The following is a 61,502-nucleotide window of genomic DNA, read 5'->3' on the forward strand; positions in this document are numbered from 1 at the left end:
AGATGGTCCGCAGAGGAATCTTACCTGCATATCAACTGCCTGGAACTCTTGGCAGGATCTTTTGCCGTCCGCAGTCTTGCTCCCTCTGGAGCGTCGTGCTCCATTCTCCTCAAAATGGACAACGTGGCAGCGGTGAGATATATCAATCACCTGGGAGGCACGAAATCCAAGATGCTAGCTTGTCTCGCGAGGGATTTTTGGAAGTTCTGTCTCCTTCAAGGAATCTCGGTGACAGCTGTTCACATTCCCGGTCTTTCCAACTGCACGGCGGATTGGAACTCACGTTTTCTCAGGGATTCAGGGGATTGGCGTCTTCATCCATCCGTCTTCCTCAAGCTCCAACTGCTCTGGGGTCCTATGGAGATGGACCTTTTCGCTTCACGTCTCAACACCCACCTGCCGAAGTTCTTCAGTTGGAGACCAGATCCGGAAGCAGTGGCCACCAACGCATTTCTCCAACAGTGGCCTCGGTCTCTACTATATGCTTTTCCCCCTTTCAACATGATTGCCAGGACAATCCTTCATATGCTACGGTTCACGACATCCCTGGTCCTCATAACGCCTCTGTGGAAATCCCAACCGTGGTTTCCCAGGCTGCTGGAAACATCAGTGGACTTCCCCAGGACCATTCCTCCTTTTCGGGATCTGTTACTTGATCCGGACCTTCAACCCCACGACTTGATTGTCCAGGGCCAGCTTCAACTAATAGCTTGGCGCGTTTCAGGGGACCCTGGTCTGTCGAGGGAGTTTCACAACAGACTCTCCTTCTCTTGGCTGATGCTTGGGCCCCAGGTACTAGAAGAGCCTATTCCTCTGCGTGGAAATGTTGGTCTAGCTGGTGCTTGGACAGATCATTGGATCCCATTTCTGCCCCTTTGAACATGGTTTTGTCTTTTCTTACTGAATTGTTTCAGGATCATAAAGCATATCGTACGGTGAATCTGTATCGCTCGGCTATTTCCGCCGGTCATGATCTTCTGGATGGTGTCCCTATTGGTCAGCATCCTCTAGTCTGTAGGTTGCTTAAGGGTATTCGTTTTTCCAGGCCTCCTTTACCACGTTATTCATCCACTTGGGATGTTAATGTGGTCTTGCGTTTCTTAGAACAATGGTCCTCTAATCAGGATTTGTCGCTTAAAGAATTGTCTTCCAAACTTCTTCTTCTCCTCTGTATTTTGTCTTGTAAACGTGTTTCCGATGTCAGAGCTTTGGATTTCCATGCAAAAGTCTTCCGTCCTGGTGGCGTTTCCTTTGATATTTCTAGGAGAACTAAATCCAATACTAAATCTGTCTTTTATCCGGCCTTTCCTCATAGACCTCTCTTATGTCCTGTTCTTTGTCTTCGCGAGTATGAATCTCGCACCCGTATGCTTCGAGACCCCTTGTCTCTTCCTTTGTTCATTTCTTTCAAACATCCGCATCATCCGGTGTCTACTTCCACCCTTTCTCGATGGCTTAAATGGATTTTGCTTCGGGCAGGTATCGATATGTCCATATTTTCTCCTCATTCTGTTCGGGGTGCTTCGGCGTCTAAGGCTTCATCGGTTGGTTGTCGCATGGAAGATATCATTAAGGCCGCTGACTGGTCTTCGGATACCACATTTAAAGAATTTTATCTCCATCCTATTCAACATTTCTCCGAACGCCTGGTTGATCAGCTTTAAAATTGCATAATAGGAGCCTCCGTGTCTTTAATAAAATTCCAAGATTTTACTATTACATGACGTAAAGTCATGATTTTATTAATGACACGGAGGCGAGTATTATTCCCACCCATTCTTTCCCTCCCCGGGCGAGAGAAATGATTGTGGTCTGGTCTCAGGTAAGATCTTTTTATGTTTATTCGACTTCTGTATTTATACCATGTTTATTCGATTTCTGTATTTCTTCCCGTCTATGTTTAGCTGCCTAGTCGATTTCTCGTTTTGTATACCCGATTTGGTTACTGTTTGATCACTACTATCACCTCTTTTCTCATTTTCTCTAGCTTGATCTGCTATGGATGTTTCGTTGGAGTTCTACATGGGGCCTTGCTTCGGTTTCCTGTTTGGTTTCTTCTGGTTCGGTTTCATTGGATCCGCAAAGAAAGAGGAAGTTCGTTGGGATTGCATTCCCCCTGAGGATGATGAGGACTGCTGATTGGTTGGGCTATCGTTGGGCAGTGTTATGGTTGTTACTATTTCATTTGTTTTAACTCTTTCAGTCAAGTTTTTTCCCTCAATTCTTTGCTTCTGAGGGAGTAATAAAGAAAGAGAATGCATAATACTCGCCTCCTTGTCATTAATAAAATCATGACTTTACGTCATGTAATAGTAAAATCTTGGAATTAATGGTGAACTGTGGATCGTAAACAGAACATTTCAAGCCACGAACCACATTTTATCCAAGTAAGTAGAATTATTCAGTTATGGTTTTTTAGTATTGTAAGCTTGCAAATTGTCAATTCTCATCTTGTCAGACCCCTCAAATATATGTATTGTAGAAAGCGCTGCATAAATTCTTGGTGCTATATAAATAAAAGATAATCTATAGGATATGATTTTTATGTAGTGGAAATAGGTTGCCCACCTTGGCCGCCATTTTTTCAGGAAACATACGTCCACGATGAAGCCTGACTCGGGGGAGAACCCCAGCCACTCTGTCCATGGCCACCGACCTGATATCCCAGCACTTTATGACTTAAATGTATGCGGCCCCTTTTGGACGGCCGTGCCAGAGGAAGACTGCTGCCACCCTAAGTCTGATTACCTGCTGCTCCTACTGTATACACAAAATGGTGCCTTCCAAAACATGCCACTTGCTTTTTCTGTAGGGTATTCCCATATTAAAATAAGCAACAGATAAACTTCACTGGGGAAAATGTAGCTCCTAACAAAGTTAACATGGCTGCCCCGTCATAGCAGTCACGTAATGTTTACATTTTATGTTATTGCTGTAAATATACACATTCAGAGGCACTTCCGCTTTAAGCCATTTTTAAGCGGTCGTCCATAGTTTGTGCCTTTGCTTTAATGCCTGCCCACCTCATTGATGAGCCGACGTTCTGTAAGTGGGCGTGTCCATGCAATGCTCCATTATATATGAACAGTGCGTGCGCGAGTGCGGATTATAGCTGGTAACCGGTTTCTGGCGCTATGGCTTCCCGCACGGTCTACGAGTTTTCCGCCCGCGTGTTGGGTAGCAGCGAGCTGGTTACCCTCTCCCGGTATCAGGGTAACGTGCTGCTCATCGAGAACGTGGCGTCACTTTGAGGGACGACAGTTCGGGACTTCACCCAGATGAACCGGCTGCAGACCATCTATGGCCCACGGGGATTCAAAGTGCTCGGCTTCCCCTGCAACCAGTTCGGACACCAGGTTCGTGTGTAAGGGGCATTGGGAGTCGGTGTTAACATCCATAGTGGAGGGACGATCATGCACAGCGTTATATACCATTGTGTATTTAGATGTACAGCAAGGAGGTTTTACATTACTGAGTGCGTGGTAGATAAATGGAACAGCTTCCCAGCAGTGGTGGTAGAAGCAAATACAGTGAAGGAATGTAAGCATGCATGTAATAGGGATATGGCTCCTGAATCAAAGACAAGACCAAGGTGTGATGGGGGTCTGAATCTTTCCACCAGGAAGCCCTAGACTAGATGATCCTATGTGTGTTTTATGTTGATACCGCTGAGGACCTTCTAACACAAACCCCTCGCTTCTAACGCAGGAGAACAGCAACAACCAGGAGATCCTGAACGCCCTGAAGTATGTTCGCCCTGGGGGTGGATATGAACCGAACTTCACCCTGTTTGAGAAATGCGACGTCAATGGTGACAAGGAGCACCCTCTCTTCACCTTCCTGAAGGAGCAGCTGCCCTATCCCAGCGATGACGCCGTGTCCTTAATGAACGACCCCAAGAGCATCATCTGGTCCCCGGTGAGGAGGAGCGACATCTCCTGGAACTTTGAGAAGTTCCTGGTTGGCGCTGATGGGGTTCCGTTCAAGCGCTACGGGCGCTGCTTCGAAACCATGAACATCCAGGAGGACATAGAGAGGCTGCTTAGTGGAGCTAAAAAGTAGGCAGCGAGAGGCGCGGGAACCAGGCGGTCTGATCGGCAGGACCGGGGGGTTTCCTAGCAGATGGGGGCATTTGGGGAGAGTGGCCCCTCGTTAAATTTTCGGCTGTTCATAAGCCTGTTAATTTGTGTTGGATTTGTTAATGTATCGATGAGGATTCTGGTAAGCCGTGCAAGCGCTGCACTACCTAAACGATAGAGTCCGGCGTTGCCTCTGTATAACACTCTCTTTAGGGGCTGTGTATTAAACCCCAGTGCAAATAACTCGCCCGGCTAGGAATGTCTTCCGCGTTGTTCTCCGGTATTGTCGGCGGACACTTGGTTCCAAAGTCTCACTTCTGTCACTTTAACCCCTTGTGTTCCCTGTGCTGGCTGCTGAGACCCCTCTGGCATTTACTCATGATGCTCCCTCTTTAAATATATTGAGGGGGAGTTGATGCTCCGTGTAAAGAGTCAGTGGGGGGCTCAGTATGTGCGGCGGGGAGGCTCGTGGGGTGGGTTTCTATAGCACTTATTACCGAGAATAAAATACACTTCAGAAAACTGTGTATCTATTTTTTGTGTACTTCTGTTGCATGCGGCTGTTGGCTCTGCCGATTACTGATCATATAGGGGAAGGGGAAGTTTCGTAGTGGAATACCACAGAATACACAGAATAAAGTATTTTGTCTCATTAACTTTAACAGGATCCGTGTTAATTAGACATTAATTGGGTGCCGTGGGAAGTAATAAAAAAAATAGAAAGAAATCCATTAATCTAAAACGGTAAAGTATCAAAAATCGATTAAGAGAAACCATTCATGTTTTTGTAGCCATTCAGAGACGGCTTTTAAAATCCTGGGAAATGGTTTTATTCTGCGGTACCTTTTAACGATGGCTCTAAATCCAAACTCATTGAGCTGATGGTTTATGGGGACGCTAATAAGCTCTTGTTTCTCTGAATACAAATTACCTTTTAAAACTTTTTTTCGAGTGATATTGGTATCACAATGATGCTGGAAGTTCCCCTTTAAGATGTGGTTCTCTGGGGCAGTGCTTCACCCGTCATGGTTCATTTGGGATGTCGCTACTTCCCCTTTCTTGGGATTTATTTAACATTCCTTCCGCCGTCAGACTCCTGTTTGATCAGGAAAGCGGATGAATCACGGTGATTCTGCAAATGTCTGTTTCAGTTTGACATAAACCCCTTTGTTTAAAGATCTGTTTCACTTCTTCATTGGAATAACAAATACTTAGGGCCGGGGCATCGATGTACATCTTACAGAGAAAACTCCCGAAATAAAACTAAAGCACAAACATGTTGAACATCCTTAATTTATATTACAAGTGCCTGCTGTTTGTGTATTTAGATATTACATTTCTCATTCCTTTGTAAGTGCTGGAAATTTAATACCGAAAATCTCTGTCCATCAGGTGCTGGGAAAATGTTTTTTTAGGATTCCTTTCCAATCTGGTGCTGGCCAAAAACCATTTAGTAAATCTCACCCCATCTGCTTCACAGAGCAGCCCATATCGACACCATTTTTGTGTTACTAGTGAAATTCAATGTTTTCAAAAATGTTTTTACATTTTTTCCACCAGCTGCATATTAGCCGTTTGCATGTTTCCTCGCTCTGTTATCGTAGCCCAATCTACTCGACAAACATCCTGACTCCTTATCGTACTGCCAGGTGGTGAACAGTCTGTCTAATGTAAGACAGGACGATGGCGTTTAGCATTGCCTTAAAGAATCAGCCCAGTGTGATGATTGAGCAGGTAAGGTAGGGGTGTCCAACCTGTGGCCCTCCAGCTGCTGCAGGACTACATCCTCCTCAGCCAGCCACTTAGCTGAAAGAGCATTATGGGAGATGTAGTCCTGCAGCAGCTGGAGGGCCACAGGTTGGATGCCCTTGAGGTAAGGTAACCCAGCATATCACGTACCTGACAACAGTGGCCGCCACCAGGTCTGCAGGAAAAGGAAGTTTACCATGAGATAAATCTATTTTTTTTTAATCATTGCCGCCCCATGTTACTGTATACAGCTTTTGGACAATGGGTGGTCCCTAAACCCATTGAAAACAATACATTTTGAGCCCGTACATGTACAGGCTTTGTCATTAAGGGGTTAAGAAGCCCATGGCAGGAATGTTTGTTTTCTTGTCCTGTCCTTGAGAGATAACTGCAGGGTTTGGCCCTCCAGGACTGCAGCGGGGAGGAAGGGCGAGCGCCAGCAGAACGTGGGATGGTGGCTGCAAAACGGATTGTGTTTTGGGGGGTTTTGTCTGTCTATGTAAATGTTTTAAGGATATTTGGCTAACCCCACAGGACCTGAGATCGGGAGCAGCCTGTTGCAGTCATCACGATGTAAGTCGTTTCCCGAGGTTCTCTCCCTTCTCAATGGCTGCCTGGACCGGTCAATCACTTTAAGGGACCGCTTACGCTCTCTGACTGCCCGCTACAGAAAAATGCTTAGAAAAGTACTTTGTGAGCATTGGAAAACAAATTCTCCAAAAATAAAAGAAGCACTTATGGGAGGTAGAAGTGGCAGCCCCGCGTCTGCCTTATCCTTGGTGTACTTACTAGCAGCAACCCGGGAATTGGAATTTTTAGCCCCGTTATACTTTTTGGGTTGTGCGCTCCTCTATCTTTGTATAATTTTTGTGTAATATAATTTGTCACGACCCAATTATTTGTTCTGTTTCCTGGTGTGTCCTTTGTTGTCTGTTTATTAAACCGTGCCCTGTATCTATGCCAAGGAATGGTTAGATCAATCAGTGGACCTTTACGTTTCATTTACATATTAACACGTTATATGTAATATGTTATATGTATATGAGTCACTCGGGGGAAGAGCAGGAAGTAACGTCTTTAAATATTATAAAGTGGTAAAGCATTAAAGGCTTGTAGGCAGAGGGAAGTAACAAAAAATAAAGAACTTTTAATACCACTTCTACACTTTGAAAATCTTTTTGAAATAATGAAACAATAGTGTCAGTTAAGGACATTAGAGACACAGCTGGAATATGTATAATAACTCCTTAAAAATGAAAATTGCTGAAATACATTAAACCAAATAACAAATTTACCATATATTGCAATAAATAAACTATACCATGAATGGTATAGAAGCAAATAAACTCAAACTTCTAGCTCATGTTTGACTTCCAGAATTGTTTGTGGTTATAATCTTCTTCCAAGTCTAAAATCATCTCTATGATGTCGTCATCTTCCTTGGTTGTCACTGTCCCTGGCTTACCACCGGCCTCTAGAAATGGTTCTGTTTTAGCTATGAGACAAGACACTTTCAGAAAAAGAGACTATCCTGGCGGCAGCTCTCACAATCCTGTTCTACAGGGCCTTTAGTCGTGTATAGTCCTAACATCTACCATGTATCCAGGCAGATATGATGTCATACCACCTAGGCTTTGACCTAATAACATGTGGTGGCCTAATGTGTGGCAAGAAAAGATAACTGATGTTGTAAAGTGTCTGCTAGCTCCAGAAAACCAGTGCTGGAGATATCATTATATGTATTCATTGAATACATATATATTCCTTTATTTATTTTTCAAATATAGTTGCTGTACCCATTATAGACATTTTTGCCCCTATAGTGTATATATATACCATCTATGTCATGTCTACGGATACTTTCGACATAGCACAGGTAGTCTACACCTACCACTTATTTGGATAAATTGTGTCTCTTTTTTATTATTCTTTATGTTTGAGGTTTTTAGAACACCAAATCACATAAGAAGTGTTGAAGAGCAGAACACAGGCTGCAGCATTAGAAGAGTTAATAATGCGTTTCCAACTGGAGAAACCTGTAACCAGGGACCTTGCGGATGAGCCAATATAAACAATCGAGAAAGAATATTAAAAGCATTACACATAACAGAAATCAGATAAGGGTGATATTTATGCATTGTTTTTAGAAGGACTGGTAGCTTCTGCCCCCTCTCCCAGTAACAACTAGCAGGGGCGTAACTAGAAGCCTCAGGGCCCCGGTGCGAGAATCTGTTAAGGGCCCCCCACCCCAACCCAATCTACCCTCTTCTCACACCATCTATCCCCCTCTCACACTATCTACCCTCTCCCTACCCCCCATTCTCACTATCTACCCTCTCCCTACCCCCTTTGTAGGTCACTTACCGTGCAGTCCTGTGGTGGGGCGCAAGGCCTCTGTCTCGCTGCTCTGCCGCGGTTTCACTACTGAGCGCCGGCATATGACGTCACATGCCGGCGCTCAGCGTGAAGCGCAGGCACCCGAGACAGACGCCTCACGCTCCCACCACTGCAGCCGGGGCAGCGCTGACGCAGGCAGCAGCAGAGGAGACAGAAGGGCGCCGAGCGGTTGCTGAAAACGACTGCTCGGTACCCCTTGACTGCCAGAACTCCAGGGCCCGGTCGCAGTCGCGACCCCTGTGACCCCGGTAGTTCCGCCACTGACAACTAGTACACACATTCACACACTAACACACACACACGTACCTGTAGGAATTAATACAATTCCATTTCCTGGACCGGGCTTTTTTTGTTTCTGCAGGAGCCTTTGATGAGCCCAGTTATTTAATTAAAGGCAAGCAGTTCCTCTGAAAATATTTTATCAGCAATTTCCTAACAGTGTTTACCGAGTCCGAGCAACAGGAGTAATGATACAGCAACATTTTTTCTTGTCTATTGCCTGGTGCGCCTTTTATTACCCGTTTATAAAACCGTTCCCTGTTCTAAGAAATTTACAAAGCAATGTATGTGCCAAGGAAGTGTTATAAAACTACAGCCTTTCAGCAGATAAACTAGTATATTAACCAATGGGGAAAAAAACAAGTTACATTTTCACAATGTTAAGGTAAATATGGTAACACAGACAAGATGGAATCCAAAAAGTTGCTCACCAAAAATATTCAAAAGGTTCCCGCTGATGTCCGGCGTACATATATTTTTGTGCAGATATTCTCCTTCTTTGACTTCTCTGCAGACAACACAACGATGTCAGTGATGACCTATTTGCCATTGAAAAAGGCCAGTTTCGGCCAGCCTGAGCAATGTTCCGCAGTAACGCGTGGACAGTCAGCGTGACCCCTTTCCCAACACCCATTAGTAAGACCTAGACCTAAGACGTTCTTGTGAGCATTGCTCATTTTCTGGCCTGGATTTTACATTAGACAGCGTTGGTGAAGTTCTGGCAGGCTGGCCATTGATTCATTTTGTATTTGGCATTAAAAGAGAAGGACCTGGTGTAACGACTCAAACTGTAGAGTCATCTTAGGCTCAGGGTAGCCATATGCCTACCCATGCATGTTTAGGTTCCCTCGCTACATTAGCCTCTTGAAGTCTTCATTGCTAAACTATACATTATGTTATCTTAGCCCTTCTTCCAGGAGACACTTATTGGGCAGCTCTTCTGCCAACTCATTAAACTCGCCATAATTGTGTTTTCTGTCCTTAGTTCACTTCTACTCAATTTTGCAAAGGCTACTTGAACCAATCAACAATCAGCAACTTAAAGGGAAATATAGTGCATATAAAAGGCTACAGTGTGCCTTTCACAAAAGTGATATAAAATGTAATGTAAAGGAATAATGGTGGTAATGGAGTAATGGTGAGCAGTAATCATGCAGATGCTGAGAAAAGGAACTTCGCTATTAATGGCGTTGTTCAGGTTCCAATCCTACCAACAAGCTAAAGGGACTGCATTCAGGGTTGGTGTTCAGATAAAGAGAATGGAGCAGACATGTAAAAATGAATATTGACACAACTGTTCCTTTAATGAATTCGGATACGGTCCATACCTGCCTCTGGATTTTCTCGTGGCGGTTGCATTGCTGCCATGGTATAGAAGGTCTTCATGGTTGTATGTGGGCCACATCTCGCATTGAGGAATATTACAATGAGCTTCTGTAAGAATTCCTTTCCCGTGCATCAGTTTAAGGCTTTCAGTCGCTAGATGCTGAATAGGTGGACACGGAGAGGAGTCCCGCTTATTCTCTGAATGACTGGATATTGAAGAGTGTTTTTGCTGGAGGTGGTCCGGATGGTCCTTCCTTTTTTGTGTAATAGCTGGGTACATGGTATCTTCGTGGACCCTCCTGATAGCAGCCAATAGCTCCTCTCTGCACTTTCTCAGCTTCTCGGTCATAGTCTATAAACAAACGAATAAGCCATCAAATATTTAGAAACAAATGATCAGCGGTATTATAGGTGCCCGATTGAACTTTGTAAATCAAAGTTCATATTTGATAAGTCTACCTGTCACAATCTATGGACTCTTCAAATGCAGCTGATCCACATTGTCCTACTTACTACAATACTGTATCTATCCTTGTCTGCAACAACAGACATTCATTGATATTTACAGCTCCCTGGGCTGGTCAAGGAAGATCTCCCCAACGGGCCCATGATCCTAACCCCACGCAAAGGCCAGACCCCCCCAAACCCCAATTTGCCTTGCAGGAGGTGCTTTGGGCTGAATGGAGTCCTGCTCAGCAATGTTCATGTACAGGGAGTCCCCCCCCAGCCAGCTCCACTGCTGTATCGTACAAGATTTCCAGAGGGTCTCATAAGTCCTCACTCGCTCAATGGAAGCAAAACTAGAAATCATCGATAGTGGAGAGCGTGCTGAGAAGGCAGGATCCTTGCATGCAAAAAATGGGTATTCAAGTATGTCAATAATCATTCATCGTTGGCATTTATTGTTTGGCCCAAGCGACTATCCCTTTAAGTTCATGCATAATGTAACAGCTTGTATACAATGTATTATTTCTATCACCTGCTGCTCATGCGCTAAATAATATTGAATGTAAGAAACATAGTAGCAGATTTCCACACAGAACCCAATCACTGGACACGGAACAGGATACACTTTAATTATAACAATAAGATTGATACAAAGTTAAATCTCACCCCGAACAGCAAAATGGAACCTTCCAAATGACAGTTGGCTCGAGTATGTGCTTCTGTGAGAATAACTCAATAAATCGTCCCCTGTTACGAAGATTGGAACTGTCCAAATGGCAGGTGACTTAGGCACATGTAACCATGGCAACAGCCATAGCCATGTGTAACAGTATTTTACATTGATGTAACGCTATACATGTAGCAGAAAAGGCAGGCTTTATTTTCCCTGTAACCAGTGATAAAGCCTCAGCCACGTCCATACTGCTCCTCGTATAACCAGACGTAGCCTATATAGTCCAGAAATGAGACTGCCTTTTCTTGTGGCTGCATGTAGCGGTGGGCTTGAGAGACCTTGTTGTGTGGTTTATGGAAAAGTACAAGGAACGTAATGTCAGGGGTCAAGCATAGGGGTAACATCCAAAAAATAATACCTCTGTAGAAGCAATAACATGGCCATTTTGTTTCATTAAGAAAATATATCACATTGGGAGTAAATTCAGATTCCTTTCTAGGTACACCAAGTGTCTAGACTGCCATCTTTTATTGTCTGCACTCTTCCTGCAATGCCTCCGTCTCTCCACACTGACTTAGGAATTGAGCCTTAATGCTCGTGAGTGGCTGCCTTCGACAATAACTTAAATTCCAAGGATTGCAGACATCCTACTTAAGTACTTTCTTAAGTATTCTGCTATATCCAGTTGCCCTGATTCCCCTAAAAGAAAACTGTAACACACATGTTTACCGGGTCGGACTGGTCTACCGGGATACCAGAGAAATGCACCCGCCAAAAAAAATCTGTGCCAACTGAAGCCCGGCCAGATCTCCTCTGACGGCGAGGATGCAGACTGCCAGACTGGGAGGCTGAGGACAGGGAGGTGAGGAAATAATGCTGTTGTCACAGCGCTACGGAATCAGATGGCGCTATATACATAACATGTAATGTAATAGAACGGGTGTGGCGATGATGAGAATTTATATTAGGGGGCATGAAGATGCATGAGGACGATTGAGATTCAGTATGGGGTGATGATGGTAGAGGAAGGAAATGAACTATGATGATGTTCAGGGGAATCTCTACACTTACACAGATAATACATACAGACACACATTCTTACACCTTACACATACATGCACGCGCACACACTTTCACAAAATATATTTACACATACATACACAGCCACTCCAACAGATACAGATATATTCCACCACACACTCTAACACACAGCCCCTACACATTATATAAAGACGTGGCCAGTGAGTGTGCGTGTGTGCGTGTAATATATATATATATACACACACACACACACACACTGGCCACTTCATTATGTACACCTTGCTAGTACCGGGTTGGACCCCCTTTTGCCTTCAGCACTGCCTTCATTCTTCATGGAATACTTTCTACAAAGTGCTGGAAACATTCCTCAGAGATTTTGGTCCATATGGACATGATGGCATCACGCAGTTGCTACCGATTTGTCGGCTGCACATCCATGATTTAAATCTGCTGTTCCACCACATCCCAAAAGTGTTCTATTGGATTGAGATCTGGTGACTATGGAGGCCGTTGGAGTACAGTGAGCTCATTGTCATGTTCAAGAAACCAGTTTGAGTTGATGTGAACTTTGTGACATGGCACATTATCTTGCTAGAAGAAGCCACCAGAAGATGGGTACACTGTGGTCATCAACGGATGGACATGGTCAGCAACAAAGTCGTGTTTAAACAATGCTCAATTCGTACTAAGGGGCCCAAAGTGTGCCAAGAACACCACCAGTCTGAACCATTGATACAAAGCAGGATGGACCCACGCTTTTATGTTGTTTATGCCAAATTTTGACCCTGCCACCTGAATATTGTAAGTGGAATCGAGACTCATCAGACCAGGCAACGTTCTTCCAGTCTTCCATTGTTCAATTTTGATGATCCTGTGTGAATTGTAGCCTCAGTTTCCGGTTCTTAGCCGACAGGAGTGGCACCCGATGTGCTCTTTTACTGCTGCAGCCCATCTGCTCCAGGGTTCGACATGCTGTGTACACAGAGATTGTATTCTGCATACCTTGGTTAATTGTTATTAGTGGTTATTTGAGTTACTTTTGCCTGTCTGTCATCTCGAACCAGTCTGCCCATTCTCCTCTGACCTCTATCATCAACAAGGCATTTTCGTCCACACAACTGCCGCTCACCGGATATTTACCTCTATTTCGGTGCATTCTCTGTAACCCCTAAAGATGGTTGTGAGTGAAAATCCCAGTAGATCAGCAGTTTCTGAAATACTCAGGCCAGCCCGTCTATAGCGCACTGCTCAATATAACAATCTCATTGGCAGGCCCAGTAACAGGCAGAAAATAGGTTAACAAGTGTATTCATTTCCTAAAGTGGCTTAACTGAGGGACAATTTCTTATAGTATGACATTTCTTAAATATGGAGCATATTCTGTTATAGAACTTCAACAAAAAAACAAAGAGAAAGACAGTATTTTATTTTAATTTCTTTCTAAGGCTCCCTACTTGGATATGTATCATCTTCCAGGTAGTTTGTACCAAGGTCTTGATTGTTTAAGGATAATGCTATACAATTTGTTTTAAAAAGGGTGGCCTCCGTCACCATTATTTTATCCCCTACCACTCACATGCATGGCAAGGGAGACGTGCACGACAGCTCCTTTCTAGTAGGGGAACTTATCTAATTCTTAATCACACAACAAAACAGCACAGACGACAAGACTAAACTACCAACACCCATTTATTTCTCTTTATGAAAGACCCAAAATGTACAAACCATCCTAAGGATTTAAAACTATTTAAGCGCCCACCAGCAGCACACATTTCCCATGCAATGCTCTTTATTTTCACTTCTCCGTTAAACTATTTTTTTTTTTACATACTTATATTTTTAGCACCGAAGTCAACCTCTAGAAGTTAACATTGTCTTGCAAATATATACCTAATATACATCTATATCATCCACTAGTTGAAAGTATTATATGAATAAAGTATTGGCACTCCAAGTTGCTTTGTTACACACAATATACTTGGAAGCAATTGTATGATTATCATTCAACTTCAAAAAGATATCATCCCTATTCACCTTAAATCAGTAATCAATTACATTTGCATACAAAACCACCTTAATAAATTTCATGTGTCCAATTAAAAGATTCTGTGACAGTACAGCGACTTTTTCTGGTAACAGGCACAAAATAAGCAAATTCTTGAAAAAAAGTATTTTGAAGAAACTATCATTAATCCATTCCAAATTCATTATTATTTTAATTGTAATCGCTAAATCAAGTGAAGATGTGGCCAAATGTATTCGCTAGGGGAGAAAGAAGAGAAAACGAAAGAACAGGGGAGCTAAAAAAAAAAAAAAGTGGGAGGGGAAGAGAGAATTAGAATTAGGATAACGATGTTTATTAAAGAAGCAAAAGGCATTCCACAAAATGCAGAATTTGTGCACCGATACCCAGGAAAGGATATACTTCCCAGTACCGTAACTTAAACGGCTCATAAAACCACTGCATTTAATCAAATTACCAGCAAAACAAAACACATAAAACACCAAGCATTCTGTAAAAATAATTATACAATCAATTTGAGCAGCTTTAATAGGAGCAGCGTATTGCACATGGGGTTGAAAATCCCACAAATACTCTAGGATTTGTTTTACCAACTTCTGTAAACAAGCCACTTTCTCATGTATAGTGTCCAGTTTAAAACAAAAGCTGGTAGTCCAGAATAAAATAAGCGCACCTAATGCTTCCACATTCAATCACACTTCAGAGATTACCTTTTGGTTACAGGCATTTAACACGTTAGATCTTCTAGTAGTTTAATGGCAACTGGCTGCATGTGCCATCCCTGCAGTATATATTTGAACAAAATAGTCAAAAATGCCTTTATTACTGAATCGCAACCACTGTGGGCTGCATCCTGTAAACCAGAATTGTTCATTTTCTTTTTTTATATTAAATCTTCTGCAACTCTTCTGGCCAAACAGCCAACAGAAGAGATACTACTCCTTATAATGATCACACACCAGCGTGACTTCTTTAATGAACTAAAGCCATTTTCCTCATTCACGTACCGCAGTGGATAACTCACTCTGAAGGCCTATTCATCCAGTCTACATCATCACTAATGAAAAGGCACACAGTAGCTCTGCTTTTTTGTTTGGGGGGGTGGGGTGTAAAATGGATATCATTGAGCCCATTGCATTTAACTGCATGTATCCTATTGTATAGAAGTTTCCTCCTCCCTTGGATGCTTTCATTTAAGCAGGAGGTGTACTTACATATGCTTCCTACACATGCGCTGTAGTCCTCCCATTGAAATTTGTATGTTAGTTTAGCTGGAAGCCAAAGCACATGTCTGCTAGCCGTATGTGTAATGACACTTCCAGCTTAAGGGAGAAGGAGAAACCTCCCATACAAAGAGAATAGTTACCAATTTATGTGGAGTAAAACGAATTAAGGAATTAAGCGTAACGTAAAAAGAACCCCTGTGACACTATTTAATAAAACTGTATACAGCTATATACAAAACGTATCAAGTCCCCCATTCCATTTGGTGGGATAACATCTTTTAACAGATTACTTGGCAAACAGGAGTTGCAATAATTACTGCAATTTAGCAATTAACTAAAGTAGGGGATTTAAAGGAGTTGGAATTTCAACACACTATTACATTATAAATTCCCCAGCAAAAAGGAATGACCTACTCCTGTATAGTTCTCAATTGGTGCGATGAATGAAGCCTATGCATTCTACGGGCCGGCCAAAACACGGTAACAATGCCAAAAAGCAGAGCTGAGAAGTTATTTGAATAGATAACGGGACCAGCCTTCTTAAATATATATATATATATATTTTTTTTTTTAAGGTTCACCTTTAAAATGATGTAATTTCCACCTACCTTGACTGTCCATATTCAGTTCTCTCCTATTACAGAACGCTCATTGCCATGAAAGCTTTCCTGTCTATTCCGATGAATGATAATAAATGGTGCCAGAGCTCTTTGCATCAGATGAGGGGTCCTGTGTAATGTGTGTGCATGTATAGTTTTTTTTTTTAGTTGAACAAATTGTAGTATGTCGATTGTTGTAATGTTTTATGGCCAACTTGTTTTCAGATTCTTTGTATGCATTTTCTTTAAAGCTTGCGACAACTAGAAACTGTGTGTAGGTAAAGTACAAGAATGAGAGGAGACAATATAAGCCATTACAGTAAAATATTCATCACTTTCTTAACTCTCAACCCCACGTCTTAGCTTAAAGGCAAAGATCTTCTTCAGAATTTCTGTTACCTCGAGTTGTTTTTACAAGCAGTAGCCACAGAGTGGGAGCGAGCAAGTAAACGGTGCGCCCCTTGGAACACAGCTTGTACGGCTGCTTTGTCATTATTTATTGATTTTGTATGGTGCAATCGCACGCTGCAGCGCTGTACAGCAGGATTTAGCGGTTCCAGGAAAGGCACAAAGTAAAGGAATCCAAAGGATTAACTAAACAAAGTAGTTAGAATTACAGTTGCATGTTATGTTGCCTTGTTTACAGCTAAAACAATGTTTACGCAGGATTCCTTTACCGGCTACAGTCAGACATAGTAACTGCACTGCTATCAGGCATTATTAAAGAGCTCTAATGTGATGTTTCAGACATTTAGGTAACTCAAAAAAAGGCACCAGAAGGATACTGCCGTATTGTGGCGCTTGTGAAGTGACTACAGTTTCAGAGAACAAAATATAGTTTCTAGGGGTAACACTAATCTAAAAAAATAAATAAAGAAAACACATACTTTTGCTGAAACATGCACTTAGACCATACACAATGCATAAACCAATGCTATACAGCCATAGCGCCACTTTAAATAATAGCAGAAAGGTGTTCGAACATGACATTTAATAGCCCCTTCGCGGTCCGAGCAGCTCATAACACATGTAGCTTTCGCAATGTACTGGTACCCAGCAATACATCACTGGCAATCAGAGCTTCTGGAGTAACAGATTGTATGATGCATGGAGGATATGAGCACACAAATCAGCAAACCACATCTTCACGCTGATACACCGTGCAGCGCTGTACACACTGTCCTCTCAAAACAAAACAAAAAAGCAATAAATATAACCCACACAAAAGGGGAGGAAAAAAGAAACTGCTTCCAAAGCAATGCATTTTACCTTACTATTTAAGGGCCTTTGCAAACTCTTGTACTCCACAGGGTTATGTGATGAAAAGCATACCCCATCCCACCCCTCTTCTCTTGCAGAGAAAAGTTTCCCACGCACCATAGAAATAGCTGGGATAAAGTTCTTAGCCAGTGCTACAGTACTTTGTATTAAAAAATATACTCTTCAAAGGCTGCTGGTGTTCATTTTGCTCAAATTAAATGTTGGGAGGGGGATAAAGCCGGGGTGTTAAATTAAATATTCCTTTCTGAGCACTTACAGAGCACCAAACCATGTAACCTATAGCTTTTTATATTCAATAGTTCAGATTTGTCTTTTTCGCCTTCTCAAATTCAGGTCTTTAATACCCACAATCACCAAATGCTTGTTCTACAAAGAACATTGTATGAAATAAGTATTATAAATTCATTTCCCCCCCTTTCTCTTCAGGAAATATTAAATCCACAGTAATTTATTTGCCTTAGCAGTGTTATCGTTGTTCATAGCGGCTGCTCCTCAGATTTCAAGGGTAGTATGTACATCTTGGAGCAGAAAGACGGAGATTTCAATAAGGAGTCCCAGGTCTCGTGGATGGGACATTACAACTGCACATGGTAAAGGTGAAAATCCCTAATTGGTGTCCATAGAGTCAAGCTCGTGTTTCCCCTGTCCATCCCCATCTTCCTCCGTTGCAGCTGTACTAACTGAAGCTATAGGCAACGAGGTTTTAAAGTGATCATCATCCTGGCGCTGGTAGAATAAAACATAGGCAGCTTTTGTCTGCAAAACAAACATATAAAAAATGGTCAGAGTGGAAATTGTGCGTTGTGTATAGACACAACATGACATTGCGCAGATAGCATAAACATTTTATGGCACTAGAAATTTACTGGGCTAAAATATATGACCTACACAGTTTAAAATATTGCTTTTTCAAATTTTACAAGATTACATAAAGCTAGGAATAGGATTCGGTGGGTGGGGGACACCCAGGCAAGAGTGTTACTTCCCATCAACATTAGTCATACACACATCTCTAATTTATAGACAATAGTATAAAAAATAAAATATATAATATATATAACAATACACACACTCACAAGACTTCTAATCGTAGGAAATCGGGTAACTTATTGAGTCTGACACATCATCATCGTTTCGGTCCCAATGGCTGACCTTTATCAAGACCGAAATGATGATGATGTTCTGTCGAACGCAATAAGTTACCTGATCTCCTACGGTTAGAAGTCCGGGCAGTTTGTGCTTATTATGGATTATTGTTTATCGGCTGCGCTGCACCCGGGGGTTGAGAACATTTGCTCCTAAAAACTGCTGGATCACTGGATCCTAAATATGAATTGGTAAGATCCTAAATAAAAAAAAAACAAACCCATATGAATATTGGCGCTTACCACAATCTGATCTTCAGAAGCTGGAGAAACACTGCTGTCATCAAAATAGTACCACTGTCCATTTTCGTGATTCTTTGCATATGCTGTATCTGTAGCGGCGGTAAATAAAGCCAGCCGTTTGGTTCACAGGTAGATGGCAAAAAAACCGGTAAGGTTTATACAATGCTATCACACGCCATCCAAAACAGGACCAGAAGAGATGCCAAGAACCAAGACAACTTAATGTTTCGGGCAATTAAATAACAGTCTGAGATACAAAGATACTTACAATGTCCACCTCCCATTCCTCCATAGTGATTTGAAACAGCAACAAGGTCATACAAATAGGGACCCGCTGTTAGATCACAGACAAACTCGGACATATTCAGGTTCCTAAAACATACACCAAAATGCGATTGAGTTACACTGTTAATTATTCTACAAGTCACCATTCTAAAAGTAGTTTAAATGTACCATTTTACCCCTAGCTGCTCGGCAGAAGGGTAACTGAAACATGTTCAGATGATGCAGCTGGATGGGGTTAGGCGAATTTAATAATCTAGCCTGTTTAGGCTAAATTGTTATTAAATAAGTAACTTAAGCAAGCGAAATATTAAAGCAGCACCAATATGTGGGGCTGAGTAAGCCAAGTCTTATGGAGACAAAATAATTTTTATGTCACCAACGGGCACAAATGAAAGAACTGAGCGAGTAGAGAAGTCGGAGGCCTTCAATACGTTTTGTAAAGTGCAGCTGAATCAGCGGTTAGCTTCGTTCTGCATTGTGCAAGAGGCTACTCATAATACATCTCTACGGAAATTATCAATTATACAGTTAGCAAGACTTAATTTGCTATGTAGACAGGTAAATGAGTACAGGAAGGGTGGCTAGAACTAACATGCCTTTTATCTGCATTCTCCTTTGAATGAGTTAGAGAATTATCAGCACATAGGACAGAATTAATTAGTTTACCTGATTGGAAATTCAACCACAGCATCAAGTTTGTCCCTCCAGTAACGATTATAAGAAAAGCGCTTTAAATGCACCACCAGGATTTTTGGCAAAGACCATAGGTCAAATTTCTTGGTGGCCTGCTGATGCTTTCTGCAGTTTGGACAATACCTGAAAATAGCGACAGTATTAATGACATATTTTACAATAAAGTGTGTAAACATGTGCACTCTGCATAGAAATATCATCTAAGAACCTTGGGACTTACTGGATCATAAATACCGTATTTGCACGGTTATAAGACGACCCCCCCCAAAATTTGAATATGAATTTAGAAAAAAAAGAAAAAGACTGAATATAAGACAACTCTATAGGAAAAAGGTTTTATTAGTAAATATGAATTCACATGTAAAAAAAATTTTTCACATTTAATAAAAACTAAGATTGAGAAAAATACATTTTTTGTTTTTATTTCCTTTTATTTGCCAACCTGCCCCCCCGTTATGAACATCTGCCCCACGGCTTGTCACTATGTCCCCCAGATACGCCTTATACCCCCTATATGCCACTCTGCCCCTGATATGCCTTATAGCCCCCTACATGCCCCACCAATGCATCCCTAGTCTTGTCCGCCGGGGCTTCTATGATGGAGCACCGGAAGGTCATGTGATACCGGCACTCCGTCATAGAAGCCCCAGCAGCCGGCAGTAGCGGAGGTTGTGCGCATCTGGATCTTAGTCTTGGAGTTAGACCTCTATTTGAGGTCTGATTATAAGACAATCTTTTCAGAGCTTGTCTTATAATCGAGCAAATATTTAGATCAACAAATGGTTAAAAAACACAATCATTGTAGACCTGCCTCACATTGCAAATACAATCTGCTGGCAAATTATGAAGGGAGATTATATATATATATATATATATATATATATATATATATATATATATACACACACACACACACACACACACACACACATATACATACACACACACACATATATAATTTCTTTACTTACCAGGGATCATGCTCCCCAAGTGTCTCCTTCTTGGTAAACAGCTGAATACAATCTCTCAGGGCTACTGTAATCTTTTTCTTCTGTGGCTGTAGCATTGATTCATGTTTGTCAAAAGCCTGAAGTTATGGAAATCAAAGGTGAACTACCACACACCATTTTAATACATGAATAAAGTACATAACAAGGAGAATACATGTTGTTCACATACGCGGGGGCGCTGCTGCTGTCTGCCCAGGAGTCTGGGCAGACAGCACAGCCACTCAGAGCGCGCCCCCGAGCCGGAGATCGCTCCCACGGAGTGATCCTGAAGGCTGACACCGCGATTGCAGGAAAACCTGCAATAGTGTTTTCAGCTGCCACAGGCAGCTTCAGGAAAGGGGGTTGAGTGTTGATTGGGTCCCCACACTGTGGGGACCTGACACAACATCCCCCTGCTGCCTGATCGCTCCATGAGAGCGACAGGGCAGCATTAACCCCTTCAATGCCGCGATTGCGGCATTTTAGGGGTTAATTCCCGTTTTGAACGGGGTTCTGCTGCTGGTGGTCTGCCTGGAAGCTCAGGCAGGCCAGCAACAGCAAAAACGAGCCCCCCCCCACACTGCCTACAGCAGTCATCAGAGAGACTCCCCCCTGCAATGGCTGGTCTATAGACCAGCAATTGCTTGGCAGCTTCAGGGACAGGGGGAGAGGGTTCTTCAGTCTCCACATGAGTGTGGAGACCAGCCCCAACACCCCCCTGCTGCCTGATGGCTCCATGAGAGCGATAGTGCAGCGTTAACCCCTTCAATTCCACAATTGTGTATAACACATTCGTGGCATTGCAGGGGTTAACATTTGTCCCCACAAGCTTGTGGGGACTAAATATCAGTCAATGCTGTGCTCCAATGGAACATCAGCATTGAAAGTGTTAAAAATAATATATATATATATATATATATATATATATATATATATATATAAAAAAAAAAAAAAAAACAAAAAAAAACAAACAGCACTGACCTGAAAGTCCAGGGCGCTTCCAGGTCAAATGCTGTGAGTTTAGTAAGTGGGCTGATGATGATCAGATCACTCCTAACCAACTGTTAGTTTAAAAAAAAATCCTGGCTCCTAACTTTTTTAGCTGGCGCCTAGATTCACAACAAATTTGTCAAGCCCTGCCTTAGTGCTACAGTAAAATTCTCTTAAAATATTGATAATATGGATCACGTCAATAAAAAGGTATAAGCAAAAGACCAGACCCATTATTGGCTTTATGTGAAGAAATAAACCTATGGGGTTTTGAGGCTAAATGCCATGTCACAGCCATTGCGGGTCACATGCCACTCAAACTCCTTAACACCAGCCATATGGAAAGGCTGCTACTAAACCTGGATGAACAATAAGCTAAATGATATAATTCAGAACAGCAAAAAAATATGCAGTGTGTGGGTAGCCTTGTAACATTCTGCATAAGTGTAAACAGATACTGTCCTCCAGGTCCCAGGGAAGGCGATCTAACGGCACTACACACATCTTCAACCTATAATTGTACATAAACTTGTGCAGGATATATGTTATACATACCTCTGCCTCCTGGTCATCATAAAACAGCTTCTTTGCTTCAGTGTTCCAGTCAATAGCAATGGTAGAATAAGCTGTGGGAAAATGTAATTTCATCACACAGTATATATGATGATCAGCTTTACTGTTTAGCGCCCCTTGAAATGGAAGTTTTAAAATTCTGGGTTTCAACGTTATCAAGATATTGTTTAACAGTGAAGGCAAAAGCACTCAGCTAAGATACAACTGCCAATTCTGAAACAGTCATTGGGAAGTCACGACAAACTAGTATAAAGTCATAAAACTAGCATAAATAAGTGAGCGCAGCAAGCTAAAAAAATGTTTCTGTTTTAGTTAAAAATGAGTTAAGTTTGCAGACAAACTGTCCCAAAAACTATAAGAGGTTTTCTCTAAGAGCAAGTCTTATTTTAGTACATTTTTTGAGCACCCCTACATACACATGCAAGCACAGAATCCACCCAATAAAAACACATTCTAGGCTATATTACTAGATAGTTAGGTGTTAAAACTTACAGGCTTAATAATAAATAAGTATTGTGTTTGCCACCCCAAATACTTACAGTTGAGTTTTAAGATGGATCCCTCGGCAGGCATGGATCCCACATCAGAGGTGGCGTAAGAGTTGACAAGGCTGAACGTGAAGAGCCTCTTGCGGCAGTCCTGGGCTTTCTTTGGCATCTTGTTGCAGGGGCTGCAGCCTCCTTCCGAGCTTTCATCCTCTACACTATCATCGGATTGCCCATTGGACTCCTCTGGGGATTCCTCCCTCTCATCCCGTTCATCTTGGTGATCCATCTCTTCATCTGAAAGAACACAGAACAAGCGTGTGATGGGAAACTGAATACAACACGCTTACAATACATAGTCTTGTGCTAGGCTGTGAGATTAGTATAACCAACAAAGTGATTAGTAATAGTGGGGTCATTTTATCAAATTCACAGACTATTGCCTTAAAATGTAAATTTTAACTTCTTAGAATCAACATCTTTTAAAAGTGTTTATAGTGGTCTTAGTACAGGCAAGGCTCAGCAAATTTGGGGCCAGTAGTTACTACACAAACTAACATGCCGACACATGCTAACACACACACTAAGTAACATTCATAAATACACAAACACTTTCTTTCACACACACATTAAGATTCTAACACACAACGACTACTCATGGCTCCGACGGGGAGGGGCTCCCTGCCAAACCCTAGGCACCAGGAAGCGATTTGTTGCCATGGCAACCTAGCACTAAGATGCACTACAATTTTTTGACACTAGAGAGCCTGCCCTGGATTACACCCTAATGTTATATAAAAATAGCAAAAACTGTTTAATTACATATAGGATGCTGGCCAGGGAAACATAATATTTACGTGTAACCATATTTGTAAAAATAAAACAATTATGGCTGGAATTTCTGCAGAAAATCTGCACTGGGAAAGTTAAATATTCATTATGGATATTTGTCAGCCAGCTTCTGGTTTACCTGCTCATCGTTATAATGTTTAACAGCACTCATTCAGTACGCAGACAACCCAAGCAAAAATATCTCTGCAGCCAAACTAATTTGTTATAGGTTACGAATGCAAAAGAAACCAGAATGTTGCAGAATCTTGTAATACCTTTTTTATTGGACTAACAGTATTTAAAATAATAGACGAGCTTTCGGGAGTCCTCCCTTTATCAAGTCAAAAGCATTTCTCAGTATTATTTTAAATACTGTTAGTCCAATAAAAAAGGTATTACAAGATTCTGCAACATTCTGTTACACTGGACTAATACGGCTATCCCAAACTACAGTTATAGGTTAACAAAACACTAAATTGTGTTTGAGAAGCACTGATTGGAATTAAATATCATGCGGAACGCATACCGTCATATATCCCGTTTGAGCCATTGCACGCCCGGCCGTCTGTATTTAGGCAGGAGTACTCGTCTGGAAGTGGAGATTTTATATAACGTCTGCAGGAATAAAATGAAATGATGGGTTAAAAATGTACTTCTTAAACTTATATCATCTTTCTTTAGTGTTAATAAAAAAAGTGCTATATGCATATTTATTGGTGATTTCAATATGTTTATGAAATTAGAATTGGTAAATATTGAGATTAATTACAGCGCCGGGGAACAGTTTTCCTTTATCTGAGGCCAAGAATCTGATTGAGGTTTCACTTACTGGATTCTTTCCAGCACGACATTGTACAATATTTCGGCAGTGAGGTTGTTCCTTGGTACAGACACTAGCAGGGGTTGTCCGAATAACATGGTGCCGGCTGAGGTGGTCTGACGGAAACGCCGCTCTCTGAAGCAGATGGGCAGCGTGAGCCACTCCGAGTCGTCACTCCTTGTAGATTTCACTTCATAGCTGGAAAATATGTTTAGGCATAAATAGCATAAAACTAAAACATACAACATCTACATCAAATCAATAACTTAAGGAATAAACCCAAATCATTTCTGAGTGAGTACGTTTAGGGCATATGAAACATTTTTTATTCCAAAAGTATGTATAACCACCATTAGGATACTTTTTTTTTTACCTTTTTTGGAATTGACAACTTAACATAACAAGCAAACGATGATGATCAGAGTCTGAATTTACATATAAATTGTTGTCTACTTACACAAAGAGATCGTCCCTCTCCATAATATGGCTGAGCATTTCATCCATTTGGAAGATTTTATGAAAGCGATGGTTATATACGTCTGTCACCACCATCTGTAAAGAACAACCAATACTGTATACCCTTCCAGAGATTATGTGACCATAAACCGTTACTATGTGCATATTAGGTTTCTATTTTGCTTCTAATAGAAACGGAATACATTCTGGACACAGATTAAGATGTACTTAAGTTTCTGTGGAAAATCAAGAACAAATAGCAAGAATTGCATCACTAAAACGTATCTTCTGGATGCATGTTTTCACTTATTAGGCTCTTTTCATGTTATATGAAGTTATCATAAAGATCACATTAGTAAAATATTTATAGACACTCAGAAAGGACAGTGAAGTTGCTTACATTTTCAGCAGGCACATCCGATAATTTAGACAATGCTGCACATAGATCAGAAACGGCTCCCATCTTGGGTACCACTAAGCGGTACTGAAACAAAGCAAAACCCAGGCAAGCAGTTATTACACATTATTGCAAGAAACAGTGCAACATAGTTCATTTTCTTTTCTCCCCCATGTGATGTGGACAGACTATAACACTTCCAGAAATACAGTACCTTGTTCCCAAACACATGCTAATCTTTCTTACCACATATTATAGTGTGTGTGTATACACTATGTAGAAAATCGTAAAGCAGTATTGCATTAATGTGGTCTGGTTAATATACTCCATGAAACAATGTTCTGGTAATACAGAGCAATACTTCACATAACAGATGTACATTAAAGTGGATGCCATTAGAGAATAGTATTGTTTGCATCTGTGGCACCTACGGGTACCTCAAGCAATTGTTGAACTTCGACCTTCCTCAACAAAATTACTGCAGTTGTAATAAAAATGAACAACAAAAACAACACATTCTTGTACTATCCCCTTATAGCTGGTTTACCTGGGTGGGTTTGCACTGGGGGTCAGCACGGACCAGAAACAATTCCATAGTTCGGTCTTTTTTCATGGGCAGTGGAAGGGTTAGGTAGCAGAAGGGATCAAAGGTTACAGAGATTTTAGAGCATTCTGGGCACACAAGAGTGGACTTGAAAAGGCCATGGAAAATATCAACAATGATGGAGTTGTTTCTCCGCAGATGATTGCCCCAAGCCTCTACAGCCACAACCTGCAGAAATGAAGGAGATATAATGGATTATAAAATGGAAGTATTACAGAAGAGCTTTAAAATGTTGCTGAACTTAGTAGAAAGATCCTATCGCTGAAGATTTTAAACACAAATCTAATAGTTTAACTTATTGGAGTTTCCATACCGCGTCTGGCCTGCCATTGGCATCCTTCAGCTCCAGGTATGGCTTCTTTTTGACTCTGTTAAGATCTTCATGTAGGCCGTCCAACAGAAATGCTAGAAGTTCTTGAGAATCTTGCTGCTGATATCCAGAAAATTGCGGAGCAAACCTACCAACCTGTGTCTACAAGCCAAAAAAAAAAAAAAAAAAAGTATAAGATTAAGGTACTTGTATACAGAAAAAAAACTGAATTACAGTCAAAAAAATCAACACAACTGTGCAAAAAAAACCCCCCCAAAAAACAAAAAAAACACCCATACAATAGCTACCTTCCAACTAGGACATTCACAGCCTTTCCATGTTATGTTTAAGGGGTACCTGTGGCGTATTATGATGCATCAACCATCCCAGTTGGCACAGTCATTTTAGGGACATGTTGTAAAGGAGCCAACATTTTCAATATGGGTTGCAACATTCCTGGTAGACTGTTCATTGATTAGACTTGTGGAGCCAGGGTCAGTTATATTTAGGAGTCAAATCTAGATGGACCCAGTAGAGGGCAGACTAAATCTTTCATGACTACCGTGGAGTGGGGAAAAATTTACAGCCAGACGTCTAAGATAATTTGTTTAAATTAAAATTGGTACCAATTGTAAAAGTGAAAATGGTTATGATTGGTGCACAGAGTTCCAATCCACATAAAGAGAAAAAAAAAACATTGATGAGCTCTCTAAACACTATAAACATTGGCAGATCATTCATTTTCATCCTCTCAGCGGGTTTAACACATTTCAAATGCAGACATTTAATTTATTTCCACTTTCTGTGGCAATCCCTGTCCCTTGTACTTATTACTAGCATGCAAACCACTTATTTTACATTTGTAGCACATATACATATGTTTAATTACATATGGATTTAAACCTTTTAAAATATCTTGATTGGGGGGGGGGGGTTGCAACTCAACTTGCACGGAATGCTATGAAAAGTTCATTCGATGCCAAACGGAAGCGCTAACTTACTTTAAACATCCGCGGAGCCACATACGTATAGTCTCCTGACCAGATTTGGCGGATCAATTCTGCATAGGCCATTGCAATCTCTCCTCTCATTCCCAAAGGATTTTCCCTGTTAATCTCCTTTTTATACTCATCTGATAGGAAGAATTCTGTCAGTGGTGGGACATTACTCAAACACTGCAAGAGAATAACATAAAAAAAAACAAATCAATGTAACACATATACAGTGCATATATTTAGGATAGTTAATGTGAAAGCCATGATAAACATGGAGGAACGTAGGTCAATAACGCAGCAGCCATGTGTTCCATGATCTCAATCTACCAATACAGAGATTTGCTTGGGAACGAGCATACCTGCAGAGCAGAGTTCATGAAGCAGGTATTTCCAAGATTGCTGAGTCCACAGAGGCCAGGCTGAGACAAGGGCTCTCTGTAACTGTAGGAAGAATTGTAGGATGAAGAATATCCTCTAAAGAGGAGAAACACATACACAGATTTGTTAATGTGGGAAACCCCCAAAACAGAAGTAGCTTGCCCCTCACAGCTACTTATCTTGTTTCTGAAAACCGCTATTTATGCAATGGGCCAGAATCTCTTAAAAAAGACTGAACACTACTGACAATTACTATCATAGGTCCTCAGCCTCATAAAAGGTCCTATAAAGCTTTACTTTAATGTTAAGATTACCCTTTTCCGAGGCTATTCAGAGCATAGGAGCTGTTGGCCTCTCCATTTGTGATAGTTGAAGATGATGAGGCAGATGATGATGATGACGACGACGACGAGGCACAACCACTACTTGCTGATGATTTCCCAGAGGTAGTAAAATTTCTACTCGTTGTCGTGCTCGATCTGAAAATAAGTATACATACCAAGAATGATGAAAAAGCCATAGAAAGGAATATGTTTTAAATCCCGATTTCCAGGTTTTCCCCACACTAATGTATGTCAAACCAAACTGAAAAAAGGAGCTAAGACTAAGGGTTTTAACCATGAACACATTGAGCAACTGCAGTGGATTCTACAGTGACGAAGTGCAATGAGATGCTTGCATCAGGGGTCAACCATGGAACACATACATTTTAAAGGTGATTTCTCATTTGACCATAGCAAGGGGAAGAAAATCCCACAGAACATAGATTATACACATAGAAATATCCCTTACTTTGTTTGGGGTTGCCGGGGCCAAGTACCATCGGCATTCTTCTGTTCTATGACCAAAATCTGCAGCAGAAAAATATAGCAATTAGGTTTTATGATTAAGCACACAGTGATTAGGGTATTGGTATTAAGGAGAATATCTACATTCGCCATAACCCAGTTGAGGAATCCTTACCTGGCCCTGATAAAGTCCAGCATCTTGCACTGTGTTATCTGGTTTGGTGAGCTGCTCGTATGTATTAGTCATATACCTGTTCCATAACCTGGTCTCTTTGTCAACAGGGATATTAAAGATAGTTCTCATTTCCTTTTCTATGGCTTCTGTAAATAAGAACAAAAAAAATCTCATAATATATTCTAGTAAAATTATCTACTTTGCTTAGAGTAAATAAACAATGGATTTATTATTAGGACCTAGCAGCTGTTGATTCCCTGTTCTACTTTGGGGTCTCTTACTCTCTTGGCACGCACACTACCTAACACAATTAACTCTAGAGTGTAAACGAAGCTATTATGTGACAATCTAATGATGCAAGCCCACCAATTACACCCCATAACATCTCCGAAGCTCACCTATGGTGTCCCCTTTGCTGAAGTGCCGGATTACCACATTGTCTGGGTCACTGTCCTCACAGAGCTTTAGTTCAATGAGGTAAACCTCGACTTTACAGTGCTTCACAAACATGCCATGCTCGACTACCTAGAAACATACAAAAGGGAATTTGAGCAATTCACCAAATTCAAACCACCCAATCGGAAAAGAAACCCTAGACATTTTATATTATGCAGCATGGGGCACGCACCTTTCTTACAATAGGCTGTTGCCCTTGTACACTGCCATACCAGCTCATAAGTTTGTTCCATGCTTCAGTTGGTACCAGCACATAGTCAAGCTCATCAATTAGATGTTCCTTTAATACCTGTGTCTCAGGATCTAGGACAGAACAAAATATACAACAGTAAACAAAATTAAGTGGATCTGTAAGATGTTAACAGCTGTAAAATAAAGGGGTAATGTAATCATAATAAATATCCTCAGGGCTCGACAGACCCCAGGTTTTGCAGGGATACCATCATGAATCTGGCAGGTTTTGCTTTCCAGCGGGGGCGCGGTGAGGCGCAGGGTCACTTATCAATGGCAGAAGATAGGCAGCAGCGTGGCTGGTCTCCACAAGGTGAGAGGGGGAGTAGTGTATGTGAGTGTGTATACTGTAGTGTCAGTCAGTGTGTGTATGTGTATATATGTATTGTGTCAGAGTCTGTGTGTGTATACTGTAGATTCAGTGTGTATGTGTCCATAGTTAGAGTGTGTAATTGTATATATGTATAGTGTTAGTGTGTATGCATGTGTATAAATGTGTCATGCTAGCGTTTATGGTGTTGGTTACAGTATGGCAATAGCATGCGTATGTCAGCATATAGTGTTAGAGTGTGTGTATTAGTGTATAGTGTTAGCATGCGTGCACATGACAGTAGAATGTCAGAATGTGCGTGTTGCGGTAGGGCATAAGTGTTTGCCAGCATTAGATGTTAGCGTGTGTTACTGTACGGTGTGTGTAAATGAATTTTAGCGTATGGCAAGGCTTGACAAAACCCTTGTGCCAGAAAAATAAAAACATGATTGAGGAAGGAAAAAAAAGGTGCCTCCTAAATAGTTACATAGACTATTTTTCATGCCAGGCACTAAATAAAGATGGCATCTTTTTTTTTGGAATGGCATGTCAAACAAGAAATACCCGTTTGTGAAATAGTGATACATCTCCTTCTTGGGCAGGGCTGTTTTTCTTTTGAATTTTGAAAGCGCAGGCTACGACATAAAAATGATTCAGTGACTTCATATTTGGTCTTAAACACAAAATTGAGATGACTGTATTGGTCTGGGATATGACACCAACTTTCATAGAGTACAAGGTAGAGACACAAAAAGTTTCTCTTATTTCAAAAAGAAAATGACAAACTTATCAAGTAAGTTACTTTGGATTTTCATCACACAGACTCTGGAAAGCCTTACACTAAGATTATTGACATTCTGAATTGTTGAATGTTATGGAGATTATGGAACCGCTCAATTTAGAACTCACAGTGTGTAGTACCTTTTAAGTGTTTATTTGAAATTACTTTAGTAGAATTGTATACATTAACGTCAAACCCTCTGCATCATATAAGAAGGTGCCTATTTACCGTTGTCTGACAGCAAAAAAAAAACAACGCATGAAAAATAGAAGCTCAAGATGATTTTATATCCTGTTTCGAAGCAAACATCAGTGCTGTTTGCGTTGCAACCCTCCGAGAAAACAAATAATGTGTGTGTCCTAAAGTAGACATGTCCTTTAGTGTATCAAAATAATTGATTTTAATAATTAGCACAAGCACATGAGAAAGTAAACAGCAATAATACGCCAAAAAACGCAAGACTATCAACACATTTCATAAAGCGATGGAAAAATGCTGCAGCAACATCCTTTGTTAATGATGAAAAATGACTTTGAAGAACAATGAGACAGTTCACATCTTGCTTCTAACGTATATATTATATACTGATCTCAAAATAAAGGAGCTTATCCAGGGTTAAAAACGGCCGCTGTTCATGTGTAATGCCTGTTATCATACCTGCAAAAAGGCCAGAATTATCAATAGGCCCGGGGAATAGATTGCTCTCTCCCACATTGTACATGTCCCAAGAGTCGAATCCAACATACTTCTTCCATTGCTTAAACCATCGACTGTCAATGAGATACCTAGAAAACATTAGGACAGCTTGTGAGAAAACATAACATAATCCCCCTTTGCTGTTCAGGGCAGGCAATCTTTACATGCGCCCCCAAAAAAATCTTTCCATTATAAAGCATAAATATAAGGGAAATACGGTAAAAAGCCGTAACAATTTATTTTCCAAGAAGCTGAGCTTCATTTACTTAATTACAGTCTATAGCTTTAAATATATCAGTAGCTGAATACTTTTTTGTTGTTCATTATAATAAAACATAGAAATGGCTTTTTTTTCATGTAATAGAACTGATATACTAATTTGTTTTTTGCACTAAGGCAGTGGAAGGTAAGAAAACACACAGCAACGTAAGCATCAAGTCATAGGCTGAAGCAAAAAAGAGGAACTGGAAACCGTAGTGGTACTTCAGCTTTAGAAAAACAGAAGTCGGGCTGGTTGTGCAGATTCTGTAATGTATTTGTTTACATTGTACTTGTAACGTGAAATACACGTAGAAACATTATGACGTTGAAGCAAATGACACAAACATGATGTTCATCAACAAATATTGTTTGCTGTCATTTATATTTAGACTGAGCTTTTTCAATTTGAACTAAGGCTGTAAAACAAACACGATATTAGCAACAAAGCGGCAAACCGTTATATATAAAAACACACTAGAAGGTTAGACCCAAACGGTATACACTGTTGGCAAACCGCCAAGTCAACCTAAGACAGCAGGCGTGTTTTCAGAACTTTTACACCAAAGGGTATTCTGAAGATATCGTGTCTTGAAGGACGCACCGGAGAGTTATCTTTCCGTTAGAAAGCAGAAATATCAATTCCTACCACTCAAAAATAACTCCAAGGATAAGCAAAGGAAGCTGAGCTTCACCTATCCATATCGCTCCATTAAATGGGTGGCTTAGAAATGTTACTCATTTATATATATACACAGAGATTGCTTTCTGTCAACGGTACATTAGCCTTCTAAACAGGCTAAAGGGACATCACGGGAAAAGTTGCGGGTCTTCGGTTGCCACTCAGCATCTTGCATAGAAAAACATCTAGCAGCAGACATGTGGGGGGGGGGGGTAACACGTTAACAGAAATTAAATATCTATGCAGAGTCTTTACATCAGGAGAAATGGACAGAATAGATGAGCTTTATGTCTGTCTGTCATCAGCCTTTATTATGCAATGCATGTGTAAGTCTGCCTCATACATATATGTGATCGATCTGTTACAAACCCCCCTCCCCGCCTCTTACATGCTCTGAAGTCAGGGTTTCGGTCTGAGTTACACCGGAACACAGCTTAGTCTCTATGGCACAATAACGGATCCCCAGCATGGCTGAGGCCATCCCTGTAGACAGAGGGACGGGTACACTGATATCACACCGAGCGCGCTGAATGCTAGGGTCCCGTGTTAGGATGCAGAAACCCAGCCGGCAAATATATAAAACACGGGGACGGTCTGCCTGCCCCCAACCCGCATAAATGTAACGAAACATATAAACCCAGCAATGCAGCTCCCGATACCAGCGGGAGGGGGCACGTTACCCGTGACACAAGTTTGTCCTGTGTGAGCCTATCGGAGAGCGCTATATAGACATGTGATAACACTATTAGAGAAACCCAGCACTGGGGGAACCGAACAGACCCCGATAACAGGAGGTCGTCTTATTTCAGGGAAGCCGACCGCTATCTGAGCCTTTCCAGAAGAGCCACAGCGAGCAGGTCACTACCGCCAGAGCTCAGGAGGTCAGTGCGCAGAGCTTGGCAGAGTGCGTCCCCCTCGTGGTGCCGGCTTATGGCCTGGCTTCCCAGAACTGGGCTTCAGCCAGGCCCCATGACACAGCACTCCCAGGTCGAGGCCTACGCGCTCAGGGCGGCCCCGCCACTCCCCACCTGACAGTTGTCGGTCCCCGGAGCCTCCCTCACTTCCCTGTTCACCGTCACCCTTTTCCCCGGCCCTCTCCTCACCACTCATCTCCCTTCTTCAGTTGCGTTTTAAGCAGCTCCCCCAGTTCGGACTTCTGAGTCTCGGGGTCCGGACTGCAAGAAGACTCGTGTTCCCCTCCAAGGGACGGCGTGCAAGCGGCTTGTTGGGAGAGTGCCGGGCCCGGTTCACCTCCTCCCCCCTCCGCCATAGCTGCGCTCCGACTATCGTTCGGGAGCGCGCACGTCCTAAGCACTGGCTCCCCCTGCTACACTGAGCAGGCGTGCTCGCGCACCAAACGGAACCTCGGAAGCGCGAGGCCAAAGAGAGAGGCGGGGGTGGTTGAGTCAGGCGAGAGTGCGCAGGCGCGTGCTGGTGAATCCAGTTGTACGATAGATCCGTTGTACGGCTTGGTCCCGGGAGGTGGATGCTCAGTTACTTTCGGTTAGATTTGGACGACGTTTTTGTTCAGTTCACAGCCCTATCTCCAAGCACAGCCCTAACACAAATAAACCCCTCTGGTATTTATACCATTTACCATATTATCATAGTATCTTTTTCTATAAGCTGCTTTTGGGTAGTGTTATACGTTATGTTATGGTATCCCAATGCATGAGTAGGTTGGGTCCCATTATGCAACCCGCCCTGCAGCTTGGTGCATTAATCATCATTAATCAATCATCTCTGGGCCCTCTAAACAGAGGTATCAAAAATGTTGGGGTCTTAGCACCACCTGACATTGCTGGGCATGAATTTTCAATATGGTGAAAACAGCTTGGAGGTCGTCTGTGGGAAGGTTTCCTGGGGCACCATTATTTTTAAAGACGGACATGTCAGTTTCCCAACTTGGTAAGGTACAGCAGGCTTTGGAAGTTGAGTTTGATGTCATTGCACTACTATGTAATACCGCCACATAGTGGGGACAGGGTGTTGGCAAGTATGTATTTTGGAGTCGTTGGTATCTGGGTAGGCTGGAGTATTTTGGAGTCTGAGGTTGGTATCTGGGTAGGTTGGAGTATTTTGGAGTCCAGCGTTGGGATCTAGGTAGGTTGGAGTCTGGTGTCAGGGTAGGCTGGAGTATTTTGGAGTCGTGGGTAGGCTGGAGTATTTTGGAGTCTGAGGTTGGGATCGGGGTAGGCTGGAGTACTTTGGAGTCCAGTGTTGGGTTCTGGGTAGGTTGGAGTATTTTGGAGTCCAGCGTTGGGATCTGGGTAGGTTGGAGTATTTTGGAGTCCAGCATTGGGATCTGGGTTTGTTGGAGTCCAGTGTTGGGATCTGGGTAGGTTGGTGTATTTTGGAGTCTGGTGTCAGGGTAGGCTGGAGTATTTTGGAGTCGTGGGTAGGCTGGAGTATTTTGGAGTCTGAGGTTGGGATCGGGGTAGGCTGGAGTACTTTTGAGTCCAGCGTTGGGATCGGGGTAGGTTGGAGTATTTTGGAGTCCAGCGTTGGGATCTGGGTAGGTTGGAGTATTTTGGAGTCCAGTGTTGGGATCTGGGTAGGTTGGAGTATTTTGGAGTCCAGCGTTGGGATCTGGGTAGGTTGGAGTATTTTGGAGTCCAGTGTTGGGATCTGGGTAGGTTGGAGTATTTTGGAGTCTGGTGTCAGGGTAGGCTGGAGTATTTTGGAGTCTGCCAATTCGATTTACCCCAACAAATCATACATTTTTTTTAAAACTAGAAACCCCATGGGTATTTCAGATGCCAGTATTTTAACTTTTTCCATGCAAGGATTTTTGTGAAGAGTGCTGGGCTCCATTGACTTGCATGGGAGCTCAGAGTTCTTAGGAGGTTCTGGAGAGACTGTCTTTATTGTTTATTTTTTAATGGAAACTACCATCTTGTGAGAGCCAAAGTCTCTCTCCTTGGCGCTTGTGACCACTCTCTGCTCTCTGTTTTATCATTGATTGCTTCCTTCTTTTAAACAGGAGGCCGGCGCCATATTTAATATCCAGACAATGTGAAAAAAGACAACCTGTATTTCAAGTACACAAAAAGGAAAACATAACGGGAAACTCTGCATCTGCTCAACTCTGTGAGGGCATCGGCTTGGGTCTAGATTCTCTGAAACCTCTATACTTACAGATATTGCCCTTAAATGTTTTGTATTTTGTTGTAGTAAGCAATTAAGATGTTGTATTTAGCTGTGAGCATTATTGTCTCTGTTTATTTACTGCTCAGTGAAGTCAAGTTCATAAAAGTCCCAGATGGCAGTGGTGGAGAAACTGCGTCCACAATGGAATCGGGCAGAAGAACCACCACAAATCCTTATTTTCTTTTTAAATACTACTGTTTGGGGAGGCCTATTCAGTTTCGGTCATGGGCACCGGTAATGTTGCTTTGTGCAGAAACGGCATCTTTTTAGTGTATTATACAGAAGTAGGTTCTGTTTTGGGACTGATTATCTTTCACTGTGTTTTGACCTGAGGCAAATTGATCAACAGTAGCTGTTCTCATGAAATATGTTCGAAATATGTTTTGCCGTTAAGACAATATTGTAAATGTTGTCAATGATTTTAAGAATTGTCTTATTTTTTGAGACCAGTGAACTTAAAGAACTTGTTTCGATTGCAACACATACATCCCTACTATGCTAGTTGTGATTATTCTCCAGTATAATACTGAGGATTTTTGATAAAGGTACTGTAAGTGAAACATATAAACAATGCCTGAAATCTTGCATGAGGCATAATGATATCCAAATCCCACAATAAAACAGTTTTTATGGTGTGATCGTGTGCCTTTTTTGTTCACAAAATATAGTTATTGGATGATTGCCACATTCCAGAAAATGTTGCTGCTAATCCGGTTGTACATTGGCATTGTGAGATAGAATAAACTGTGATTCTATTTTACCTGTGTTTTTGCCCCTGAAACTCATTCATAAATTGCCTGCAATGTATTATTGTATTGATTTTATCATTAATATTGTACTGGAAAATGAATTCACAGCTGTATCTATTGTTTTTTAAAGTTTGCATATCACAAAATTGCCTGTTCTAAAAATGGACCAAATTAATCTTTTCATTGTATATACATTTGTCTGTAACAACCATATTAGGTAATTGGGGAAGCCACACCCCCTTGATTTTAGAAGGATATCAGCATTGTTTTGTCATTTCATGTCATAATAGGCAGAAGTTATATAGGAGGAAACGAAAGCTTCTGTTTGTGCAACTAACAACAGAAATCATGGCCAATCAACGGAAATAGCACAGGAACAGAAGTGCACACAGGCGTATTAGACAAAAAGCACAGCAAAATGCATGGCAGGAGAGGAAGTTATGATAAAATATAGAAGTAATTCTAGAAAAAAATGATGAATGTATGTTCCGTTGTAAAGTTGTTCAAGAGAGAATAAGTCGGTTGTATATGGAAGTGAACCTAACCGGTCCCTGCATTTTCACAGGGTACAAACGCGGACACTTTTATTACTACAGGAGATGTAGTTAAACAGATCAAACACATTCCTGTTGCTTTCGGTTTTCACCGATGCCTTCCTTAAACTAAAAGTGCAACCAAAAAACGCGAGGGAATGGAACCAGATACCACACCAATGCCAATGATCAACCTTACAGCAGGTCATGTGCACACAATAAAGACAAACACGCGGATTCTATGTCTTTATAAATGTAATTTTCCTGAATGCTTAATATACTAGGTTTCAAGAGATGACTAAATATCATACAAAAGAAAGTGTAATTACCCACTGTACATGGTTTGGTTACTTACCTCATTATTTCCATAACCTATTTTGACAGGCATTGAAACAAGATGATTCCCATTACTATATACTGAGCTAGACATTGATGGTGGTACGCCATAAATCACATCAATATTTATACATATATATATAATATACTGAGCTTGACATTGGTGGTACAGCATAACTCCCATCATCATTTTTGCTTGCATTTCCTTGCTTTTTCACTTTTGCTCTTACTCTCATGCTCTTTCACTCTTACTCTTATACTGTCTAACAATCCCAATCTTACTCATGCTTTCTCCCATTCTCATACTCTCACATGTTCACGTTCTCTTACTTTTAATCTTTCTTTCATAGAGATCACAGTGTGATCGGTGCAGGGGGATCGCGGTGCATGGTTTCTCACTCCCCCTCCCGTCCTGAAACAGAAAAGCTGAAAAAAAAAAAAAAAGTTAATTCATTTAAAAAAGAATATTAAAAAAAAAATTAAAATAATAATATAAATAATACTAAAAAAAATTATAAAGTGAGCTGTGATGTCATTGTGACATCACTGGCATGTTCAGGAGGTCCCTAGGAGGACCTCTAACCATTTCTGTGTAAAAAAAAAAATATAAAAAATAAAAAAAAAAATTAAAATATAAAATATATAAAAAAAGATAATAAAAAAATTATTAAAAATCCTTACTTCCCATTGCCCTAGCATAACATCTAGCCAGTATAACCCTCCTGCCCCCGTTCACAACCCCCAAACCCGTTAAGCCATAGGCATAAAAATTATACAAAATTGTACACCTTATAGTATGGCTCCCTGGTGCTGGGAAAGTCTGGAAAATTTATATAAATTAGGTATTTCTGAAATCAGGACACCTGAATTGATAAAGTTGGAGGGGATTTTCCATAACTTTACCTAATTTTGTGAGGATTCAGAGGGAAAATGTAAAGAAAATTAGTTTTTTTTTCTAATCTTCGCTAGTTTTTACTAAATTTCTCATTCTAAATTTTCAGCTAATCATCCAACTATGGTATCAAAAGAAAGCTTTATCTCTCCTTAAAAAACAATATATAGATTACATGGGTACACTATTCACAGGAAAGGAGAATAATCGCTAAACCGACATACCGCAAAAATGGCAAAATTGCTCCGGGCTTTGAGGTACCAAAAACCCCTGGGATTGAAGGGGTTAACTAAACCTAGATATTGTTTTGAAGTACTGATGATATAGGCATATACACTAGTTGTTAGACATATGTAGTGAGTTACATTATTAGAATATATTGTTTTTAGGGTAAACTCCTTGTGATGGCTCAGAGCATCTCCAAAACTGCAGCTCTTGTGTGTTCGTGGTCTGCAGTGGCCAGTACCTATTAATAGTGGTCCAAGGATGGAAGTGAACCGGTGACAGAACCATGGGCGGCCAAAGCTCACTGATGCGGACGAGCTACCTGTAGCTCAACTTGCTTGAAAAAGTTAATGCTGGTTCAGATAGAAAGATGTCAGAACACACAGTGCATCACAGTTTATTGCATATGGGGCTGCATGGCCAAGGACCACAGAGCAATGGAAGCAGGTGGCCTGGTCTGATAATTCACATTTTCTTTTACATCATGTGGATAGGTGCATGTGCCTCGCTTACCCGGAGAACACATGGTACCAAGATGCATCTATGGAGGCCCCACCTTGCATCTTACAACACTTAAAGGATTTGCTGCTAACGTCTTGGTGCTGGATACCACAACACACCTTCAGAGATCTAATGGAGTCCATATCTTAATGGATCAGGGCTGTTTTGGCGGCAAAAAGGGGACCTACACAACATTAGGCAGGTGGTCATAATGTTATTGCTGATCGGTGTAAGAATTATCCATATCTTTGGGAATGGCTGGTTAGGATTACGTGCAGATAGCCTATAGAGAATGATTAATAATTTGGGGAAGAGGGTACATACGTGCATGGTAGTTTTCCTATAGTGTTTTATAACTGTATACTCTTCTATCCACTTACAAGCCAGTACAACTGTTTTGGGGCCCAGCCTCCTAAAGAGCCCCCAACATTAGTGTACCTCTGACACTAACATGCATCCCTAACAATTTTTTTTCAAGGCAGGGACTTGTAACATAAAAGCAGGGGTACTCTTTAACACTAAGAGCCCAAGAATAGCCAAAAGATTACGCAGAAACACCCTGTAGAGCATGAAGAGACTGAGGGTATTAAGAGACATTGGTTAAAGGAACAGTGCTGTGACCTCACTATTAATTTACTTTAATAGCTGAGCATCTGAAAGTATGTCCAGGGGAGGGCTGGTATGGGGGATGGGGGATGTAAAGCTTGGTGTCCCCTAGCCCCCTCCACTAACACACACTCTTTCCCTGTCCCTCGGGCCAGCCCTGCTGGTATATCACAAAAATCCTCATTTGAATGCAAGCAACTTAACTGAGATTCACATTAAGTAATGGCTTTCATATCCACCGTTACTAAAACCATTTAACTTTTGGCTAATTTTAAAAGTACCCAGGCATTTGACTTAGCTGAGAGGCAGGTAGAGGGAAAGATGAGATGCTGTGATAGAGAGAGGAACAATAAAAAATCCAATTGCACACCGCATGGCAGCTATCGCATTATTGTGCATATAAGGAAAGAGCTTGGCGTAGCTGCGCGTCTGCGCCCTTATCTAATGCATGTTTGTGATTGCTTTCTTATCTACTATTTGCTATTATTAGACTGGCTTCTGTCTCTTTCTGATTTCACATTCAGTGTGAATGGCCTTGATGTTATCCATGAAAAAGGCAGGCATTGTTGAAACCATATTACCACAATCAAATTGATTCCCAAAAATATATATCGTATGTACCTTTTTGAGCCCCAAAAATGCAAATTATTATCTGTGTGATTACTATTACGTCACACATGATACAATACACACTGACAGGTGGTGTCATTATAGGTTTATACACTATTCTAATGTAAATATTGTCGAAGTACGCATATTAGCGTTCAGTAGCATTTTAGACTAACACTATGTGTACAAGTAGTTCCTTAGTACCCAAGTTTATAAACTGGAATTAAACATTCTTATTTGATCAACTATCATCGACTTACCTATGGCAGCTTTTGTGAGACTTTTTTTTTTTTTACACTATATTTTTACTTTATGGACTCAAATCTAAATAAGTGCTGCGTTTTATGCAAAACTGCCTTTTTAATATATTCTCCAAATGTGATGCAATTTAATGGAAGAGCAGATGCTGCTCCTATGCCCCGCACGGCAATACCAACACGTCAACTTAGAAAATGGGTACAAGTATGGGAAGAATTCTACTAAACACAATATTCAAACTGCACAGCTGAATCTTTAGTCTCTAGCACAGCAAGTGGAACTCATGTGAATTGAGCAGTCCCCTTAAAGGGAATCTCCAGCACCAAATTATCATCATCTTTTATTTGTTTAGCTCCAACAAATTATGCAGTGCTGTACAACTTAAATGGGGCAGTTAACACATACATAGCAAATATACATTCAGACACATCAGAAGTTGAGAACCCTGCCTTGAGCTTGCCATCTAGCCTTATATACTTCATACAAAGTTCCTGGCCGGAATGGTGGGCTTTTGAGTGCCCCGCTCGTGGGCTTAGAACCTAAGGGATATAACGATGCATATGGTAGTTGAGTGGACCCCTTTTGTGCCAAATACAGCACCAGGCGTTTCTCTACATCTTCGGCTAAAGCTAAGTCAATTTCATTTCCTGAAAAAAATGCATATACTTAAAAGATACTTGAGTACGCATTCTTTAAAGCTGCATGGAACTCTAGACTGTCCCTTTAATACCGAAGATGTTATGCGTTATTTTTTGCAAGCCATGACTATCTGGAGTTTCCAACGTTTATCATTGTTTGAAATAGGCCCTCATGGCTTTAACGACTTGGTAACTTGAGTTGCCCAATTCAAACTGCCAACTTCAACAAAGTCCCCCTTAGAATCAATGGGGAGACAATACAAGAGGAATACAAGATTCAACAGAGTCCCTCTAGTCTTCAAATACTCTAGGAATCTCCAAATATCATAAATAGGATAATCACGGATATGTAATGTGTGAATATTGAGGCGTTAAATTGGTAAAGTGAACTTTTATGAAATCTCTGATTTAACCTAAGCCAACCAAGATTGTGCAGGAGGTTTGTAGGCAATAATAATTGAGATATCTGTAAAACCATAAGACGTGGGGGGGCACAGACTAAAGGTATTTTGATGTTCATTGACGCTAAAAGGTAAGGCAACAGTTTCCTTTTAAGCCATGTTTATTTTTATACAACGGAATTATGAAATTACACTTTAAATGTAATAACAGACTGTTAAAGGGACCTTTAAATGTATACAATATTGGCATTTAAAATTTTTTTTTTTATGTAAAGGCACCAGTTCAGTGGCGTCGCTACAGGGGGGCAAGGTTAATCCTTGCCCCCCCTGTTGCCCCCCTGCCGAATTTGGAATAAAGACTTTAAATCCCGTCTTTTTTTTTTTTTTATGCGGAGGAGAGAGAGGGGCGCCTAGCAACCGCTCCGCGCCCCCCATTCTCCTCCACGAAGCCTCTACCTCCGTCGCGGTGCCGGCATTTCATCCTGAGCGCCGAAATATGACGTCATATTTCGGCGCTCAGTGGTGAAGCAGCGGCCACCGCAGCAGAGAACGAAGACAGAAGCCTCGTGCTCCCGTCGCTGGACCTGAGGGTGAGACAACTACAAAGGGGGAGGGTAGATAGTGAGTAGGGAGAGGGGGTTAGAAAGTGATAAGGGAGGGAGAGGGGGTTAGAAAGTGATAAGGGAGGGAGAGGGGGTTAGAAAGTGATAAGGGAGGGAGAGGGGGTTAGAAAGTGATAAGTTAGGGAGAGGGGGTTAGAAAGTGATAAGGCAGGGGCGTCCAACATGCGGGCCAAATGCGGCCCGCGTAAGATCGGCAGCCAGGGCAACCGATCTTACGCGGGCCGCACCTCGAGCATGTACTGGCTGACTTGGCATGATAGGAGTGTGATTGCTAACACCAATCACAGTCCCATCATGCCTAGGTTCCAGCATTTACTGGTTGGATGTGTAAGTGCTGGAACCTAGGCATGATGGGACTTTGATTGCTGTTAGCAATCACACTCCTATCATGCCAAGTCAGCCAGTGCATGCCGAAACCTAGCTAGCTGCCCCCCTTGTGTATTGATGCTGCCAGCAGTATGGGGTCTACACATCACTTACAGCCACCCTGTACCAGCATGTACTGGCTGACTTGGCATGATAGGAGTGTGATTGCTAACAGCAAGCACAGTCCCATCATGCCTAGGTACCAGCATTTACTGGTTGCCTGGGTATGATAGGAGTGTGATTGCTGTGTGGGCAGTGTGGACGCCAGGGCTGGCTTTGGGGTATGAAACCTGTGATCTATGCGTGTAATTTAGGGGGTTTTAAATATACCTTTTAATGACGTGTTTTTATGTGAATTCCAATTGATCTATACCTGCAAAGCTGGGTTTGTGTGTTATTCTGTAGATCCATATCTGCTATGCTATGTTTCCATACATTATTTATGTATACCTGCAAATACAGGATTAATATGTCTTATTCAGTTGATTAATACCTGCAATGCTGTTTCCATGTATTTATTTGATCTATACCTGCAATGCTACGTTTCATATACTATTGTATACCTGCAAATACAGGATTTGTATGTCTGATTCTGTTTATTTGAGATCACAAGTGAATTTCAGTTGATCTATACATGCAAAGCTTGGTTTGTGTGTTAATGTGTTGATCTATACCTGCTATCAGCAACTGGGGCTAATGTTAATATATATGGGCAGCAGGGGTATCAATACACAAGGGGCAAAAACACTAAGGGGGGTATAAACGACAATGCAGTGTGAAAAATCCATTCTGATGTAGACGTCTGTAACGTAGATTGTGTCCTGCTGTTTGTGTGTTTTGGTTGTCAGTGTAGCAGAGCCTGTCCTCGGGTGTGTGTGTATAGGTGTTGGTGTGGCAGAGCCTGTCCTGGTGTGTGTTTGGGTGTTGGTGTGGCAGAGCCTGTCCTGGTCTGTGTGTTCGGTTGTCAGTGTGGCAGAGCCTGTCCTAGGGTGTGTGTTTGGGTGTCAGTGTGTCAGAGCCTGTCCTGGTGTGTGTGTGTGTGTGTTTGGATGTGGGTGTGGCAGTGCTTGTCCTGATGTGTGTGGGTGTCTGTGTGGCAGAGCCTGTCCTGGTGTGTGTGTGTTTGGTTGTCGGTGTGCAGAGCCTGTCCTGGTGTGTGTGTGTGTGTGTGTCTGGGTGTCGGTGTGACAGAGCCTGTCCTGGTGTGTGTGTCTGGGTGTCGGTGTGACAGAGCCTGTCCTGGTGTGTGTGGGTGTCTGTGTGGCAGAGCCTGTCCTGGTGTGTGTGTGTGTTTGGTTGTCGGTGTGGCAGAGCCTGTCCTGGTGTGTGTGTCTGTCGGTGTGACAGAGCTTGTCCTGGTGTGTGTGTCTGGGTGTCGGTGTGACAGAGCCTGTCCTGGTGTGTGTGTACGGTTGTCAGTGTGTCAGAGCCTGTCCTGGTGTGTGTGTGTGTGTTTGGATGTGGGTGTGGCAGTGCCTGTCCTGATGTGTGTGGGTGTCTGTGTGGCAGAGCCTGTCCTGGTGTGTGTGTGTGTTTGGTTGGTTGTCGGTGTGGCAGAGCCTGTCCTGGTGTGTGTGTGTGTCTGGGTGTCGGTGTGACAGAGCCTGTCCTGGTGTGTGTGTCTGGGTGTCGGTGTGACAGAGCCTGTCCTGGTGTGTGTGGGTGTCTGTGTGACAGAGCCTGTCCTGGTGTGTGTGTCTGGGTGTCTGTGTGACAGAGCCTGCCCTGGTGTGTGTGTGTTTGGTTGTCGGTGTGGCAGAGCCTGTCCTGGTGTGTGTGTGTGTGTGTGTTTGGTTGTCGGTGTGGCAGAGCCTGTCCTGGTGTGTGTGTGTTTGTGTGTCTGTCTGTGTGACAGAGCCTGTCCTGGTGTGTGTGTCTGGGTGTCGGTGTGACAGAGCCTGTCCTGGTGTGTGTGTCTGGGTGTCGGTGTGACAGAGCCTGTCCTGGTGTGTGTGTCTGGGTGTCGGTGTGACAGAGCCTGTCCTGGTGTGTGTGGGTGTCTGTGTGGCAGAGCCTGTCCTGGTGTGTGTGTGTGTGTTTGGTTGTCGGTGTGACAGAGCCTGTCCTGGTGTGTGTGTGTGTGTCTGGGTGTCGGTGTGACAGAGCCTGTCCTGGTGTGTGTGTTCGGTTGTCAGTGTGGCAGAGCCTGTCCTAGGGTGTGTGTTTGGGTGTCAGTGTGTCAGAGCCTGTCCTGGTGTGTGTGTGTGTTTGGATGTGGGTGTGGCAGTGCCTGTCCTGATGTGTGTGGGTGTCTGTGTGGCAGAGCCTGTCCTGGTGTGTGTGTGTGCTTGGTTGTCGGTGTGGCAGAGCCTGTCCTGGTGTGTGTGTGTGTGTCTGGGTGTCGGTGTGACAGAGCCTGTCCTGGTGTGTGTGGGTGTCTGTGTGGCAGAGCCTGTCCTGGTGTGTGTGTCTGGGTGTCTGTGTGACAGAGCCTGCCCTGGTGTGTGTGTGTTTGGTTGTCGGTGTGGCAGAGCCTGTCCTGGTGTGTGTGTGTTTGGTTGTCGGTGTGGCAGAGCCTGTCCTGGTGTGTGTGTGTGTTTGGTTGTCGGTGTGGCAGAGCCTGTCCTGGTGTGTGTGGGTGTCTGTGTGACAGAGCCTGTCCTGGTGTGTGTGTCTGGGTGTCGGTGTGACAGAGCCTGTCCTGGTGTGTGTGTGTTTGGTTGTCGGTGTGACAGAGCCTGTCCTGGTGTGTGTGTCTGGGTGTCGGTGTGACAGAGCCTGTCCTGGTGTGTGTGTCTGGGTGTCGGTGTGACAGAGCCTGTTCTGGTGTGTGTGTGTCTGTGTGACAGAGCCTGTCCTGGTGTGTGTGTGTTTGGTTGTCGGTGTGGCAGAGCCTGTCCTGGTGTGTGTGTGTGTGTTTGGTTGTCGGTGTGGCAGAGCCTGTCCTGGTGTGTGTGTGTTTGTGTGTCTGTCTGTGTGACAGAGCCTGTCCTGGTGTGTGTGTCTGGGTGTCGGTGTGACAGAGCCTGTCCTGGTGTGTGTGTCTGGGTGTCGGTGTGACAGAGCCTGTCCCGTTGTGTGTGTCTGGGTGTCGGTGTGACAGAGCCTGTCCTGGTGTGTGTGGGTGTCTGGGTGGCAGAGCCTGTCCTGGTGTGTGGGTGTGTGTGTGTTTGGTTGTCGGTGTGACAGAGCCTGTCCTGGTGTGTGTGTGTGTGTGTGTGTGTGTCTGGGTGTCGGTGTGACAGAGCCTGTCCTGGTGTGTGTGTTCGGTTGTCAGTGTGGCAGAGCCTGTCCTAGGGTGTGTGTTTGGGTGTCAGTGTGTCAGAGCCTGTCCTGGTGTGTGTGTGTTTGGATGTGGGTGTGGCAGTGCCTGTCCTGATGTGTGTGGGTGTCTGTGTGGCAGAGCCTGTCCTGGTGTGTGTGTGTGTGTTTGGTTGTCGGTGTGGCAGAGCCTGTCCTGGTGTGTGTGTCTGGGTGTCGGTGTGACAGAGCCTGTCCTGGTGTGTGTGGGTGTCTGTGTGACAGAGCCTGTCCTGGTGTGTGTGTCTGGGTGTCTGTGTGACAGAGCCTGCCCTGGTGTGTGTGTGTTTGGTTGTCGGTGTGGCAGAGCCTGTCCTGGTGTGTGTGTGTTTGGTTGTCGGTGTGGCAGAGCCTGTCCTGGTGTGTGTGTGTGTTTGGTTGTCGGTGTGGCAGAGCCTGTCCTGGTGTGTGTGGGTGTCTGTGTGACAGAGCCTGTCCTGGTGTGTGTGTCTGGGTGTCGGTGTGACAGAGCCTGTCCTGGTGTGTGTGTGTTTGGTTGTCGGTGTGACAGAGCCTGTCCTGGTGTGTGTGTCTGGGTGTCGGTGTGACAGAGCCTGTCCTGGTGTGTGTGTCTGGGTGTCGGTGTGACAGAGCCTGTTCTGGTGTGTGTGTGTCTGTGTGACAGAGCCTGTCCTGGTGTGTGTGTGTTTGGTTGTCGGTGTGGCAGAGCCTGTCCTGGTGTGTGTGTGTGTGTTTGGTTGTCGGTGTGGCAGAGCCTGTCCTGGTGTGTGTGTGTTTGTGTGTCTGTCTGTGTGACAGAGCCTGTCCTGGTGTGTGTGTCTGGGTGTCGGTGTGACAGAGCCTGTCCTGGTGTGTGTGTCTGGGTGTCTGTGTGACAGAGCCTGCCCTGGTGTGTGTGTGTTTGGTTGTCGGTGTGGCAGAGCCTGTCCTGGTGTGTGTGTGTGTGTTTGGTTGTCGGTGTGGCAGAGCCTGTCCTGGTGTGTGTGTGTGTTTGGTTGTCGGTGTGGCAGAGCCTGTCCTGGTGTGTGTGGGTGTCTGTGTGACAGAGCCTGTCCTGGTGTGTGTGTCTGGGTGTCGGTGTGACAGAGCCTGTCCTGGTGTGTGTGTGTTTGGTTGTCGGTGTGACAGAGCCTGTCCTGGTGTGTGTGTGTTTGGTTGTCGGTGTGACAGAGCCTGTCCTGGTGTGTGTGTCTGGGTGTCGGTGTGACAGAGCCTGTTCTGGTGTGTGTGTGTGTCTGTGTGACAGAGCCTGTCCTGGTGTGTGTGTGTTTGGTTGTCGGTGTGGCAGAGCCTGTCCTGGTGTGTGTGTCTGGGTGTCGGTGTGACAGAGCCTGTGTTGGTGTGTGTGTTTGGTGATCTGTTTCCTGGCACTTAACTTACAGTAGGAATTATTTAATTTATATTTATCCAGAGATAAAATGCCCTCTTGAAGTTGTAGTGACTTCAGGGGACAAAACATTCAAGGCCCTGAAATAATTTAGTGGAAAAGTTATTTATTGTGTTATAATATTTATTTCAAGGATTAGTCGCACTCAATTGTGGCTTCAGGCTTCCCACGTTGAATGATATTTTAGCCCAATAACAAAAGTATAATTCCATAGCACATTACTTTTGGAAATTATGAATGCACCCCCCCCAGTTTGACTGTGGTATCTTGTGTGCCCCCCCCTATATATTGTTTCTAGAGTCACCACTGCACCAGTTCCATACAAAGTAAGAAAAGTGTACAGAAAGCAAAATCAAATATACTTATGTCAATACAGGCATGCCCGAATACAGAAAGTGTGATTTTCTTAATTTAGAAAGTGTTTTAGGGGGCAGAAGTACATGTGAGGCACTTCTTGGTAATCTTTCAGTCACTACACATGCCACAATGGGGTCTTGAGATGCATGACTGAAGATGAGATTATTGTAGGCAGCAGTAAGGGAAGCTGGCCTTCTGGCCATCATCTCTACAGGTTCCTGCTAGTCCATTTCTGGCATTCCAAAGCTAAAACTTTTGGCAGGGGGGTATGGATTTATTTGTAGCACTCTGAGGACTTGCCCTTCTTGCTGTCCAGAGAAGGGAGGGAAAGATAATTCTGGTTCATTGTGGCATGTCACCTGGCACCAGTTGGGAACCAGAAACGTTTCTTTTCAATGGAGCTCAGCACTTAGTGTTTTAACCCCTTAATGACAAAGCCCATACATGTACGGGCTCAAAATGCATTGTTTTCAATGGGTTAAAAATAGAAACATATGTATCTCTCTATATATCACACACACTTAAAAACAATTAAAAAGTCAGTACTGGATTATTGTCATCAGTCAGTCCCCTTCGCTGTAAGGAATTAGCACACATCCAACAACTTTATGGAACATGAGGCACCAAAGATTTTATTCTGCACAATATTTGACAGGAAAACCAGTTGCATGAATTGGAAAATACAATTTATTCTCATTGTTGCAGATTAGAGACGAGACAGTTAAAAAGACGCAAACAAAAATACATAAAAATAGAACACTATTGTGCACAATCCTGTGCTTCAGGCCCGCACGTCATGTTCAGAATAGTGGTTATATTCATGGACCATTCAATAAGCGCGTTTGTTATATTTAGTGAGTTACTGAATGTTATATTTCCATCTGTAACTGGATAAATTATTCTCAACTTTTACAAGGTTCCTTGGAAATGGTCTAACCAGGATTTTATTCATATCAGCATTCCTTGAAGAATACTGTGTAGTCAATAAAAACTTTAAAAAAAAAATAAAAAAAAATACACAAATAAATGCCTCTCCACTTGAGTAAAAATTCAAACCTTAACATAAATAATAGCAGGTCAATCCCCATCTGTGAAATTATTCCCTTAAAAAGAAAAAAAGTCAGTCCTGCTTATTCTGGGTGGGTTCTGGGAGTCATTAAAACATTGGGAATGTTAATTATTACCAACAAGATAAGAAAACCAAAAGAATAGTCGTATGAAGTTTATTGTTTTTCGCTTTTTTTGATTTTAACTGAACATAAAGGAAGTCCCTTGAGCCCTCCTGTAGCCTCCAATATAGTGATACAAGAAAATCTGGAGGACACTTAAACCTCACTCCACCACAACCATTTAAGCATATTTAATGGACAACCAGGAGTGTACGTTGGCTGGTTTCTCAAATAAATCCTGCTCTACCCTGTTTCTACAGACATTTAGTTACCTGTTCATTGTATTAGCAGCAAAGAGGTAGACAGACCACTCTACCTTAGATTTCATTGTATTTGGCCCTGTGAAATATAAAAAGGAATGATTCACAAAACAGAGATTTTGAAGTATACCCATGAGCTAGACTTCTAACCAAAGGTATTTTCAGGATGGACAAAATTCATTTCAGGAAGTCTTCAAGCTTGGGTTGGTTAGATGCAGAGGACATGGAGACTACAGGCCTGGACACCTTCTTCCGTTTTGCTTTGAGGGGTAGAGGGCGAATTTCTGCTATGTTGCTCTGGGAGTAGGTGGTTAAGGGATATTATGTATTAAAACATTTATTAAACAAAAACCACACACATCTCATCAACAAAATACAACCAAAGGCTCCATCATGACGCTCATAAGTATAATACTGGTAAATACTAGAAAAAATAAAATTGATAGATTTCTATGTATATAGCATACAAACCTGAAACTCAGTTTTCTACAAGAAAAGGATACTGGCTGAATGAATTTTGTTCTTCCACCTAAACCATCAAACCCAGTTCGAACCTAGAAAGAAAAAAGTACAAATAGCTACAATGCCCATTTTTTCCAATAGGTCAAGTGAAGCAAATGTTACAGGAAGTAGGGTACTAAATCATAATAAAAATATCTGTGCTTTAAAACAACCACTATTGATGAGAACCTAATATACCCCAGATACCAAAGAAATTCTCTATGCGATTACGGCTTGGATCTCTGACTTCCTCCCAATTGTGTGTGTCTGCTACAGCGCAACACACTAATCATAATAAGCAGCTTTAGCCAAAACTCTTATCATACTTACTACTCCAGAGTTCTGCCTCATCCCCAAAAAACTCCCGACAGGTTTTTTGTGAAACAGGGAGTTTTTGATGAAAGGCGGTAAAGCGGGTTGCTCATCCTCTTCAGCATTTAAATTAATGCCTGTCCAGGCCTGGGAATGTGAGAGATGTGTTGAGGTTCAGTAAGCAGATTTTGACATAATATACCACAGGCGGTTAGACTTACAGTCAACTTCTTAGACTCCTGCACAGTGTTTGTAGTGGGGTTTGCCTCAGTGGCTCTGTAAAGAGAAAATGAGTGCCTCATGTCAACAGAAATCACACCAAAAGTCATTTCGGGTCAAGCAAAAAATGATATAAACACATTTTAAATGAACATTTCCAATCTCCCGAGTGCAGCATTGTTAGGCCATAGAAACTACAATTTGAATGTACGAGTTCAGTAATATAACTTTTATACTGAGGTCACAAAGTTGGACATTAATTTACAAATCTAGCTTTGCTTAAAGTTAAAAAGAATATTGTTTTAGCGATAGGAAGAGTAACAAGTAAGTTTGGTTCATAGTAACTATGCAGGTTTGTACAATGTCAGACAACTGAGGTCTGCTCAAGTAAAACCATTTTCAGATCTTGAAAAGTTGTAGATTTTGAAATATTGCTTAAAGCTGTGCAGCTGAAATGTCCACTTAAAAGATATTTTCATGTCATATAGCAATATCAGAATCTTTTGTATAGGATCTTACTCGAGCTTCATCTTTTTGAAAGCAGAAGTAGCAGACTTGTGTGTGTTGTGTTCAGGCGTTTCAATGTCAAATGTGATGTCAAGGTTGATATCTTCCCCTAAAACGGGGGGACGAAGCTTTGGTCGTTGAAGTCCAATGGGAGCAGGGCTAAAAAAAGAAATAAAAAAAGATGTGTCAAAACAGGTTGATTGAACAGTCACAATTCTGTTATTTATTTAATTACATTTTAATAAGATGTCCATCCATCATCCTTTTGCCCAGAGTTCAAAGTTCACACCATTGGCTAGCTGGTAATGGTCAGTCCAATTTCTTCTCTTTTTTCTTAAATGGGTTACTACTGTAGATTTTAAAATGTGCTATTATCTTTCATGTTCCATAAGTAAATTATATGGAGGACAACTCTTTAGACCTAGACACAATATGTTGGTGAGTAACCAACAATGTAGGTGTGCTAAATGAAACGCATAAGTTGTTTTCTGAGACAAACAAATTGATTGGACTTCAACTTTTTTGTGCTATTATGGTAGCCTATAGCAGGTAAAGAGGTAAATGGAGTCCACTTTTGCTATAGATGTAAGAATTGTGTCATACAAGACTACCTGTGTTATGATGATATTCGGCGGGGGGGGGGAGAGACTTTACAGTCAAAAGTAACTTTCAGCTTAGCATTAAAAACATATTACAAAAGAAATATTAAAACAATACTTCATTGCAAATCAGCACCAACCTCTCAAAAATCAGCCGACTGATTGCTTCATTGGCTGCTGTTGGTGAACTAAGAGTTTTCTGCAGGAAGTCAACTTTCTTTTTAAGACTCTGCAAAAATAGGATATATTAAAACAATGAATAAAATGATGAACACCGGTTTCCTCATCTCCAAGCGAAAATACAGGGGGCAGTTCACTAACCCAACAATTTTATCTCAGGTTTTGCAAATGGATAAAACAAAAAAACAAAAAAACAAAAACATGGTTTTCTTTTTAACATTATTGTAATGACAAAACTTTAAAAACAAAGCCACAAACACATGTAGAATAAAAATTCATAGTGACAGATGGAAGAAGAAAAAAAGCCAAGACGACTAAATTATGAAGAAGAAAGGTTTAATGGGGTGGAGGGAAAAGATGAGCGAGTGAAAAGGGGCAAGACAGACCCTAACTGCTTCGTAGATTTTAATCTCCCCAATCTGATGTTCCATCTCACCATGATTTCTTTGTCTGCATTCTGGAGCTCCTTCCGGGTGTCACTAAGCTCCTCTCGTACTTTTTGCAATTCAAGTTCAGCCTTCTGCGCCTGCAAATGTATTGAAATGGATATTAATACCTAAAAAAAACACTAAAAGGATCAATAGGTGAACACTGCAAGCCTGATTACAGGCTATGGTTCCTCTATTGGCTCGCAATATTAAATGTACACGTAATAACGTTTCACTAGACAATACTGGCCCCAATACCAGGGCCCCACAGCAAGAAAACAATTAGGACCACTCAGGCTTTTGTTCTACATTAATATTAAGATTTTAAATACACATTTACATATAGATTCCCATACTGTACAGACAGAACAAATATGTTAATAGATTTTTTTTTGGCATACAAAGTGCTGACTACAGGTGTTCAGTGACTTGGGGCAATGTAAACACAATGAAGTATTTGAGGTATGAAGGAATAATAAAAAATAAAAAAAACAAAAAAAAAATTTCGGTTGAAAAGGTCCACAATAGCAAAAAAACAAAAAATGTTTAGAAAAAGTTTTGACCTTGTTGTTAGAAGAAAATAATTCCTTCTTTAGCTTTTCAGCCATCTCGGCAGAGGATTTCCGTGCCTCCTTCAAATTCTCGTACTCTCTACCAGTAAATGATAAGTGAAAACAATGAGTTAAAGGTTGGGGCAAAAACAAAAGCCAGTCTTAAACATCTGAAGAGAAAAAAAAATAAAAAAAAATTAATATGGAATTCTTTAATCAATCTGCTTTAAGTCCTGGCCACTTATCTGTAGCTCACTTACGCAAAGTATATTTAAAAAGGATACACAATTCTTTCCATAACACAAATTATTTGTTTAAACAAGTCTCTGGTGACCTCTTGTGACCTTATAGCGTTACACATGAGTGGTTTATGCAGAGTCATCAAGCGGAAAATATAAATGTTTACATGGTGCAGACATATTTCAATGACACAACAAAGGCGGCGTGTTCTTGAAAAGGTTTTTTTTTTTTTTTTTTTTTAATAGAAACAGACATTGGCAGTCGACATGGAACATGTGGGCCAAATAGTTTCACACAGCTATAGTTTATGTGCCTGGCAGTAGAAGTCGGCATCGATAACCAGTGTTAACACAGGGCAAACAGACAGCAATCCCTTGTGTACAGAAACGAGGTGTAATATATTAGATTGTTCTATTACAATGATACTTGTAATACAGAACTGTTGATTGGTTATATTATATTTATATATCAACACTTTATTTCTATATCACGTTATACATCTATTAGACCACTAATACATGTTCTCACAATATGCTTTTATTTAATAGTGAACTGTGCCAGAGAAAGAGAAAAAAAAAGACATTATGGTTTCATGTTAAACATTGCTGAAATTTCTTGCATTTATCTCTATTCGCCTCTTTTACACAGGGGTTGACAAATTTGGTTTTTATCTAGGAGCCAGCCACACACACACATATCTCGCACACATACACAGACCCTCTTACACAGGCACACACTTTTTTTGTACCTCTACCTTTATCGGCTCATGACAGCTCTTCAGCTGCCTGCGTCTGAGAGCGAGAAAGGACTCGGTCAGCGTGCTGGGACAGAGTGAGAACGTGCCGGCGTTATGCCAGGTGGTTATTGATGTACTGGGCAGGGGGCTCCTCGCAAAGCGGAAGCCTCAGTTACACAAAGTACTAAAGTTCCCCTGCAAAACCCGAGGTGCCAGGAAACTATTTCATGTCGCCTTGGCATCCTGCTTTAAAAAAAACACTAAAACATTTCTCATACTGGCTGGCATTGGGAAATGATAGATGATCTTAAAGCAAGATAATCTAATATTTGCAATACAAGAGATGAATACTTGAAACAATTAAAAAAGGTCAGCAATACCCGAATATACTATTCATTTAATGTAAAACAGCACATGTGTGAATATGCACGCAAAAGTCAGGAAACGTGAAAGTTTATGCCCTTTAGGAGAAGCTATATATTTTACCGAACGCAGGAAATACTGAATAAAAACAGGTGGAATTCTGATCACGGTCACTGACCAGAAAATACAGATGAGGGGAAAATAGCATCTGCTATGAAATGGACAGACAAGACTGGATAGGCAAATGTACTACTATGAATCATTTTTAACTTATTCTTGAGGTAGCTGTGGAACATAAGTTTAATCATTACTATATCTTGAGTAAAAACATCTCCCGGTATGTATACATTACTTACTTTTTCAAAGACACACAGTATATGGCCAATTGTTCAACAGCTGTTGGGCCTGACCCCATATCTCTGACCATAAGGTCTACCTCATGTCGCTGAGACTGCAACAATAAATCAATGCTGTAACATAAGAAAAGAAAAACGTGATTAACCCTTCCTTGGTACATACAATCGTTTACCGTCCAACATATATTCTTAGTTATGTTTACAAAACCACACACACACACGTTCCTTATATAGCAGTTTGTAAGCGTAGACGTAGAGAAACTCAGCATGTTACGTCTCCACAAAGCCATTATGCAAACGATTCACTACAAGACGAGCATTAATTCATAAACAAAGAGTACTCACCTCTCCATTGTCTTAAGCTTGTTTCTTAATTTGCGAGCTTCATCTTTCGCAGCTTTCGTTTCTAACTGCTGCTGATCCAAGAATCTCATTTGTTTCTAAGATTAGATGAGGAGAAAAGCAGCACACACATATCAGATGTTAAATGTATAGAACGTTTGTTATAACTTGATAGAAAATTAAAAAGAACCTTTAGAGTGACCTAAATAAAACAGTCTAGTCTCATTTCCCTCCTGCCTCTACTAAAAGAAGCACATTTTTTACCAATGTAAAATCTTGAGTAAAATACATACCTGTGTTTAATAGTCAAGTATAACTTTATACTCAGTTTTGTATGAAAATATAATACACACACGGGGTTTTTTTTAACCTCTAACACTGTATGGTGTTTTTTTTCCATTTTTAACTTAATGCTGGTTCTGTAGGAGTACACTATTGATTGTAAGTTGGTTTCCACAAGCAGTAACCCCATCAATGCCACAATTAAGTCAGTGGAGGCATGAACAACACACAATTGCTCTTACTGTTAGATCATGCAGCATAAATAGATTTGAACAAAAATGTATGAAAAGAAAAAAAAGTAAAATTGTGCGTACCACACATGTAACTAGCTGCTTGCACTACAGCGTACTAAATTTATTTTCCTGTTTTAAGCAGAGGCAACCAAAGAGAGAAAATAATAATAAAAAGTTTTCTTTTTACCAAAATTGGTAAAACCTGAGACTTTTTTTAATCTCTGCAAATTACCTTTAATGTCGAACACAACATCTCCATGTCCCCAAGGTCTTTCTGTAAGGACTGTATTGTTGCGTTTCTCACATCCAGCATCTCCCGGAGAGAGTTCACCAAATTTTGACATTCTCGTTTTTCCTTTTCTGCAAAGTGGGTTAAAAACACTTAATTTAATTAATCTACAAATCATATGTTCAGCTAATCAAAAATGTTTAACGTGGCAAAGACATTTTTTTTTATATATATATTGGTGGGGATTAATGTATGTTATGCCCACATCTAGACCTGCTACCCACCCTCTTCACTTTCAAACAGCCTTGCAGGACCACAGACAAGGTTCCGCTGCAGAAGCTTCTCCATACACTTTGTTTAATATTTTAAACAATATATATTAAAGTATTAAATAGGACAACGGTCCAAGCATATAAAAACAAATTATCAGTCAGCATATGGCATCAACCTATTACTAACAGCTTTTGCATCACATACAAAGTAAGAATTCAGTGAAATATTGAGAATGAGTTGCAATTTTACATGAGAAAAGAATTAAGACTAGGACATTTTTATAACATTTAACTATTATAAATGCTGCACTTAGTAATATGTTTAAATTTGCAGTAAAGCTTCATAAAGCTTTTCAGCAATGAAAAGAAGTGACTGTAGAAGTCTTAGAAGATACTGTATTTTTATAAAACTACTAAATAATGTTCTCATACTATTAATCCAAACAAACAAGCAGTTACATTCTACATTTGTGAGGTGATGAGGCATTCAATTAATCTCCATGAAAAAATTCTGCTCATCCATGATGGTTTTGTTAAAATGTGCAGAGACCAATTCCAAACAATGCTACTATATTTAATTGATGTGGTGACTGCAAAAGGCAAGTTGTAAGGAGCAACCAGGATAGGGAGACCTGCTTACAAGCAAGGAGATAAAACAGAGAATAGTCAGCAGAAAAACCCCCCAGATGTTTCTGCAGTAGTCTCAAAATGCCATTTGCAACATAACTTGCCTTTGGAAATATTGAAATATTTGACTTCAACTCACCTTTGGTTAGAAGGCTAGCTTTTACTTTGTCCACTTCATTCTGTAATTTAAAGAAGTGTCAAAAAAAACAAACAAAAACTAATCTTAGACATTGCACTACATTAAAACCAAGGTGTCCAGCTGGCGAAGACACAGAAAATATTCAGGATATAGAAAACATACCTTCAGAGATTCTGCGTCAAGAGTGACATCCTCCTCTCCTCCAATATCAAAGAATAATTTGCTGATTATCTGTCTGTTGCTGACCTGGAAAACGTATATATTTAAGTAATATTATTATCACAACACTTGTATTGTTTGCAGGCTATTCTTTATTATAGATATTGCAGTACTGAGTATTACCAGTATAACACTAGGCACCATGAGTACACTTCCATTCTGTAGCGTTCATTAAAATTAACCCACAGGATACCAGTAATAATAAAAACATGCGTAACATACCAGGGTGTAGAATAATAACAATGGAACGCGAACGCAGAAGGAATTACCTGTATTCGACATTGCGGGCAGGTCCGACTCGGAGCAGAGTGAAACCACTGCAGCAAACTGAGGACGACATCAAAGAAACATCAGTAAGTAACAGAGATCTTCACCGAATGCTAAAAACTCTACTGTTATCGGCTGAATCGACTCCATCATACGAATCGGAGCTCAATGGGATACTCATGGATCACAGCACAGCCATCAGCTCATTTATATGGAAACTACACGGGAATTGTGGATCATTTCCCACAAAGCTGTAACCAATAAAAACCCACAGGATGAGAAAACAAGGGTTAAATGTGTTTTTTTTTCTCTTTAGTAAGTTAGTTAGACTTAAATAGGAATATTTACACCTGGAAACCAGTAAACTCTACATGTTGCAGGAAAATGGTGTTATTTTGTTGTATTGCAGACACTGACATGGCTGCGCATATAGAGTTTGCATAATTTCCAGCAACATTTACCAAAGAAAACAGGCAGCATGTAAAATGCAGAGTTATATAACTGACATGGCAACCCTACACATGACACAGTTCTCATGGTAAATGTCTATGCATATACACCCGGATCTAGGGTATGAGAATTTAAAGAATAAACGTTATGGGGCGTCAAAGAACTGGTATTATTGCCCGGGTTGCGTAACCTTGGTATATACAATAACAATAAGTCTACGCACCACTCCTGGTGGAAGGTATGCCCGCAGTGAATAGCTGCCACATCCCGACTATTATCGAAGAAGTCCGAACAAATCGTGCAGTATGCCCGAATGGGCATGGCTGCGGCTCAATAAACGAAACCAGGGCACCGGTAACTCGACGATATCCCGATTTTTTTTCACCACACCAATTTTGTTTTTGCCGCGGGTGTCCGTCGGTTCCGTGACGTCACCAGAGCGCCAGCGTGCGTCTCCTTTGACTGATGGCGCTTGCGTGAGGGTTAAGAGTCACAGCGACCCCCGGAGGTGGGCGGGGGTAATGGCTGGTTTGTGATACTTGACAGTGATTATCGTTCGTGATAATTTAGTTTTGAAACAGTTCAGAATGTCGCATAGTTCGTATTCTATAATGCGATTGGACTCTTAATTCCCCAATGGAGAGAGTATTTTCAGCAGTTATATGCATTGTGTGGGCACATAACATTTAACCCATGCAGTCTGCATGTTGTTCCTCCTGTTAGTGGATACAATACATTTCAAATCAATTAATGTAGATTGACCCCCATAATAACACCCAGCTCAGTGGACTATCGTACGTAGGGAGACCGTATACCGTATACCGTATTTTATTTCTGCCATTCAGGGACACACTATGAAGCGCATGAGATCATACACACAGGTATATATATATATATGTTGGTATATGTGTGTTAGACATGCATTTTTTAACTACATAATATTTACTTATCTCTTTGAAGTAAAGACTATGATTAAAATATAATTTCAAAATAACAGCTGAACTGGCAGTTTCTTTAATATTAGCCCCTGCTGCCAATATATATTAATAGTAGCCCCTGCTGCCGAAATATATTATTAACCCCTGCTGTCAATATATATATATACCGTATTGCCTCGATTTTAGGCTGCACCCGATTATATGCCGCACCCTAAAAGTTAGGTGCTTTTTTAAAGAAAAATTTCGATTTTTAGTGTGTAATTGAGGGAATGAATCTGTGAATGAATGAGTATATGAATTAGTGTACGTGTGACAGCATGGATGTGTACGTGGGGGGGGGCACAGGGAGGCTGTAAGTGACCCCATACTGCTGGCAGCATCAGTACACAAGGGGGCAGCTAATTAGGTTTCAGCATGTATTGGCTGACTTGGAATGATAGGAGTATGATTGCTCACAGCAACCACAGTCCTATCATGCCCCGGTTCCTGCATTTACTGGTTGCCTGGGCATGATAGGAGTGTGATTGCTGTTAACAATCACACTCCTACCATGACAAATCAGCCAGCACATGCTGGAACCTTGGTATGCCTGGGCATGATAGGAGTGTGATTGTTTACAGCAATCACACTCCTATCGTGCCCAGTTTCCAGTATGTACTGGTTGCCTGGGCATGATGGGAGTGTGATTGCTGTTAACAATTATATATATATGTATTAATATTGTATTTTATTGTCCAATTTTGGTGTGATGACACCACACTTTTATTAAAAGTAAGTAACACACCAAAATTGGAAAAAAATACTAAAACTATTAATTTATATATGATTGTTAACAGCAATCATACTCCTATCATGCCCAGGCAACCAGTACATGCTGGAATCTGAGTGTGCTTGAGATTGCTGTTAACAATATTAATATTGTTATTTAATTTGTTTGTACAATTTTGGTGTGTTACTTATGTTTAATAAGAGTGTGGTTATTTTTTTTTAGGTTTATTTTTAAAGGTGGGGAGGCTCATTTTCTGTTTTGGTTTGGATCGAGAATTTTCAATTGGTGCATCCCTTGAATGAATAGAACTATTAATTTTTGCTTATCCAGAACCCTGAATTTGTAGTCACACCAGAGGACAAAACTTTCTAGGCCCAGATATCAGTGAGAGGAAAAGTAAAGGAATTTACTTTTTCAGTCTGCAGATATTATTAAAGGCCGTGCTTTCTCTCAGTGAAAAATGAGTGCAGCCCCTGAGCATATGCATTTCTGATGAAGTTGCCTGCTGCAGAAAAAACTTGGACACCCCTGACCCAGAGTATTTGGCACCTGCGGCGGATCCTGGATGTGGCACCCCCCCACACAAACATTGACAGGGGTACATTGACAAGGGTACAGCATAACTGTTATCATTATATACTGAGGCAGACACTGACGGGGTACAGCATAACACCTATCACCATATACTGAGGCAGACATTGATGGTGGTACAGCATAACGCCTTTCACCATATACTGAGGCAGACATAGATGGTGGTACAGCATAACTGCTATCATTATATACGGAGGCACACATTGACTGTGGTACAGTTTTCTTCTCGTCTTTTCGCGTCCAGTTCTTGCTAATGTCTCTGTTGTGCCCTATTTTCTCTACTTGATGATGACTGTCTTCACTGTGTTCCATGGTATATCTAATGCTTTGGAAATTCTTTTGTACCATTCTCATGACTGATATCTCTTAACAATGTTGCTTTGGAAGGTTTCTTCGGACCATGTTTTTTCTCTGAGATGCAACTAAGCAAGTGGTTAATCCTACAAGAACAGCTGAACTTTATTTGACTTCTATTTAACATGAGTTTGAATGTGATTGATTAATTCTGAACACAGCCAGAGCCCAAGTTATAAGAGGGTGTGCACACTTATGCAACCAGGCTATTGTGAGGTTTTTTTTATTTTTTCCCCCTCAAAGATTTCAGTTTGTTTTGAAATTGAATTGTTCACTTTATAGGTCACCTTTATTGGTGGAACATTTCTGACATGATTTATCTTTGAATCACAAGAACCTGGCATTTTAACAGGGATGTGTAGACTTTTCATATCCACTGTAAGTAAAAATTAAATAGTTAAATTTATTCCTACAGTAACTAAAGTGCCAGGAAACAGAAGATCAAACACACATCCCACGACAGGCTCTGCCACATCAACACCCAAACACTCACACTCATGGGCTCCTCTGGAACATGTTCCCTTCAATTGCTCACTTCACTATACTGTAACCATGTATGTTTTTGTTGCTGGTATTCCTTTCTTATGTGTGGTCCTGCTGCACCAGGGCTTTGAGGTATGCTGTTTTTCCCCTCCCCACTCCTTCTGTCTGGTCCCCGTGGTCTATTTCATAAAATAAATAAACTAGGATGTTAAAAACAAAAAATGCACCTGTTTTTTTATTCTGCTGTTTGTTTTTTATTTCCCAACCTGACCCCCCCCCCAGTTATGCACATCTGAGCCCAGATTTTCCACACTGCCTGCCAGATATGCCACTGTACCCTCTGATATGCCACCTCTCGTGCTCCAGACTCCTTGGTATCTAGTAGGGGCAGCCGGCGAACATCTGCATGATGCGTGTAGACACGCTCCGCTGCAGGCCAACACTTTCACCGGAGCTTCTATGAACACCAGAAGGTCATGTGATGCTGGTGCTCCATCATAAAAGCCTCAGCGGAAGTGTCAGAGGTAGTCTGCGCGCATCCCACAGACCTCCACCGGCTGTGGGAGCGGATGATCCACGTCCCCTGCAGTGCTGTGGGGGACGCTCCACTCTGGCGGCCGGCGAACGGCGCACATCTCCTCCGCTGTGCTGACAGATACTTCCGCTAGGGCTTCTATAGCGGAGCACCGGAAGGTCAAGTCACGCTGGTGCTCCATCGTAGACCTCAATTTTTGGTTGGATTATAAAATGAAGGATATTTTTCAGAACTTTGCTCTGAAAAAACCCTCATCCTGTATTTGATAAAATCGATTCAACTAATCGATAATTAAATTAGTTTTTTCATTATCGATGCGGCCCTAGTTTTCTGTTTCATTTGAGACAAAAGGTTCTTGAAGCAAGAAATCTCACCATGGAAGATAAGATTTAAAAGACTTTTTCTTTCAATTTCTACTAGATCCAAAAGTTCTTCTTTGAAGTTTTTGACACAAAGGTTGAGGGACAGGAAATAAAACGCTACCGGGGCTTTATATGTATCGCGTATTGCTTCAGACCTGAGGAAGGGAGGATAACGCTCGAAAGCTTGCCTTTTAAATATGTCAGTCCAATAAAAAGGTATCACCACATACTCTGCAATCTTTTTTTTTTTTTTTTTTTATCGTGTCTACCTGACGGATTAACCCATTAACATTATATATTACACCCACCACCTTCTATCTATCCATAGGATCCTTGAAGTGGGAAGCATTTTCCAAATGAATCACACTCTTCCTAGTAAGTATTCTTCTGCCTATTTCTGCTTAGCAGAAAATCACACAAGAGCAAAGAATGGTGATTGGTTTTAGAGGTCTTCCTAGGGACATCATCTTGGACTGGAGTCTCCATTCCCACATTATCAGGCATCATGGAAGTCGCTGAGGAGCAACTGAGAGCAAACCATAGAGAAGAAGGCAACACAAAATAAAGTAATCTTACCAGCATGAGGGACTTAAATAGGAGCTGTAGCAAAAAAACTAAAACAAAAAAACAAATTAAAAAACCATGTCTGATGGCTTGCTTCCTCTTCCAGAGGAGTTTTCACAAAATGGGCATAGAGCGGCAGCTACAATGTACCAGGAAGGTACATGCATCTGGAATTGACACCGGAAAGTACTAACCAACCGGCTTCGCAACCATCCTCCCCTGTGGTCAGGCCAGTGTATCCCCGTCAGGACACTTCTGCGGGGCCCAAAATTGTGTCCTCAAACATCTATGTTTCCCTGGAGCATGTACTGGGTGAGGGATCCAGGAGACAGGATAGTAGAGCAGAAAAACATGAGGAATGGCAAGGGAAAAAACCCAAACAATTCAGTGTGCTAGTTCCTGTCACACTGACAAAAGTCAAACTGCCTAAGAAGCAAACAATACAGTTTTTTTTGCCAATTACGAACACTGGCCAAGAACAGAGCCTGCAGTTTTTCTTTTAGTTTTGTACAGGTTTACACAGAAAAGGTGTTTAGGGAAGACTTACAAACTAAAGAAAGGGACGATGTCAAGGATATTATTCACGTGTTTCTTTAATCTGGTACCAGATGTTGTGTGTACTAATCCTCCATGCTGTAAGGTTACATAAACCATTATGCAAAATAGTACATACCCCTTAAAGAAAAAAACATTACAGCTAATAAAAAAAGTTTATTGGACAAGAATAATATTACAAAATACACTATTACAACTACATTCTAACCTGCTAACAAAATGTTTATTGGATAGTAATGGAGGACATTACACATACTCTTCTCTTACAAATAAAAATGAGGTCATATTGGCTCAAGAGAAAACAGGGTGTTCCATCAAATAGGATACCTTTTACTCGTGTAGCATAT

The 61,502-nt window shown here is 41.6% G+C and overlaps 3 protein-coding genes across 3 annotated transcripts; 1 reads left to right on the forward strand and 2 right to left on the reverse strand.

Annotated features, from left to right (window-relative positions):
- Positions 1–3,134: 3,134 nt before the first annotated feature.
- On the forward strand, positions 3,135–4,062 carry LOC149285373 (glutathione peroxidase 1-like). The gene is made up of 2 exons (XM_089495329.1): positions 3,135–3,356; positions 3,709–4,062. The coding sequence occupies exons 1-2, from the start codon at positions 3,135–3,137 to the stop codon at positions 4,060–4,062; spliced, it is 576 nt and encodes a 191-aa protein (XP_089351455.1).
- Positions 4,063–17,726: 13,664 nt separating this feature from the next.
- LOC149285374 (ubiquitin carboxyl-terminal hydrolase 4-like) lies at positions 17,727–32,961 on the reverse strand. The gene is made up of 23 exons (XM_089495331.1): positions 32,943–32,961; positions 32,795–32,864; positions 30,713–30,840; positions 28,906–29,036; positions 28,676–28,802; positions 28,278–28,423; positions 28,107–28,165; positions 27,629–27,793; positions 27,296–27,410; positions 26,943–27,116; positions 25,945–26,103; positions 25,575–25,799; positions 25,031–25,114; positions 24,632–24,726; positions 24,184–24,372; positions 23,881–23,969; positions 22,578–22,820; positions 22,021–22,091; positions 20,458–20,573; positions 19,460–19,609; positions 18,777–18,880; positions 18,509–18,597; positions 17,727–17,876 (listed from the first exon to the last, which is right to left on the reverse strand). The coding sequence occupies exons 1-23, from the start codon at positions 32,959–32,961 to the stop codon at positions 17,727–17,729; spliced, it is 2,898 nt and encodes a 965-aa protein (XP_089351457.1).
- Positions 32,962–48,129: 15,168 nt separating this feature from the next.
- On the reverse strand, positions 48,130–56,325 carry LOC149285375 (E3 ubiquitin-protein ligase TRAIP-like). Its single transcript, XM_089495332.1, is given in 15 exon segments — positions 48,130–48,249; positions 48,456–48,506; positions 48,784–48,912; positions 48,987–49,041; positions 49,447–49,650; positions 50,231–50,319; positions 50,707–50,796; positions 51,262–51,349; positions 52,945–53,058; positions 53,290–53,384; positions 54,034–54,161; positions 55,069–55,108; positions 55,231–55,314; positions 55,557–55,614; positions 56,228–56,325. Coding segments are annotated over 15 exon segments (1,443 nt in total).
- Positions 56,326–61,502: the final 5,177 nt, after the last annotated feature.

Source organism: Sceloporus occidentalis, unplaced genomic scaffold, assembly GCF_023333645.1.
Source record: "Sceloporus occidentalis isolate IW3139 unplaced genomic scaffold, rSceOcc1.0.p SCAF_79, whole genome shotgun sequence".
Taxonomy (NCBI): Eukaryota; Metazoa; Chordata; class Lepidosauria; order Squamata; family Phrynosomatidae; genus Sceloporus; species Sceloporus occidentalis.

Coding starts and splice junctions, on each gene's coding strand:
- LOC149285374 (XM_089495331.1), bottom strand. Junction 24,727..25,030: donor CGGATGTGCCTGCTGAAAAT/GTAAGCAACTTC, acceptor TGTTCTTTACAG/ATGGTGGTGACAGACGTATA. Junction 20,574..22,020: donor ATGATGACCAGGAGGCAGAG/GTATGTATAACA, acceptor CCATAACTTCAG/GCTTTTGACAAACATGAATC.